Source organism: Equus przewalskii, chromosome 5, assembly GCF_037783145.1.
Source record: "Equus przewalskii isolate Varuska chromosome 5, EquPr2, whole genome shotgun sequence".
NCBI lineage: Eukaryota > Metazoa > Chordata > Mammalia > Perissodactyla > Equidae > Equus > Equus przewalskii.
Genome location: NC_091835.1, coordinates 43522012 through 43572891, shown reverse-complemented (window position 1 = coordinate 43572891; position 50880 = coordinate 43522012). Strand labels below are relative to the sequence as shown.

At 40.3% G+C, this 50880-nt stretch overlaps 2 protein-coding genes across 6 annotated transcripts; both read left to right on the top strand.

Annotated features, from left to right (window-relative positions):
* The first annotated feature begins 4885 nt into the window (after positions 1–4885).
* Positions 4886–26586, top strand: ARHGDIB (Rho GDP dissociation inhibitor beta). 4 transcript variants are annotated; one of them, XM_070619184.1, is made up of 7 exons: positions 5157–5301; positions 9910–9962; positions 14406–14589; positions 15249–15332; positions 20615–20691; positions 24066–24129; positions 25884–26586. In XM_070619184.1, exons 3-7 carry the CDS (start codon positions 14412–14414, stop codon positions 26081–26083), a joined length of 603 nt encoding a protein of 200 aa, XP_070475285.1. In that variant the 5' UTR covers positions 5157–5301; positions 9910–9962; positions 14406–14411; the 3' UTR covers positions 26084–26586. The 4 variants fall into 4 exon arrangements, with proteins under 4 accessions (XP_070475284.1, XP_070475286.1, XP_070475285.1 ...); XM_070619183.1 differs by lacking the exon at positions 9910–9962 and having other exon boundaries at positions 4886–5301; XM_070619185.1 differs by lacking the exon at positions 9910–9962 and having other exon boundaries at positions 5044–5625.
* An 892-nt stretch (positions 26587–27478) lies between these two features.
* On the top strand, positions 27479–48532 carry ERP27 (endoplasmic reticulum protein 27). Of its 2 annotated transcripts, none has more exons than XM_070619180.1 (7): positions 27479–27727; positions 28100–28200; positions 30201–30338; positions 41950–42066; positions 45945–46070; positions 47231–47428; positions 47835–48532. In XM_070619180.1, the coding sequence occupies exons 1-7, from the start codon at positions 27634–27636 to the stop codon at positions 47880–47882; spliced, it is 822 nt and encodes a 273-aa protein (XP_070475281.1). In that variant the 5' UTR covers positions 27479–27633; the 3' UTR covers positions 47883–48532. The 2 variants fall into 2 exon arrangements, with proteins under 2 accessions (XP_070475281.1, XP_070475282.1); XM_070619181.1 differs by having other exon boundaries at positions 27498–27727; positions 47669–48532.
* The last annotated feature ends 2348 nt before the right edge of the window (positions 48533–50880 follow it).

Here is a 50880-nt window from a genome sequence, read left to right as displayed (position 1 = left end):
AGACTAGTGACGACCGACTTTTGTTCAGTTGTCTGTCTATGATCTTAGCAGCCAGCTAATGGGTTCACATGGCTCTAAACAAGGTGACGATGACCAAAGAATTCCTCTAAAAGAAATTGGGTGTGTTGGACACTCTAAGATTTCACAGACACAAGAAATAAAGCCAGCAGGAAACTTGCAGGGAAAAAAAATAGGAAAGAAATTGATAAAAATATGTAATGACATAGATGACTATGTACATATGGACAAAGATGATTCTTTCATATAGTAAACACATTTTCCATACGAAAGAATCTAGAGCCAAAGGTCTCTATGTTGTCTGATTTTATGTATGATATTTTGGAAAAGCCAAAACTACAGACTTGGAGAACAGATCATTGGTTGCCAGGGATTGAGGGGAGGCGCTGACTATAAACAGAAAATGCAAGAGATCTTTGAAGGGTGATGGAACTATCTGATATCTTGATTGTAGTGGTGGATATACAACTCTACGCGTTTGTCAAAACTCAGAGAACTGTGCATTACAGAGAGTGAGTTTTACTGTACACAAATTTTAAGACTGAATATCATAAAATGCTTTTAAAAAATCTATATTCTATAGTTCTACAATCCTTGATTCTTGATGCCTTTGGACAGATAGGAAAGCATTATTAATTATATACAGAAAAGGAGTTAAAGGGCAGATGTTAAGTAGTTAGAAAGTAATTAAAATTTTAGCTGTCGCATAAGCTTCTTACACAAGAGCTAATCTCTAATCTTTCTTTTGTGTTTCTTAAAGTGCCAGTGAGTAGGAAGACACACATCAGATTCACATTTCCTCCACACTAGGAGTCTCGTAGACTGAGCGACAAATACACAGTGGACTCCAGAGAGGAACACGCTAATTGTGAAGGAGGAATGTGCAAAGTTGGTCCTTCTTTCCCTTAATATCCTACTATGTTTATGGATTCTCCAGCACATTGTTGTTAATCTTGAAAAAATAACATTACTTAAAAACACAACATTCTCTTTCAGAAAATAGAGAGCAAGGAACACTTCCTAACTCATTTCATGAGGCCAGTTTTACCCCTATGAAATTGTTTTCAACCAAAACCAAAGACAGTAAAAAATAAAAAATACTGACCAATATCTGTCATGAATTTAGATGTAAAAATTCTTAATAAAATATTAGCAAATCAAATACAGCAATGTATAAAAATAATACATCATGACCAAGTGGTATTTATTCCATATATGCAAGACTTGTTTAATATTCAAAACTGAATCAATGTAATGCACTAAATCAAGAACAATTATGTACCAATTAATGCAGAAAATGCATTTGACAAAATTCAGCACCCATTTACAATAAAAGCTCTCAGCAAACTAGAAACAGAGGGGAGCTCACAAAGAGCACCTCCAAAAAACCTACAGTTAACATTGCACTTAACTGTGAAAGACTGAACGCTTTCTCTCTAAGAGCGGAAACAAGTCAAAGAGACCTGCTCTCATTACTCTTATTCAACATGGTGTTAGAAGTTCTGGCTAATTCAATCAGGCATGAAAAGAATAGAAAGCATACAGATGGAAATGAAGAAATAAAACTGTTTTTATTTACAGATGACATGATTGTTGACACAGAAAATTCTAAGGACATATAAAATCCTTCCTATAACTAATAAGTGAGTTCAACAAAGTTGAAGGATACTAGATCAATTCACAAATATCAATTGCATTTGTAGAAAACAAGTGAAAACTGGAATAAAATAAGTAATGCCTTCATAATTGCTCTAAAGAAAATGAAATATCTAGGAGTAAATCTAATAAAACATGCACAGGATTTGTATGATAAAAACTATAAAATGCTGACTAGAGAAATCAAATATTTGCAAATCACATACCCAACAAGAGATTCATATCTAGAATACATGAAGAACTCTCAAAACTCAATATCCAAAAGGCAAACAATCCAACTAGAAAATGGACAAAAACTCAAATGAACACTTCACTGAAGAGGAGCTACAGACGGCAAATAAACACATAACAAGATGTTCGTTGTACCTGTCCATCAGGGAAATGCAAATTAAAACCACGGTGAGGAAATGACTCAGGTATAGATATCTGGGGGAGGGGCATTCCTGCAGCAAGAAGAACCCCTGAAATGGGAACCTGCTTCTCATGCCAGGATTGGCAAGGAAGCAGGTACCCAAATAGAATAGAGGCTAAGTGTCAGCAGATGAGTTTGGCGTGGTACAAGGGGCCAGCTCATGAGTGTATTAGTTATCTAATAACAACATAAAAATTCCCCCCAGACGTGGCAGTTTATAACAGTAAACATTTGCTATCTCCCACGTTTCTGAGGGTCTGTCCAGGAGCGGCTTTGCTGGGTGGTTCCTGCTCAGTCTTCCATGAAGTTGCAGTCGAGCTGTCAGCTGAGGATTCGCTTCCAACATAGCTCACCCACATGGCTGTTAGCACAATGCCTCGGTTTCTCCCCATGTAGACCTCTCCACAGGGAGCTTGAGTATCCTCATGACATGGCACCTAGCTTCCCAAGAATGAGTGACCTAAGAAAGATCAAGAGAGAAGGCACAGTGTCTTTTATAACATAGCCTCAGAGGTGACATAGCATCATGACCGCTGTTTGTTGTCGGTCACACAAACCAACCCTGATACAATGTAATCAGGGCTGAATACCAGGATCACCGGGAACTGTCTTGGTGGCTGGTTACCACCACGAGCAAACCTGCAGGCCATGGTACTACTTCGATTCTATTGTAAATGGATGAAAGGTCTGCAGAAGTTTGAGAGAGAAGGAATGATGTCATCATGAGTATGCTTTTTGTGTTGACTACTGCGAGGAGAAGGAAGTTTTAGAGAGGCTACTGTGGAAGTGGGAAACACAAAGGAGGCTGTTGTAACAGTCCAGTGGAGGCACAACAATGGTGGGACTGGGATGCTAGCAGAGGAGGAGATGAGATGCAGTCAGCAGGTTACAAATCAAAAGTAGAGCTTTCATAAAACAGGACTTCCCCATGCTTGGCCAACTTCTCTCTTGGTGATATGGTTTAAACCAGTGTTTCTCAAACTTCACAACTTACCTGCAGAATGTTTTAAAACATAGATTCCTGACTCCAACCCTAGAGATTCTAATATAGTAGGTTTGGAGTTGAGCCTAAGAATTTGCATTTCTAACAAATTCCTGAGTGGTGCCAATCTGCTGGCCCACAGACCATGCTTTGGGTAACCTGCATGGTTTAAACTACACAAATTTAAACTACAATCCATAGCCTGATGAAATATAAATCTTTAGTTTGGGGTTGAAATCCAGGCTTATATATCTTACTCTCTGTCAGAAATCACCTCCTAGAAATGATGCACTTTTTTTAAACTAAGCACTCAACATATCCAAACTCAAGTCATTATCTCTCCCAATACATTGCCTCCTTCTTTCGTATTCTCTCTCATTTGGCGGTACCGCCAAGGACCTAGCCATGCTAGCAAGAAACCCAAAAGTCACCTGTGATTCCTCACTCTTCCTCACCCTCATCCTTCACATCCTATCAATCACCAAGTCATGCCAAGTTCATCTAAATATTCCTCGAATCTGACCGCCTCTGTCCATTTCTATTACGGGCACTCTATTTCAGGCCTAAAGAATTTCCAAACTGGCGTTGTTCCCATCAAATCCATCCACACAGCTACCAGAGTAGAACGCAAAACAGATCACGTCCCTCCTTTACTGGCTCTCCATCACTCACAGAATCAAGGCCAATTTCCTTATTTACATAGCACAAGAGGTCTCCTGAGGTCTGGACCCTGTGCCTGCCCCCTCCAGGCACATTTCTCATCCTTATGTAATGAGCCCTTTGCAGTCTAGCAACCTTGAGCTGCTTCTTTATAATTCCCTGCACATACCACACCATTTTAGGATGTCATGCCTTTGCTCATGCTTCCCCTTTACCTCAAATGCCTTCTCCTCCACTTCTAACCCTCCCCATATCAACTAGCCAGTACCAATTATCCTTCCCAACTGAGTGCTGTAGTCACCTCTTCCAAGAAACCTTCCTTGATATCTCTACTTAGTGCTCTCGTAATAGCCCACATATATTTGTTTTCCTAAGCTCACAAAAGTTTTTAAATATGTTTATTTCTGTCTTCCCCCACTATATTGTCAGCGACTTGAGGTCTAGGGCTGTGTCTTGTTTATCTCTGTACCAGTGCACAAGTTCTGGTATGTAACTGGGAATTATTACAGGTTTGTTGAATTAAGAAATGAACTTTATGCCAAGGCTATAAAATTCTGCAGAATGCAGTTCAATGTGTCATATATACAAAAGAAAAGAGGAAAAAGAAAAGTCAGTCTCAGTATAATTAAGCATTTATTACTGGCAGCAGCTATGGAAATGTATAGAGTAACTGTGGCTTGGGTGCTTTAAAATCTGTTGGTTCCCTCAAATGGTTTAAATATGGCCCCCGCAACTTGTTCCCATTTAAATTACTTCATAAACCATTTCCTCAAATACGATACAATGCCAGTTTTAGCACTTGTTACAATCAGAAATTCCGAGTTAGAAGACTGAATTAATGAAGTCTTACTTTATCTTATAATCTGCATGCCGAGGTCTAATCAAAAGCAATGCTTTGGAGTTTTTTTCTAATTTAAATGAAAAATTAACGAAAACTACAACAAATAACATTTTATTGTTTATGCCGCAATACAAAGCTACATCTTGAAATTAGGACCAACAAAACTCTAAAAATTTGTTTGAGGACAATTTTTTAAATTTAAGACCAAATATATATGCAGTTAACATTTACAATTTTTTAGCACCCTGCATTCGCTGCCAGCAAACTTTCAACATATCTGGCTGATGAAGAAGCTGGCAGGGTCCCTGAGGGAACAGAAGTTAGTGATGTAAAGCCTATGTGAATTTACTGCTACTGGGTTTAACTCCCTGCCTCAGCAGGCTTATGCACTGAAATGACTTGATTTTTAGACATATCCGCAAAATTATTCATATCACTCAAGGCTATAGGCACTATACCCTTGCGCGAACACTCACGCGTATCCATGTTCACATGGGCAATCATGCTCCCACATGTGCCATTAATTGACAAGACTGCTGCTCAGAGCTGGCTGATAAAGAGATAGGCAGTGCAGAGGAACAGGATTTGAGACAGCCCCGGGTTTCCTCTTCTAGTAGGTTTAGAACATTTTTTTTTTTCTCACTAACTTCCTTCCTGTTCTAACTGCCTGACTACTCAGAAGTCAGAGTTGAGAGACAGAGGCACCCAAGACAGAGACGTGAACCACTGAATGTAAGTTGAAATACCACTGGGGGAGGCAGGCTGTGGGTGGGCACAGAGAAATGTGGGAAATCTCTAAACTGGGCTACGGCCCTCAAAGTTCATTTTTTTTCCGAGAGTGGTTCTTGTTTAAAACAAACTTTATGATAAGAAAGTACTAAGGAGGCTGCAGAGACAGTCCTGCATAGAAGGGGAAGTCAGAGCTGGGAACGGTGGCAATGAGTCAGGGCAGGGAGGAGAGGGTGTGCGCTGCAGCCTGGGAGATGAAATCTTGAATATCCTGGAGAACCGGCTGAGTACAATCACTGGAGAGTGCCTGGAGGGCTTTCCTACAAGGTAGGAGCAGGCATCTGGCCAACCTCAGAAGCAAAAAGACTGTAGCTCTAAACTGATGCGAACGTGTTGGTGGATGGTGGGTTAGGGCTGGGGTGGAGATGTGCGGTTTCCTGTTTTTAAGTAGACTTAAAGAGACTGGGTGAAAAGAAAAAAAGTGGTTCAAAAAAATGACCCTAATGTTTAGTGTCGAACATTAAACTGTTTGACACTAAAGAATGTTCTGGTGATATAAGAGAAATGCATAATGATAGCCTCCCTCTGAGTACAATAGGGTTTAACCATCAAGGGGGAAGTACAGTAGAAGGCGTTGTTATTTACTCATCAGTCGTACAGGGATAGAATTTTTACCACTAACAAAAACCATGTATTGAATTCCCGGGGTGAGATGGGCAGAGAGATAATTGCTGTTGTTGCCAAAGAATAGCTCTGACACCTGAGAGAACGAAAAGCCAGCAAGGAAGACATCAAATAATTTATTAGGAGATAGGTTCTAGAAAAATCCAAGTGGGCCCAGCTAGGATTCCTGGCAGTGGGCCTTCGAATTGTCAAGGTCATTGGCCGCCATTAGAAGTGCTTTAAGCATGACCTGAAATACCTTCTTCCTTTTAGAGGATGTCCAAGTCAGCATGTTTTATAAGCATTGTAATTAAACTCTAGACCTAGGGTAACTTGTGCCGTGGGTCAGATAAACCCTGAGCTGTTCACCTATTCAAGGTGAGGGAAGGCAGACTACTCTCACGGGGACGTTCCATTGTCACCCCTTCTCATAGAGACCAAGAACCACTGAAATCAGCATTAGCATGTTGGATGATCAAGCCAGGGAAATCAAGAGGTCTGTGTTGGCCACAGCGGGGCTCAGTCACAGGCAGGCATCATTCATCTTTGCCATGGCTTTCTTTTATTAAATTTAAAAGAAAATCTCCCTCCCAAATTCAGATATGACACAAGCATAGTAACAAGATCATCTTAGTCTTTTATGAGAGGTGTGGAATTCTGAGAGAACAGTTCATTCTCCATCCACGCTGCACAGATCCAGCACATGTGGAGTAACCACGTTACAGCTTCACAAAAACTAGCTGACATCTCCCAGGCACTGGAATTTGGTCCTCCCTTGCTTGGAAGAATATAAGTTTGTCCCTAGGGAAGTATACTCCAAGCAACATCAAGGTTCTGTTTTCAGTGGAAATTCAGCAAGGGCAAAGTCATTCTGACGGAAAGGCGAGGGCCTGGGCCAATTTATGGGAGCACAATATGTTACAAACTTCAGCCAGCCCTGGGAAGGAGAAATTAAACAGATAGAAAAAGAAAGCCAACATATGTGGAGAGCCTTCTATGTGTCAGGCCTAGCGTTAGAAACTCAAATTTGAATCCTGAGTGGACACAGGGAGGAAAGCAAGCCTCGGAAATGTTAAATGGCTTGACTAAAGTCATCCTGGTATGGAAAAGAACCCACAGGTACAATGCCTCAGAACAACATTTTAGGAAATGTCCCATGGAAGAAATTTTCTTTAATCTCACATTCTGAGCATCCTTGTCCCTGGGTCGGTGTTATCACTGCCCAGGATCCTCGATTAGAGTCCACACTGGCACAGCCAGAGGTGGGTCTCGTATTGCTCCTGGAACTTCAACAACATTTATCCATTCAATAAACAATTAGTCAGTCATTCTGTGCTGGTGTCCACACACTCTGGCTTCCACAGCCAAAGCTGGTAAAAATTCACATGAATTTTCTTTAAGGGGCTGATAGTCTAAGCACAAGAAGTCATAAAAATTGGCTTTACTTCTAATTTTTCATGCTTAATTTAAATCCTCTGTGAATGTATCGAGTTATTGCTGTCCTGTCTTTTGCTTAATAATGGCTTCTTTAAATGCATGTTTCTTTGAGAATGATTTAAAATAAATATTTGTTAAAGCACCTAGCACTATGACTTCACATGGTGGACGCTCAGAAAAGTTTAATGAATTGAGTTCTCGATCTTTTGCATATGAACCTGGGTTAGAGTATACTATGAATGCACAGATAAGAAATAATATATTGTTTCTCTCACGAAGGGGAATACTAAAGAATTCTGCTTCTAGTAATTTGTATCCTCCTCTGGATTGGTTTTAGTGTTTATCGTATCTAAGAAGACATTTCCTCCCAGGCACTCGGTTGATTCTTCTCACTCAGCTTTGCAGTGTTAGACATTTTTCTTTTTCTTCCCGAGGCCCCTCAGTACATAGTTGTATATTCTAGTTGTAGGTCCTTCTGGCTCTGGTATGTGCGGTGCTGCCTCAGCATGGCCTGATGAGCAGTGCTAGGTCTGTGTCCAGGATCCAAAACCCCAGGCCACTGAATCAGAGCATGAAAAATTAACCACTCGACCATGGACCGACCACAGTGTCAGTTTTCTTAATGGGGCAGAGATGGTAGAAAACAGCCGTGAGGATCCCAGGAAGCACCAGTTCCTCCATGTTGCTAGGGAATACTGAGACACCATGGAGGACTCCAGGACTGAGACAGCTTCTGGTGTCCCGTGGGATAAACCTGGATTCCCTAAATGAACCAAATCATCAGGCAGGCAGCAAAGCAGACTCAAATCCTTGAGTATCTCTGAAATGTCGGCAGTCTTTCAGAGATGACCCAATTCTCCATGACCTGCTGTAGAGCTGCAACTCCAGATTTGGGGAAAGTAGGACATATCCTGGTCAATGGGGTGTGGAGATAACAGAGGTGACAGAGAATGCTGATGCTTTCATAGGTACTTCTCTGATGGAAATCCCCTACTTCTGGTACTTCCACATTTCTCTCTCTCTCTCCCTCGTCTCCTCCTCCTCTATCTCATATCCATGGCCTGTGCATCTAGCTGCACGATCTGGTGACTTTGGGACGTGAGTTAAGTCTCCACAGCATTTTGCTCCACAGCAATTCTCTCCATTCGCTGTGCTTGTGTCTTGTATCTTTTCTCATCATTCACACAGTGACCTCTGGCTTCAATTATGAAAGAGAGCAATAAATAGAATCTAAAATTAAATTGTTCATGAGGAAGTTTTTTAAAGAAATATTAGTGACAATTCCATTTTAAGACTGATTCAGTTCATAAACAATCGTTGCAATTCCCAGAACTCCTTGTCTCTTCCGTACTCCTCCAAGAAACAAAATCTATTTTTAAGGAGGAAGGAATGGACGTTGTCAACACAGAAGAACCGAGAGAAAGCATTTGGTGCCTAAGGAGTCAGCCACTTCGCTTCGCTGAAGCTGTGCAACAACACAGCTTCACGGGGAAGGGAGGAGAGGAAGGGAATGGATAGTTACTGAACATCTACTAATGGTCATTATAGTTCTAGAACTTTCCATATGTCTCTCCAACTCTTCAACCCCGCATAGAAAGATTGATATTCCCACACTACTGATGGAAAATCTTGGGCTCAGCGGTGTTAGAAACTTGCCTAAGTTCTGTAATAAGTCAGTTGCAGAGCCACATTTTGAATCTCTGATCCATCAAACTCCAAGACCACGTTCCAGTGGGAATAAAGATCATCTTTCTCTGAATTAACCAGGTGATCGGTTTCATCTAAACTCAAGAGTTTCACCTTTTCTTGCCTTCAGCTTATTTGGATCTGCATGAATGAATCAGACACGTGTGCTCTATCCTGAGATTGGCGTAAATTCTTAAGCGTAATTCACTTTCAGTGTCTTGGAAATTTCACTGAAATTGCAAGCAAAAACACCGATTCGTGCTATGTCATACTCATGCCATGAGCAACCAACTTAATTTAATTTGGCATTTTAATTGAGCAAAAGAAGATTAAGGCCCCACCTCAGCATATCTAATCCTTGACATTGTTTCGCTGAAGAGCAGACATAGGGGCGTGAGGACTCCACTGTGAAAATTCATCTGTGTAGGCATCTGTGAAGCAGAAAATAGAGATAACTGGAGTAGTAAGCACTTGAAAAAAAGCGATATGTGCTTTAGGGCCCAAGAGAGTCCACATTAATCTCGTTAAGTATATAATTGCTAATTCTCCATCTCACTTTTCCTGTGTAAAGAACCAAAGTCAAAAACAACATACAAACAAACAAGCAAAACAACCCTGCTCATGGAACAGCGGGCAAAGTGCAGAGGAAGGTGAGAAAAGACCAACCAGAATGTTCTGTGCTGACTGGCTGTGTTCTCCCCAACCCACCTCCACTTCCTCTTTTCCTTTCTCATTTCACAGCCTTCTTTACATTAAGGAGCATTAGAGTCATTGAATTAAGAAGGAGCCTCTGAGGTCTTCTAATGAAACAATTTCATTTTGCAGAGGACGAAACTGGAGTGCAGAGACAGTCAGTGACTTGCGCAAAGTGACACAAGGTAGAGTTGCACTGAAACTCTCTTCATGTGACACTTCCTCACTTTGCTCAAGTCGTCCCTGAAGAGTGTTGCAAAGAAGCCTTTACTTCTGCCTGTGCACCCCTGGATATATTCCCCAATAACAAACGAACTCTATAATTTCATTACTACTTAATAAAGACAGCTGAAGCAACAGAGAGCAGTGCCTAGAAGTCAGATAACCTAGGCTCAGACATTAATTCTGCTCCTTACGCAATATGTCTTCTTGGGCAAGTTATTTACTTGAGCTTTAGTTTCCTGATCTGTAGAAGAGAATGCTGATAATGTCTGCCCTTAAGGTTGTAGTGAGGACTAAATGAGATAATCCTCATGAAAGCATGCAGCACTATGTATGGTAACTATTCTAACTATTATCATCAATAGTAAGCCAGTAGTCCTTTAGATGATGAGATTAGAAAGTAGCCTGTAGAATTTTCCTAATATTCCCATTCTCAGTTTCCCATAAAATGGGAAAATTAAAAGAGAAAATTGACATTTGTGGCTAAATATAACTTGGGAAGTCATTGTCAAACTATATAAACTATTTATGGCTGGGGCTTTGGAAGAATCTGAGGTTCCTCATGGATGAAATGTGAAATTAAAAATGCAGCATCTTTTGGGAATTCAGATAAATTTGAAATAATTAAGATGGAGATAGTCTCTTGTATAAACTGTTGAAATAACGTATCTGAATGGCAACTTAACTGACCCATGACTGCAGGTCAGGAGAAACACGCAGATAGAGACAGTCTGCTCTAGACCTCACCTCCTGAGATGAGGAAAGTAAGATCCACAGCGGTGGAAATATTTGCTCAGGGGGTCACCGCCAGTTACTAGCTAAGCCACAACCCAAACCCATGCATGATGAGGCCTAGTTCAGTGAAGAGATCATTATCCAAAATCAGGTAGATTGACACAGAACTCCTCCTGAGTCGCTGCTCCCTGTGCACCTCTGCTCCTCTGCCAGGCTTTGTGGTCACGCTCCCTCAGATACAGATGTTACCTGATATCTCCTCCTGTTTCTACATATCTAGCATTTTGGGTGCATAGTCATGATCCTTAGCTTGAGGCTAAGTTGTGACATCGATCTGGCCAGGCCTTGGAGCCAAGCAAGCTTTCCCCTTAACACTCAACTCTCTGCTTTACGTTTCCAACAGTGACAGTTTCAAGGCCATGTTCCTAAGCTTGGACTCCAGTAAAGTCCATGAAGGACCTCAGGGGTCCATGAACCCCTAGACTGCATGTACAGTTTTGTGGGCTTATTCCTTTTTCCTTTTTATAAAGACCATGACTTTCACTAGATTTTTTTCTGTTTTTGAGGAAGATTAGCCCTGAGCTAAGATCCGCTACCAATCCTCCTCTTTTTGCTGAGGAAGATTGGCCCTGAGCTAACATCTGTGCCCATTTTCCTCTACTTTATATGTGGGACGCCTGCCACAGTGTGGTTTAATAAGCAGCGAACCCCGGGCCGACAAAGAATAACGCACGAACTTAACCGCTGTGACATTGGGCAGGCCCCTCACCAGATATTTTGAGACCTGTAATCTTCAAAAAGGATTAAGAACCATCAATCAAACCAGCTGGGCCTTTTTAGTGTGGTTAGATTGCCCATCTTCCACTGCATTCTCCACTTTGGGGTAACTTAAAACACCACTATGTGCTAAAGCACAGTTCCTTGTAAACAGTAGGTGCTCACCAAATATTTGTGACCTTAACTTTGCTTTAAAAGGGCTTTCCCTGAAAACTGCTTTTCCAGTCCTTTATTTTCCATTTTGTCACATTTTCATCTTTTTCTAAGCAGCTTTCAAGACTGAGCTGATTTTGGGTCGTCTGGCCTCATATCTCTGTTTTTCTTATGCCATCTCGTCAGACCAAATTATTTTCATGTGGTCCTGAATTTCCTATTCTTGACTGCCACAATTTTATATAGTAATCCCACATAGTAAATGCCCTACTGTTTAATGTCTTTAAATAAATTTGTGTCTCATTTTCATGGAGCAATTATCATATCTGTTTGCAATGAATCAATGAAATTTAGAACTGACGTAAGTCTCAGATTTACTAATGAGAAGATCAAAATCCAGATGACAGATAAATTAATTTGCCAGTGATCACACTGTTAGAGGTTAGCAAATCCCGTCCTAGACTGGATCTTTCTCTGCCTCTCTCAATCTCTCATTCTCATTAAAAATTGAGATTTAAGTATAGAATTACAATTCCCTGCAGGTTATTGAAATCAACTTGAGCTAGTTAGTGGTTGGGTGTGATGTTACCATCTGATGATCAAACTTTAAGCAGATGACACGTTAGAACCAAGGGATATATTCCAGAAAGTTCTGTTCATGGGAATTGAGATGTCCTCATCTGTAGTCAGCCTTCCTGATGCTCTGTCCACAGGTTTCTTATGTGACCTTCACCCTGAGTATCTAGTCAGGCTCCTGGGTGTCACCAGAGGAGAACCTGTCTCATCTGATTAGTCTTATCTGGGTCGCTCTTCATCTGCCTCTTAATGATTGTCCTTAAACTACCCACAACCTATAGCTTCCACCCACTGCACCTTTCATTATTTTTCCAACCAGCTCATCCACTTTCCCTGAGTATTGCTTGCAATACGAGTTGAGTTTGTCACGAGTTCATGGTACTGTTCTCTAGAGGCTCAGCTTTGAGTGGTGCTGGTTCTTCAGCTGAAGCAAGAGTTGCCATAGGAACAGGCCTACATGTTTCCTTCCTGCACAGGAAGTGGACCTGGGCATTGCACGGCTGTTTTTAGAGCTAATGAAGGCTCGTAGTGTTTGGCTTGTTAAGTTGCTGGAGGAAGATTAATGAGCCAAGAGGTATTTCTTTTTCTTTTCTCTTGTTTTCTGTATTTTTTTCTGTTAAAATTGCTTTTGGTTGACTTCATTTCCAAATTATTTTTCTTCTTCTTGCCAATGATAGTGACATCGAAAGTTAAAACCACAACTGATTTTGGCCAGAGATAGCTTCACTCTCAGGGGACTTTATAAAGGTTTGCAGAGTGACTGAGGATGAGATGTGAGAGATACTGTCTTATAGTTGTGCCTGTTGGGAGCAATGAAGGCTTTACTCACAGGCCAGGAAGGGGGTTACCCTCAGGGTAGAACTGAAGGAAATCAGGAAATTATCTCCTTGTCCAAATATCTCCCTTGTTTCCAAAAATAGGTCCATTGCTGCCAGCCATGGGGCCTGAAATTCTTCCAATAGAGATTTCTTTCTCTTTATTATGAGACTGCCTCTCATCCAGCTATGTGAACTTGGGCAATTCTCTTAACCTCTGGGTTTCAATTTTCTCAGTGATAAATTAGGGGTCAGAATATATCACATCTAAGGATTATTTCAGCTCTGAAAAGCTCTGACTATACATGCCCAAAGAGGAATAATTTCTAAACCTATTATTCTGTCTTTAACACTTAAGTGTGAATAATTTTATTAGATCTCCCCTCAATGTTTTAATATAAAACAAGTAAATGTAGATGATCGTGGAAGAAGACAGACTCCAGGTACGCCCAGGTGAGGTCTTAGAGCATAAGGTCACTGGAAATCTGGGCCAAGGAGGGAGGTACTAAAAGGGAGGTAGGTCCAGAAAGAGGAGATTGATGGAAGGGTACTACAGACATAGTTACTACTTTGTCTAGAGAAATTTAGAGTCCTTTGCTATTTTGTGTCATTTCAAAAGAACAGAAGATCTTTAGATATAGAACCTAATAAATCAATCAACGAATGTTTAGAAAATGCCTGAACTATTCAAGCGTTATGGGAGATTCAAGAGAAACACAAAACTTAGTAGCTGCTCTCAAGGAATTATTAGTAATATTGGGTAGAAAACATTCAGACATTTCGGGGAGGTATCACAGGGGCCTACAACTTCTCACAAGTTACCACTGAGGTATTGCAGGAGTTCACGGCAAGATTCAATGAATGGGAAAAAGTCAACTTTCTTTGGCAAGTATTCCACCAGTCTCTTGACACCCTCACAACTGAGACGGTATGTGCTGAGAGTGTTGATACTAGCAAGGCAGGCTGGGTTTGAAGGACAGTGATAATTTCTTTAACGATTTGAACTGGGGCTATTTGCTCCTTATTGAAGACTGCTTGTGCTATGTTGCTCCGTTTGTAGTGTATAGTTCACAAATGAGTTACTTCTTTTTTGTCAGTTTTATCCAGTAAATAGATGCTCATCACAGTGTGCAAAAATTCAGGCAGGTCAGAGAAAAGACTGGAATGAATTATATTCTTATTTTATGAAATACATTGAGGTGGAATTAGGGGAAAATCTCCTGAAAAATCACTGATAATTACAGAAGTCCACCAGGGCAAAGATGGTGCTAATAATAACCCCACAAACATCTTTCATGTCCACTGACCTTTGGCTAATGGACTATCATCTTCTCTCTCTCTCTGAAACAGATCAAAATGACTGAGAAGGCCCCAGAGCCACACCTGGAGGAGGATGATGATGAACTGGACGGCAAACTCAATTACAAGCCTCCCCCTCAGAAGTCCTTGAAAGAGCTACAGGAGATGGACAAAGATGATGAAAGTCTAACTAAGTACAAGAAAACGCTCCTGGGGGATGGTCCTGTGGTAGCAGGTGTGTGTGTATAGGGATGGGAGCAGGTGGAGGGTCTCAGAGAAGGCACACATGTCAGCTATTCAGGAGCAGGTGCAAAGGAAAGAACCAAGTGCTTCCAGGGTTAAGCGAGTGAGGCACAGTCTATATATGCTGCCTAAAGCAATGGACTGCATAATTAAGGCTTTTTGGAAAGAAAGTGCAAGTCAACATTGAAACAGGCAAAGATAACACATAGGGAGGATTTAGAAAAAATTCCAGACTACCACTTAAAATTGTCTTCTCTTCATCTCTCACATTTTCTTCTTGTCTTCTCCTTCTCCTTCTGCCTCCTTACCTAACCATTCATCTCTTCTACATACGCAATGGCAGACTAAGACACGGCCCAAAGATATGGATGGGCAGTGCCCAATTAGCAGCATACTTTACCGATTGTCACTTGGGAAATGTTTGCTATTGAGAATTAAGATGGATCTACAAGTGCCTGAATGAGAAACAGCATTGCTGTAATTTATAAGGCCATTAAGGCAAATCATGGTGAATCTGCCACTTCCATTTCTATTCTAGATGCAGATACCACTTTTCTTTTTATGTTCTCTCTCTCCTACTTGAAATGCACACACGTACACTGTACATACATGTCTCTTCCCTGTGCTTACGTTTCCTTTTACATCCTGCAGACCCAACAGCCCCCAACGTTACTGTTACTCGCCTCACCCTGGTTTGTGAGAGTGCTCCTGGACCAATCACCATGGACCTCACTGGTAAGTGGACACATCTGTTCAGAAGAGCCTAATGTTATCACTGGGAAAACTTGATCTTTGTCCTCTTTCCTAGCAAAAGGAAACCCTAGTAAGGTTAATCCCAGAGATAAGTATGCTGGGACCAGTTCACAAATCATTGCTCTCAGAGTACACGGTATTTACCATGTTTAATGAAAAGCCCAACCTCTGTCTCTATTTAACTGAAGAGAGTGCAGGTATAAATACTGGATACATTTACTTGTATCATATTTACTTCAGAGTTTTATCTCTACATGATAGCAGGAGAATTACTATTCATGTAAAAAGATTGCTAAACATCAGAGAAAGTATTGATCTTACATCAGCTACAGAACTTACCGGGAGGCAAGAAGCAATCTAAGACCTCCTGAATAATGCTAGGAATTCCATTAATTGAATACTCATTAATAGCTTAAAGCTCTGATTCTTTTTTTTCCCCTGAGGAAGATTAGCCCTGACTTAACATCCATGCCAGTCTTCCTCTATTTTGTATGTGGGTCGCCGCCACAGCATGGCTGATGAGTGGTGTAGGTCAGCACCCAGAGTCTAATCCTGTGAACCTGGGCCGCTGAAGCAGAGTACTCTGAACTCAGCTATTACATCATGAGTCAGGCCCCTCTGAATCTTTTAAATAAGCAACTTCCCCCAATATAGATGCACAAATTAAGATGTTGTTATTATGTTTCACTTTATTGCAACAAGGGTCAAGTCCTTTCCTGAGACTAGGTCTTGAGGAGATAAGGAGAGGCTGGGAAGGTGGATATTATGGGGAAAATGGACATCTGAGAGAAATGAGGAGAAGACCACAGAGCTACGAGGTTGAAGGCATCAAAGGCAGGTCTTAAGTAAAAGGAAAATTTGTTACCAGATTCAAAAAGTGGACTCATGAGACAGAGCAAAGCATCACTCTAGATCAGTAGGCTTAGTAGCAAGGTAGTTCCCCTCCCACAGGACATATCCACTCTTTACCTTATATGGGCTTTTTTGTCAAAGGGAGGAAACCAGAGGCTGAAAAGACACACTTCCTGTTCAACCGAAATCATTAGAGCAGAGACACCAATTCAGCTACCCCCACATTCTAGCATCTCTCCTGGAGAGAAACTCTCTCTATCTCTCACCAGGACTCAGACCTCTTCCTGTGTGAAATTGTGTAATGTCACCAGGTGCAACTGTCATTTCACAAGAGCAGGTCTGAATTAGCCCTCAGGAAATCTGTTCTGCTCAGAATGGCTTGATGATATTGCAGGGAAAACTTGGTCTCTGTCTATTTTCCCAGCAGCAGAAAACTCAGATTTGGTTTTCTGTTGCAAAGAGGCTAATGAGGTGAATCTCATATATGTAGAGAATGCTGGTACCAGTTCTGTGCATATGATTCAGACACACACACACTCCTCCTGAATGCAAGCTTATATAAGATCACATTGGTAAAACAACAGAGAATGACAGCCTTTCTAACCAGGAGACAGGAATTAGGGGCAGATCTCAGTTTCATGGAGCCTGAAGCTTTTATAAGTTAAGTGACTTGCCTTAAGAAAGATAATATGAAATTTCAAATGCAAAATTAAATACAAAAGTGAAGAGTTATTTAGAATAATAAAAAGAATCCAAAACAAGTAATTTTTTTTCTTTTTCTGAAAATTTAGGTGAGTTTATTCTGAGCCAAAATGTGAGGCCCATAACCCAGGGCCTTCCTTCCCCAAGGAAGGAAGGGCACCAAAGAAGTGGGGTGTACAGAGTGGTTATATACCCACAAAGAGGATGTTTCACATATGATTGAAATATCCCTTTTACAATAGTCATGAGACTGCTCTCTCAACACAGCAATTGATGGACACAGCAGGGTGGCAGGTCTGTTGTCTCCATCTGGGTGGTCACAGGTGAGCACAGCAATCAGTTCCTAAGCTAGGGAGAGATCCTTATCCTTAAGGAAATGCCAATGTAGGGGAAGTTGCACATTTATCTTAAGGACATTTGTTCTTGTCTTTGGGACATAGCCAATGCTTAAATCAGATATACAATGCATGCTCAATAGCCGTGTCAGGCCCTTTTGGAAAAACAAAGTCAGGCCGAATTAGGTTTACCCCAAATGGCTTCCTCATATACTTCAATGTATCCTACTGCTTGCCATTTCTATTTGTCATTTTCATTTTCCCCTTTTGATCTATAATCTTTCAGTAGAAAGCATTGATGATCAAAATATTGTCCCTCAGCACCAGGGTGGTTACTGCTTGCCCTGGGTCCATCATGTCCCTTGGTGCTAGGCTTTTATCTCATTTATTTTCCAAGTTTTCCACATTGGGGGGAAACAGTGGACAGGCATAGAGGTATATATATTAACAGAGGAAGCATTTCATAGGTTATATAATTTTCAATTAATTTTAGATTGTTGCACAAACATTGTATATGTGCTTTTTCATGATACTTCATGTTTACATTGTATATGATAATAGAATAAGTACAGGAACAATGATAATAATTCAACATATTTGAAAACATTCGTTTAAAATGAGTTCTTAGACATAGTCCTTATCAGAAAAGGAAATTTGTCCAGGGTTATAAGACAGATCGACCATCTCAAGACATCAAGCAATCATCACTCTAGTTTGTATGCTATTCTTACAACACTGAGTAAAGAAAACAACAATCAATTTGAATATTATGACTAGTACAAGAATTCCAAGAAGTAATAGAAATAGGAATTGCAATCTAGATTGAAAAAAGGGGACCAGTACTGGAAGGGAGCCAACCAAACAAATCGAACTGGGTGTAGGATCACGTAAGGCATTCGCCTGTTTTTTCATGTGCTTTAGCAGAGATGACACACTGGAAAATTCATCACATAATAAAAGCACAGCATTCAGTTTGAGTGGTTGTATACGTACCACCTTGGGATGCAGTAAGACTATCTAAAGCCATTCTGTCTTGAAGGACAGTCTTTCTCATTAAAGACATTTCAGTATTTAAATAAGGTTATTCCTGCCTGACCATCATTAAGGGCTTGTTGAGTAAATTTAGTCAGTGCTTCCATATGTGGTAATGACATCTTTTAGCCCCAAAGAAAGAGTAAATATAGCTGCTTGGTGGCCATACCAGTGGAACACTGAAGCAGCTCACCTGGCCTTAAAGAGAGGGAGATTAGCAACAGGTGTTAGCTCAGTGTGACTCCTTCCCTGCATCCAAGGGAAACTCAGGGTGCAGTATTTTCACCATCCAGACAGTAGCCAAGGCCAGCGATTTGTTCCGCATAACCATTGAGTTCCATTAGGAGATACCCAATAAATGCCTGGCCTTCAAGAGCAGTCTGTTCCAAATTAATCACTTTCTTTAAGTATGATAGTATTCCAAAACCTTAAATGGGACAATTATAAAATAGGTAAACAGTTTAAGTAAAACAAAGGTTTAAATGAGGAGATATAAAGTTGGGAATACAGGCCTGGTCCAGAGTCTTGGGACAGCTGTCTACAATAGATGCTGTCTTCTTCTCATCCTGGTGTGGTCCTTTTCAACAGGGCTGCATTTATTTGACGTCTCTTTTGATAAATAAATTATCTAGGTTGTAGTCCACGATCCCTAAGTTCTGGGAGTTCTCTGTGAAAGAATCAGCTACCAATCTTTCATTTCTCTTAAGCTTCTCAATAAGACCCTGACAACAATGTAATACATCCCTTAAGCAAAGTTGGTTCATATATTTCTTCATCTCATTGCATAGGCTGTTGTATTATTATTTCAAAAGAAGACAGCTGATGTTTACAAAAACTATAGATCTAAGATTAAGGAGCACTAGCAGAAGAGCTTTTGGCCATGAGAGAGTAAATGCTTCTGAAAGCTTTATAAATTGAGTTTTGAATGCCGTTAGTTCTTTCCACCAATCCTAAGGATCAGGGATGGTAAGCGTAGTGGAAATGCTGCATTATTGGCCAAATATTACAAATAGATTTAATTATTTGTCTGGTGAAATGAGTTCCCTGGTCACTGTGTAACTTGGTAGGAGTGCCTCAATCAGGAATTATTCTTTTCAATAATAACTTACCTAAAGCCATCACTCTTCTACAAGGAAAAGCCCCAACACAATGTGAGAACATTGAGATCATTACAAGATAGATTCATCCTTGAGATGGTGGCTTTTGGACAAAGTCCAATTGTCATACCTCAAAGGGTCCCTTAGGAAAGGAAAGTGGCCTTGTGACAAGGAAGTGGCTTCTCTGGATTATGCTTTGGGCATACAGCACAAGTATAGGCTTTATGAGCCACTGTGGGAGAGCGTTTCCAAAAGTATTGTTTCGCCGTTTTGTGGCCACCTATATATTTTTTTTTCTTCCATAGCGATTTCCTGAGCCTACAGAAGGAAATCTCTTTACTGGGTCAGCAGAGTTAACAGAAAGTAGCAGGCATGCTTGAGGCTGGACAACATCTCCAGCTTGATAACATCCTTGCTTATCGTTTAAGTAAGACCCATCTGTAAACCATATTAAATAATAGAATGCAGTCATGGTCTTCTCCCCAGGGTCACCTGAAGAATGCAGTGATCCAGGGTGGGTGAGGAGCTCAGTGGGCCCCTATTGGCACCGAATTCTGGTTCAGTGTAGATTCCAGGTGGTCTCCAGTGGGTTTCTCTGAAATCCTGCTGTGACTATGCCAAGAAATGTCAATGCAAATAATCCATAAACAACCTATAAATCAAAATTAGGGTGAGTTTATTCTGAGCCAAAATGTAAGGATCATAGCCCGGATCCAAAACAAGTACATTTTTGAAGGCTGGAAAATACCACAAACATTACCAAATCTACAAAAAATAGCTGGTACACTTATATAATATTTTTCTTATATTTACTTATTGGAGCAGTAGGAACATATTCTTTAATCATTTTTTCATTTGACCACATTTTTGTAGCGTCGTTTTCAATACAGAGAATAGAAAGATAGTTCAGACTTTCCTCTAGGATGATTGATTTGTTATTGACAATTACAAAAGACATTTTCAAATATAATTCATTACTGGTAATGTTTTGCATACTCTTAGAGTTGTCATCAACCTTGGAGGAAAAAGCTCTATTATATTTCTTTCATATCTAAGCTGTAAGATTTCAGGGATTTCAAGTGTGTATTTGTGCCGCGGCTCATCTTGACTATTCTTTAAATCAAGGGCTGTAGAGACCACGTGGCTCTGATGCGCCCAGCAAATGATTCTGGAGCTTAAACTTCATTCACCTTTTTGTTTTTCTCCTTCTGAGGTGAATAAACTCTTTCTAAATCCACTTCCACAGGTGATCTTGAAGCCCTCAAAAAAGAAACTTTTGTGCTAAAGGAAGGTGTTGAATATAGAGTCAAAATTCACTTCAAAGTAAGTATCTTGTCCTGTATGTTTTTATAAAGTTTAGATCCTCCCTATCATAAGAGGAAAAAAAAATCAAATTTCTTATGTGATCATGTTGGCATATTTTTCGTTTGTTTCTTTTTTCCCCTGGATCTGAATTGTCCTCTTCCCAGCTCTGAGCTCTACCTGTTGAGACCTACCCTTACTTCCTGCTTTTCCCAGCCAGGACTCTCTCCTTGAACTCTCCATTGATCACTTAAGCCAATGGGATCCCCTCTCTGTGAACTCCTGGTACTCCCATCCATGAGGCAGACACCACTCTGTATTGTATACCATTTGTGTCATTTCTCCCCTACTCAGCCTGAGCACCTTGAGACAGGGAGAGATTGTATATCCCTTCTTTCAAAATGAGTCATGCAAAACTCTGTAAATGGTAGATATTTAGCAAATGTTTATTGAGAAATAGATAAATGAACAAATCAATTAACAGGCAAAGAAAATAGGACAGACATAGCCTTAGCTGTATTTCCTCAATGATTACATAAATACAGGGAGTGGGGTCCTTGGTAAATAACTGAAAATTACAGTTTAGTTGTGGAGGAGGTGAAAAGGTAAGAGCAAAACTAAACAGATAAACTGACATATCCCAATGAGCAGCCAAAATCGAGGAGAAAAGTAACCTTGACTCTGAAAATAAGTAAGCCAGAAATTCACTGTTTGCCCTTAATTGCTTATACCTGTCTTAGTTGCCCCTCATTCACATTCAGTCATATCCTCCAGGGCCTGAGCTTCACCAAGGAAGCCTCTATCCGCCCTCTCTGTTCACTCACCAGGCCCTTCTTTCCTCTGGGTGCAGGGTGTGATTCAGGGTTCATGGACAACCATTCTCCACCACATGCAAATATGCCTCCCAATAATTCCATTCTGAAAATATTTGTTGATGCCCACTCTGTAATAGGCACTGAACTATGGTTCACGTCCTTGTTTCCTATAGAACTGCTCTTTACTAAAGCACCTGAGAGCTTGGGGAGGTGTTGTAGCCAAATATTCCTGGAAGGGCTTACACATCAGCCCAGTTTTTAATTATTAATGCTACTGCCTTGTCAATTTAGTAAGACAGTTTTTATCAAATGAAACATGACAGGTAAAGTTTGATGTGAATAAGATCAGAAGGACTAGAGCATGGGCTTCTGCTATGAATGGGGAGGCCAGGGAGGAATGTGGCACTATGGGGCCTCAGCAGTCATGGTGACACACTAGGGTGATGGAGGAGGCGGGCACAGAAAGGGGTTTTCACATCCCATCCACGTCAGAGATTTGAGCTTGTGTCTAACAGGAGAAAGATCACTCTCTACATGTAACCGACATAAAGTTGAACCACCCTGTGGCCTGTCCCAGCGTAAAGCTGTAGTTAGAAGAAACATCACTTCAAAAGTTAAATTCAAAAATTATCCAAGAAAGTTTCCATTTACAACACCAGCAACACATCCTAACATCCTCTTCATCTTAGTTTCTCTCAGCGTTCTCTTTCTCTCCCAACACTCCACAATACTCAATAAAAACTTGGCTTGAGATGGTTCTTCCAGTTTCTCCCCCTTTTCCTTCTGCCTCCTAAGGAAGTGTAGTCTATCTGATTTCCATAGATCTCCCTGTTATTTATGTCACCAAGCGTCTTCCTTTTGCGGTGGGAGAGATGATGGGGAGGGGCGTGCAAGCAGGGGAAGAGAATACTAGAAACATTCATACTTTTCTTTTACCCATCTCAAACATATTTATGTTGAGTAGACCCGCAGTGCAGCCGTAGAAAAACAGGAGATCTTTGTTTTGAAGTCCTTAGTATCACTCCACCACCATTCCTGTTTTTAGGAATTTTCCCACGACACCACATCTCCTAATAGGCCCAAGGGACCAGCTTAGAGACTTCTAGAAAGATACATTCATTTTCCTTATCCCTATGAACCACACATGGGAGTAATTAGAAAGTGTGGGTTTCATTTTGTCACAATTTTTTCAGTGACTCTGTTTTCATTCTGTCTGCTTTTGATAGGTTTATACCACAGATTTTACTGAGTGACAGCTGAGAACCTAAGCTGGCAGTATTCATTGCTATGTTACCGCATTGCCAACAAAACAAAATGTAGCATTGAGAGGTTGGTTTAATTATTCTGTCCAAAACAAAAAGGGAGCCATAATTATTCTTGTTGAGAAATTATCAGAAGATGCTTTAATTTTTCATATCGGTGAACAATTAACCAAGCCCTCCAGTTAATGACGCAACGTCCACTTTAATTTGTTTGTATAAACATGACCACTGTGTAAAATTAACAGACAACCCAGTTCAGTCCTAGGTGAAATGAATCATGGAAAAACAAAGTGCTTGGGCTGTCTATATTTTCATTCTGTTTTAGTAGATTTCCTTTGAGAGGCTTGGGAAAGTAGCAAGATCTCAGATAACATCTGAAAATGACAGACATCAGAAATACTTGCCAGACACAAATGGATTTCACCCAGTATTTACATAAGGGAAGGATGTTTTCATGTGGCCCATCTCCTCAGCTCCAGACTCAGTCACAGTTACCTTACAGCCACAACCATCTTCTCAACTTGACTTTCCATTAATGCTTTTCTCCTTGTTGCTTGTTTTTCATATGGTAGATGGATCATTTCTGAGGTTAGGATTTTCAGTTATTTACATAATATTTTCCATTGGTACCCTTGTAACATTTCCTAAGACAAGGATAGTCTTCTAGCTGGTAGTATGAGGGAGGGAGAGCTCAACAGCATTCTTTGGACCATTGAGAAAGAAGAAATGTACTGAAAACTATTGAGACAATGTTTTAGTTAAATACTCCCTTCTCCAAACCAAAAATCACAGTATTCAATGATAAAACCAGGTTGACAACGTTGAGTCTTGTGATGTCTTCTTTCCAATCTCTGCCTCACCGCCACACTAGAGCATAATAGTACACATTTTTATGTTTGCTTTTTGTTTTGTTTTTGTTTTTGTTTGGACTTTAGGGGGGTGGTTTTTTGAGGAAGATTAGCCCTGATCTAACATCCACTGCCAATCCTCCTCTTTTTGCTGAGGAAGACTGGCCCTGAGCTAACATCCGTGCCCATCTTCCTCAATTTTATATGTGGGATGCCTACCACAGCATGGTGTGCCAAGCAGTGCCAGGTCTGCACCCGGGATCTGAACCAGTGAACCCCAAGCTGCTGACGTGGAGCACATGAACTTAACCACTGCGCCACCGGACCAGCCCCAGTAACACTTATGCTAAACTAAATCTTCAGTCCTTTTATCCTCAGAGAAGACTCAGCTAGGTAGAGTCAGCATGAAAAATGAGGAAAAGTGATAGACCTTCATTAAACTGACCTGTTTGGATTCTTCCCACCTCCAGGTGAACAGGGATATTGTGTCGGGCCTGAAATATGTGCAGCACACCTACCGGACTGGGGTAAAAGGTAAGGCGACCCAGGCTCTACACTGTCCCAAGCTCTGCTTCTTACTGATAGTTAAACTTCTGGTTATCAGCAACTGTTAGTCATAGACTCATTTAAGAATCTGCTAAAAGCTGTGGACGCTCACCCCGGGAAAAGGGCACATGTATACCTCTGACCTAGATATTAATGGCAAGGTCTACATTCAGGAGACCTAGTTTAGACTGTCAGCCGCTAACCTTCAGCTTCCAGCTTCTAGAATTCAACTTTATTACTCATAAAGGGGAAGAGTCACCAAGATAAGTTTGAATAAAATAAAGTACCTAAAAGCACTCTCAGAAGTAAAGAAAAAAGGTAGTTCAGAGATATAAAACCTGAGTGTCAGAGAAATCCAGGCCAGGAAAGACCCATCCAATGGCACGTGCGTTTGCTAGGATGGGAGTTGGTAGCACCATGGATTCGGGGGGTGGGGGGCTGATGGAGGTGGGGCAGCACTCAATTTCCTAAACAAAGAAACAAGAAAAATACTCTTTCTAGAATTGAGAAAAGCTGTCGAATTGAAACCAATAATATAACATTACTTTAACCTACCATTGTTCTTGACAAGTTGTACCTAAACACCACATGCCTGGGGAAACTGTTCAGTTTTCTTCCGTTAATATGGGCAGGCAGAAATGAAAGGTGGAAGGCTGATGGGAGCATTTTTACAATTCCTTTTTATCTGAGGGGCTCTCTTCCCCCAGAGGTGTGACACAGTAATGCACCAGTCAGTTCCGGCAGATCAATAAGGGATGGGGAGAACCTGTCCGATAAAATTGCATGACATGGAAAACCACTCAGTTACGTAAATTCCACAGAAGATTGTTGACCTGAAAGAGCTTAATTGGTCTTTCCAATACCTAGTCTCATGAAAAATAGTTCTGTTTCCTATTTTCCTTTGGGCATAGAAACTACGTTGCGTCACCATGACGTGTCTGTAGCTGTTCCTTCAAACTTATTCAGAACACTTAACAACTATGTGTTGCCTGCCTGTCTATCCACCTAGATGTATTTATACTTTCTAATTCCCTATGATTTTTAATATATGCCCCAACTATTCACCTTTTAATATCTTTGGTTGTCTATTTTAACCCTTTGTCCCAGTTATTTACTTCTTTTTTTTTCTTACCAAATTATTGATTATCCCCTTTTATCCAATTATTCCAATCATGAATTCTGTTCATTCTGATCATCAGATATTACCTTGTCTCCCCTAATTAGTATGTTCATAGAATGATAGTTTGTAGACAGAAGACCCTTGAAGTTTATTATATATAGAAAGAAACAGAAGCCCCAAAATATCATATGACTTAGGTAGCTACAGAGCTGAGACCAGAACTCAGGTGTCAACTACTTTGGGATTTTTTGTGGTATAATCCCTACATCTCCATAAAAGAGTCTTGATCCCCATCCATTTAGGGCACTGATTCCCCAACTTTCCTGATATTCAGAATCAGTTTGATGCTTTTTAAAAACATTATTTCTTAAAACCCACAGCAGACTACTGAAACATAGTCTCTGACACTGGGTCAAAAGAACCTGTATTTTTAAAAGGTACTCCAATAAAAAAAATTTTAAAGAAAAAAACGATGCCCCAGGTACCTCTGATGTTTGGTCAGACTTGGAAACTGTTGCTCCTGGCTTTGTTCACTGTAAGCTGTGCTCCAAATTCTCCAGGTTGCAGTGTTTGTTTTTCCTCTCTCAGACTCTTACCCGAATGAACTTTTCTTTCTTCCTAGTGGATAAGGCAACATTTATGGTTGGTAGCTACGGGCCTCGGCCAGAGGAGTATGAGTTCCTGACTCCAACTGAGGAGGCTCCCAAGGGAATGCTGGCCCGAGGCACTTACCACAACAAGTCCTTCTTCACCGACGACGACAAGCACGACCACCTCACCTGGGAGTGGAACCTGTCCATTAAGAAGGAGTGGACAGAATGAGTCCACCTGCCCATCCCTTTCCTTACCCATGCCCCGTGGAAGAATCCTCTCAGTGGGTTCACCACCCTGTCCCTCCTCCCTGTTCACAGCTGGGTCCCTTCTCCAATGCTCCTCACATTCTCTTGTTGATGCATCTTATCCCACATTGTCTCTCAAAGTGGTCTCTAGCACAAGATGCTTAAAACCCAGGCTTCATCCTGCCCGCTGCATCTGATCCCCCACCATGGCCAGATCTTTGAAGTTCGCCAACTCAATACACAATCATTTAATATTTTCTCCTCTTATTTCCATTTGAGCAACTAGAGACCAGGAAATGGGCAAACTATCACTAACAGTCCTTTTGCCTTGGGTTCCAGTAGCTCATTCCGATCCCTAGATTCTTCTGTGGTTGCTGCTGGCTCAATGAAGGTCCCTAATCATATTCCCTGCCAGTTGGGGTTCTTCTTTTCTGGGAGACACTGTAAACAGCACAAGAGAGTAAATAAAACAGTTGTACAATCCGACTGAGACCCTCATTTCCCTGCTTTCTTCCTTCGAACAGATATGGTAATTGGATGGTTCACATTCACAAGTTTCCTCAGGGGGGTGGTGGTGGGGCACAGGAGAGGAGGTATCTACATCAGTGGGAACAGTTTGATCCCTTTGTTCCAGTGTGATGGGCAATGAACATTCAGAATATGAACGGTAGAAAAATCTCAACTTATTTTATTTTATAGTATTATCACATAAAAGTTTCTTCTAAGCTTGAGACCTGTATGTCCCACTGCCTGTGGGAATCTCTTGGATTTCGGCAAACATCTGTGGGCCAAAGCAGACATGTTTCTCTCCTGTTGAAGATTTTTCAATGGATTTCCATCACCTACAAAATAAAACTGAAGCTCCTGCACTTAGTGTATAAGCCCCCCTGCAATCTGGCCCCAGCACGCCTTCCTGTCCATATTTACCATTCCCTTCCCTTCGTAATACTCAATTACTAATAAAGCTCTCACATGTGACATTAGCATCTCTGGGCTTTGGCTTTTCACATGAAACTCTCCACCTTTGTTACCTGGTGATATTTTATTTACCCAGGCCCCTACTTAGGCATCCCTTGCAGGAAGAAAGCCTTCACTGAACCTCACCATTGGCCTGAATGCCCGTAGGCTGTACTCTCACAGCACCCTATGAGTTTCTCAATTTTTTTACCACCTTCCTTTTTATATTTCAGTGATCTGTTATTTGTCCATCTCTCACTTTAACAATCTAAGCTGGGAGAGAGGCTGGATCAGATCATAGTTAACTTTTTATTCCTAGTGCTTAGGTCAATACCTAGCATAGAATATATTTTTTGTATTTAAATCAACTGACCTGACTTTCTTCTGGTTGGTTATGTTCTGAGGCCCTGTCACTGAACTTGGTCTTTTATCTCAGAAGTTGAAGGTCCCCCTAGAGCCAGCTGCAAAGTTCCCAGAGCACTAATAACACCACAGCCAATTAACCACAGAGCAGGCTGCCCCGCGTCAGTATCCCAAAACACCACGTCCAGGGCTCCGAGCAGGAGCAGGAGAACAATGGAAGCTGCCCCGTCCAGATGCCTGTTTCTGTTACTGCTCTTCACCTGCGAGCTGTCCCCAGAGGTTGCTGCAGAAGTTCAGGAATCCTCAGGTAAAAGAAAAAAGCACTTGGGTGACCACAGGGTGAAAGCGTTGTTAGGAGAAGGGAAGGGAACACGGGAGTACTCTGGGTACTTTCCTCCAAACCTAGAAAACTTTCCAGGAAATGCCAGATAAAGACCTGTGTTGCCTAGTGGAGAAGAGGGAAGTCTGCCTTTATCCTTCAGAGAGAGGCCACCAGGTGGGGTCATCTTCCACATGTTAGTGAAAAAATAAAGCCTTGGAATGGTAACCGCACCCCTAGATCTCCTTGACCTTGGTATAAAGAGAAAAAGTAGAGATGCCCTCATTATTTAGAGCTGCCGCTTCTCTGCTCGGTACCCAAACACCTTCTGCCTCTCTCTGACTCTCTGTCTCTGTCTAGATGGTGCCGGTGGCTCCCAAGAAGCTGTGTGGCTCACAGACGTCCCAGCTGCCATGGAATTCATCGCTGCTGCTGAGGTGGCTGTCATAGGCTTCTTCCAGGTTTGTCCAGATACTCCACTTTCTATTCCCCCAGAGAACCAGAAATGGTCTACCTCAGGGAGCCAGCACAGTCACCTGCTGGCCAGGTGACATGCATTAGAGGCCAAAGGGCACAGAGTCTGCTTTCAGCTGGTCAGTCGAGATCTCTCAATTTCTAGACATTCCCAGTCTCTCTGAATTATCTTTCTTATACTTGCTTCAAGATTTCAGAGGCTGCCGACTGGGTCTCCTCATCTACGGATGATATAAGCTTAAGTCAATATCTGGATTGCTGAGGCAGGGGCTGGAATAAACCCAAATTCTATCGTCCAGACACACATTAGTCAATAGTTATTTCTGTCTAAAACCTTACCAAATGGGTAGCCCCTCCTTCTTCTTTCTCTTTGTCTGCTCTGATATGTTGAAAAAAGATGGCATTTTGTATATTAAAAGTATTAGCCTCCATCTTCCAGAATGGCTGCCTGGCTAATAAAAGGAGCCGTAAATGAGAGAGCATCCTTCCAGCCTCTTTATCTTTCTCTGGAGACAACATCCGGGGATTCTCACAGCTGATCAAGCCCCGACTCTCTCCTTGCAAACCTTCTTGTCTGTTTCCATTGATTAATTCCATTCACCATCACCCTGTCAATTCTGTACACACAGCCAGAAGTAGCTGCGATGAGATGGAAGAGGGGGAAGGAAGACAAGGGAGCACATTTTTTAGTGATGAGCGATCTCTAAACAAAAACAGCCGCCCTCAGGAAGGCAAGGGGTGGCAGGAAAGTGGAACTAGAATGCAATAACTTAAACAGCCACCAGGTGCCGCCACTAGATCCCTGAGCAAGTCCATTCTAAGGAGCAGAACACAAAAAGAGAAAGCCTAGATTGACAAGTGTTCATAGCCTCAAATGAACTCCACACACCCTTTCAGATGAACTCCTTCCGCTTGACCCCAGATGCAAGTGGCCTTGCAGCTTCTTTTCTCTTTATACATTTCCTCCTTTAGCCCAGAGAGGTGTCAAGGAAGAATACATTCACTCCCAATTATTGCCTGGAGCTGGTGCCGGCTAAGTTCCCGTGATAGCAGGGAAAATGATGCCAGCTTGCTGCAGAAGGACTGGAATCATCAGAAGTGACTTCCCTGTTCCCAACTCCCACCTGGGTTCCAGAGTTACAGTAACACATGAACAGTATCTTCATGGACAATAGCTCACAGTGGAAGGAGCGGGACTATTCTTCCATGTCCTGCACAAACCTTTGTTAATAAAACTTCTAGGCTTCCATTTTAAATTCCTTTTTTTAAAGGTGTGCTTTTTGGTGAAGAAGATTGGCCCTGAGCTAACATCTGTTGCTGATCTTCCTCTTTTTAATTTTTCTCCTCCCCAAATCCCCAGTACATAGTTGTATGTCCTGGTTGTAAGTCCTTCTAGTTCTTCTATGTAGGATGTCACCACATCATGGCTTGATGAGCAGTGCGTATGTCCGCACACGGGATCCAAATCGGGGAACCCTGGGCCACAGAGGTGGAGTGCACAAAATTACCGCTAGGCCAGGGGCCGGCCCCTATTTTAATTTCTTTATTCTTTTAATTTTTTTACTGTTTATTCTTTTCTTGGCCCTTTTGACAGCACCTATTTTTTATTTTTGCATTCTTTCTTTCCTCCCTAAGTTGTTCCCAAAACATTTGCCTCCTGGGCTATATTAATGATGATGCAGCCCAACTCTGCAGGCCTCTATGATTCTGAGGTTCCTCTCAGCTATTAATAAACTTCAAGTTCTATGGTAAGGAGTGCTAGGCTTAGCCACAATTTTCTAGTTACCTATTAACCCACCCAGCCTGGAAAATTCAACAATGCCCTTGCAAATTTAGCCTGTGTTCTCAGCAGTAAATATTTCACTGGATAATAAATCAAGTCTATGATTTCTGATATGAGTGAGCACATTTCTATTCTCTATTCTGTTTCTATGTGTCTCTCATCTAAAATAACTTCTGTGGGTTTTTTTTTTCCTCTTGTTTTTAGGATTTAGAAATACCAGCAGTGTCCATATTCCGTAGTATGGTGCAAGATTTCCAAGACGTGTCATTTGGAATCAGCACTGATTCTGAGGTTCTGGCTCACTACAACGTCACTGGGAACGCCATTTTCCTCTTTCGGCTGGTGAGTTGGGTGGGCAGCTCAAGGCTTCTCCCAGTTGTTCCTTAGGTTGTGGATTCACAAACTTGTGAGACTAGAAAAGAGTCTATGTCGTTAACACTAATGATGATGCCAGAGTCAGGGACAATGATGGCAAGGATGACGGCTCAGCTCAAGCTTCCCAAACAGATACTGTCATGAAATGGGAAGAGGACTGGACTGAGAATCAGGAGACGAGATTTGTAGCACTGCTTTGTCACTTACCAGCCATGTGACTTGGGCAGGTCACTTAACATTTTTCAGCTTCAATTCTTTCACCTATAAAATAAAAAGATTTGACCATTTCATTCTAAGGTCATTTTGAGCTCTAAAATTTTATATTTTTATATCTTTGGGAGTTCACTTACATTTATCAAGCATAGATTAAACAACTACTGTCTGCCTTATGCAAGATATTGATAATAAAAATATAAGTATATTCTCCTCTCTCATAGCTTTTAAAATATAGCAGAGATTGTAAACATAATCTACAAGTATCTATAATACAAAGAGCATCACTATGGATAAAGTATTATAAGGGTTTAAAGGATAAAGGCAGTGTGGGAATTCTGATAAAAAATTGATGAAGGAGACAACTGAACTGGGATTTAAAGGACAGACAAAATTTGGGCTAAGTGGAGGAGAATTCATGGCCAAGGTGGGAAAAAAAAATTAAACTTAGGAAAGAGTGATCAGGCCTATTTGACTGGATCTCAGGGTACATGTTTTGGGGAAATGAATATAAAACAGAAAAGCTTGATTGGAAGCATATTGTGGAGAAATTTGAATACCAGCTTAATGGGTTTGCACTTAATTTAGTTGACACTGGAAAACCTCTAAAGCCTTTACACCCAGGGAGTAACATGAACAGGAATGTGTTTTAGCAAGATTATTTGGCAGCAATGGGTAAGATGTATTGTTAGGCAAAAAGACAAGAGTAAAGAGAACTTTTGTTAGGCTGACAAAACAGATCATGTACTAAGAGTCTGTAGCAGAAAGAGAGCAATAGAAAGTGAAGAAAGGCAGGTCCCGCAAGGATATCAAAACTACGGAAAGGAGGCCAAGTTTAAAGCGAGGGTAACTAGGAATAGTGAGGGCACATACAGAAAGAGGGATTTATGGTGATTTCGTCAGTTGTTGAGCTTTTATTGTTGGTGGAATATCAAGGTAAAGATGACCAAAGTCCACTGGAAATAAGAAAGTAAGCAAGAGATAAAGTTTGAAGATTTCTGGACTGAATGTCCTTCCTCTTCTAGCCTCCAACCTCTCTATCTAGTTCACTTCTCATCAAAACCTCTTTTAAATGTGCTCTATATTCAGTGTCTCCAACTCTCTTTAAGCTCTTAAATGCACTGCTATCTAGTTTATGCTCCATCAGTCCATTAAAACTGCTGCCATCCCGGTCAGCATGGCTTCTGTATTTCCAAATCCAATGAACGCACATTAGGTCTTATTTTACTGGACGTTCCTGCCATATTTGACACTGTTGACCACTCTTTTCTCTTTAATATTCTCTCTTTCCTTGACCTCGAGCAGCCTTCGACTCCTGGCCCTCCTCTTCTTTTCTTAGTCTCCGTGAGACCTTCTCTTCCTCCATCTACACTACTGCCTGACCCAATGCTCTTCTCAATCTGGGTTATAGAATCCATGCTCAATGGAGGCAGAGACTGTTCGTTCACTACTTCCACCACAAAGACTGAAAAAGTGGTGCCTGCCAGGGGCTTGCCCTGTGGCCTAGTGGTGAAATTCAGCACACTCTGCTCTGGCTGCCTGGGTTTGGTTCCCAGGTGCCAACCTGCACCACTCATCAGTGTCCATGCTGTGGCAGCAACCCACTTACAAAATAGAGGAAGGTTGATACAGCTGTTAGCTCAGGGTGAATCATCCTCAGCAAAAGAAAAAAAAGTGCCTGCCATGTAGTGGGTGCTCGTTAAGTGTTTGTTGAATAAATGAATATGTAATTATAATTAATTAATTAATGTGTAATCCTTAGGTAATATAATTCTTTCTCATATTTGACTATTATCTGTTGCTGAGGATTTGGAATGTTTTATCTCTAGCTTCGACCCCTCTCATGATTCAAATGCTTGCTGGATATAACTCTTTGGATACTCTCAAAAGCGCTACAGTCTTAACATGTTCAAAACTGAATTTGTCATCTGCACCTACTGAATCATGTACTATTCATGAATCATGAATAGTGTATCGTTCAATAAAATGATGCACTATTTTATCGAATGACTATGTTCATTCAGTCTGTAATTTTCGCCAATTGTACTCTATCTTATTGAACCTATATTTTCCTCCACTCTTTCTACTTCATTTCTCATTTAGACTCAGCATCTTTGGCATAAACAATTTCAAAAGCTTCTTAATTGATCTCCCTTTACTACTTCATATCCAATTTCTAGATTGGTATCAAAATGATGGATTTAAAATGGAAATTTGACCATGGCACTCCTTTCTCAAAAATTATTCAATAGTCCCCATTTCTTACAAGATCAAAAGGATGATATTTAAACATATAGTGTTTTATGACCTGGCAACTACCTGCTTTTCTATTCCGTTTTCCAGCACACTCTCATCCTGGGCTTTAAACACTCAATACCCAACTATACACGGTGTGATGGTACAATTCCATGATTTCACATAGGCTATTCCTCTGCCTAGAAAGCCACCACCCCTACTGCCCCCTATCGCTTAGCCTCACCCAGCTAAGTCCTCCTCATACTCCAGTGAATCAGTTCAGGCATCTTATCCTTCACAAAGCTTCCCTGGAATCTCCAAATTGGCCCAATTTTCCCTCTAGACTTCCTTATCTCTAGTTTCATTTACCACTTTATAGTGCATGGCATGTATTTATGCAGCTGTCTCACCTCTTACCCAGTTAGACCACGAGCTATTCAAAGGCAGGAACCAATGACTTATTTATCTTTGTATTCCAAAGGTCGACAATATACCTCAGGTACCTAGAAGACACTCAGAAAGTGTTTGAGGAACTGACTCACCTCCAAGAGTCTGTCTGAGGGTGCATGAGTCCCTTCAGCAATCTTTCCCCCACCTGGACAGCAGTTGCAGGTTTGCATTTTTACCGTTGTGAAACAGGAATAAATCAAGCCCTTCTGTGAAAAGCTTTGGTAAGAAAGCTATGGAAGGTTAAGCTAATGTCTTTTATGTTACAGTCCAACCATTGGCAGTAACCCTTCAATACAAACATTCAAATCAGCTCCAGCTCCACAAGAACCTCTGCCCGAGTCTGTTGTTTATAGATCTCACGAAGGTGTGATTTAAAAGTCTTGGTACGACCAAGATACACATGTGGGGAAGAAAAACAAGTGCTGGCGCTTCCAATGTCTCTGCCTGCTTTACAGCCTCTAATGGGCTCATTAGCTTTGCTTACAACTGATTCTTTATAAAGCCCCGTTGATGACTTCCCAGAGCTGTTCGCTGTCCTTTAGCATCTGTTTTCTGTTTACCACTAAAAGACAGACCCACTCTGAGTGAACTCTTGGGACCTCTGGGGAGAAGATTATTGACGAGCCTTACCGAAAACAAACACACTGGTTCCTGCCCCACTCCTGGTCTGGGGGAGGCTCACCTTTTCGATAAATATTTTTTTCTCAGATTACACTTTGAAAAGTTGAGCTCATATTTGAATAGGATTATTATTCAGGAGTTTGGAGTAACTTTTTTTTTAAAGAGAGCATCAACCAAGATTATTCTTTTTTACATTGGGAAACTTGAGCCTTCTGCAAATTTTTTGTACCTACTTTCATCTTAGATCTAGTTTCTTCTGTTTGTTTGCTTGTTTTAGTGCCTAATTTATGATAAGCACTCTGCTAGGTATTTTCCTATGTTCTACCATTTAATTCTCACGAGAATCTGATGAAATCATTATTATCATCCCTGCCTTATCAATAAGAAAACTAAAGTTCTATGAGATCAATTTGGTTTCCCAAAGTCTCACAACTATAAAGTAACAGATACTTGCTTCACACCAGCATTGCTGACCCTGAAGCATCTGTTTCTTACTGTACTATAGTGACTCCCTAAGATGCTTAACCCGGAAGAAAACCTTTGTTTTACTGCTAGATTTTATCTACTCTAATGCCGTTCTTCTAAAGCCTTTTTTCTTTTTCCAATCACTATCTCCTAAACCATTTCTCTGTGCCCCTGGCACTATTTAATCAAACTCCAAGATTATTTCCCAAGGTTTAATCTAAGCACTGCATAATTTGGCAAAGACATTTCAGAATTTAGATGTATAGAAATTTCAATTGTAAGAACATATTTAGAGATAAGCTGAAATAATGATAAGTGAAGAAATAATAAGACTATAGTGAGCTGACATTACCAAATGCTTGAAACGTTGGAGCAGTAAGAGGCCAGCAAATACTATATTCACGGAACACATCATTCTCCAAAAATAGTGCAAGCCGACTATATAAACGTTATCAGGAAGAATTTAAGTAAAATGGAATAATAATAAGTTGTGTATGACGACCTGTCAGTTTGAGGATACAGGTTGTCTTTTGTGAGACAGAGGAAGACCCTCCACACTCCCCAACAGGGCTCTTATTGTTGCCCTCATAGAGATACAACCCTGGGTCCAATAAGCCATGAACCTACCCTAAAATGGAATTTCAGATATTATGTGAATGCTTACCCTGCTTTGGGTATTCTCAATCACTTCTATTTTAAGAAACATGAGGATCCTAACTTTGACCCAATGGGATAGTAATGGAAACACAGTAGAGGCATTCTTGCATCCATTTGACAGATCTTTGTGGCATTCCTATTATAAGAAATGCACATTGCCAAACAAAGAGAATCGGAAGGAACTTGTGCATAAAAATAAACTGATAAGAAATGCAAGAAGTAAGATGTGTCAAATTATTAAATATTTTTTCTAAAGTACATATTTGTCAAAGATATGGTAAGCTATGCAGCTTATGAAAACAAACCTGGGGCATGAGGGCATTTGTTTAACAGATGATTTCTCTGTGCTACCCAAGGTATTTAATATTATAAATGCGGTGTCCACTAAGACAATTTTAACACATTTTATGAAAAGTTGGGCGGGTAATTAGAGAAGTTCCATGAAATACTGCTGAAATGCTAATGAACAGAAAAGGAGTGATTGAATCTCTTGGGATAATGTGCTATAGTGTCTTAAAACATAAAAGAAGCCACTTCTAGTCCTCTTGGGGAAACTCAAAATTACGTTTTAAAGTGGCCTCCCTTCTGGTTTACCGCTTCTGTTTTTCTTCTGGTCCTTCTTTTCTTGGGGAAAGAAATAACATGTAAAATTCTTTCCCCAAACTGAAAAAATACATAAAAATTTTTTTTCCCAACTCTTGGTTCCAGGGTCAGATTTTCTTTCCAGTGAGTTATGCAAATAATTCCTTTTACAGAAAGGAGATATCCTCTTCAAATGTTGTTTCCAGGAATCCTACACATGACTGTTCCAGAGTTTATTAGTTTAAGAAATAGTGAAATAATCAGGCATGTTTTGTTAAAAGAAGCTCCACAAACTGGAGAGACTTTAGGAGGGTGGTTTTATGAAAGCTCTTTGCTTCTTAAAGAATGTTATCACCACTTAACATCCTGTGCCTCCAACAGACTGCATTCCTTAAGTCCAGAAACACCTGGAGTCAGTGGTGTTTCCTGTTCCCCCTGTTCTGGGAAATGTGAGGGACTGCCTGGAACAGAGAGCAGAGTGGGAGGGGGCCCCTGGCCAGAGCACAGCTATGTCTGCGGAGGAGCAGTGCCAGGCTTGGGAGTTCCTAGAAAAATAATCAGGAAGTATTTAGATGTATTAAATATTAAAAGGGCCCTGATTGTGATTATAATAGTGATGATTTTGATGGTTGCAATTAACAAAGCCTTAAGTACGAAGGAAACATGCCAGCTGGCCAAGGCAGGACTTCAGCAGCAGTAAAGATCCTGTGCGCTCATTGTCTGTCTCTCCTCACTCTTCCTGGCTTGGAGAGGAGGATGGTAGAAGTGGGGGCAAGGACTCCACCCAAGATGATATTTTCTCTTGCTTTTATATTTCTGCCCCAAGCTCTCTACTCAGAACGTTTTGAATTTTAAAACAATTGAGTATAGGAAGGGAGTTCACATTTTAAAATATCCTGTGGTTTTTATGAATTTTTTTCAAAATTCTTTTTTGGAAATACAAACATTTTCTGCACATCTGGATTTATTTCATAAATTTGAGTTGTGAAAAACAGTTCATAAAATAAAGTGATTAAATTGCTATCTGAGTGCATGTCAACATTTCCGTGCCTCAGTGCCTAACATATAGAAGGCAATCAACAAATAATTCATAAACAAATGGATTATAAAAGAATAACCACATATATTCAGAATTAATATAATTAACCATAAAGAGCGCAATGGGCTTTTTAGAGGTTCATATTGCTTTTAATTAACCCAATGGGGGACCATCTTGAACAACAGAAGTGAAAAATAGAAAATGGGAGTCATCATGGAGATGACAATAATGAACAATTTTGGATTCTTACTGTTTAGCAACTTTAATTTACCTCTGCCTGAATTCCCTCCTGCAGAAACTAAAATGAGACCTACCTCTGACTTTGCTGGGCAGACTGAGAGAAAGTATCTTGGAGGTAAAAGGATGGCACTAATCCAAGGCAAGATCTGATTGGGGAGGATCTATACGAGATAGCAGTTGTGAGGGGAAAGGGTTAAGGAGATGTCCAAGGGTGGGTGGCCCAAAGATCTCAAAAATGATTCAAATTGTTTTAGGAAACAGAGAAAGTTGTTCAGGACCTAGCCCTGATAATTTTATCTGCAGGCATAATTGCTATGGGTGATGGGAGCTTTATCTTGTGTCTTTATGGGCACAGGTAGATTGGAGGAGGGGAGTGGGAAGTCCTGGGAACGATGATTGGCAGTATGAAATTCTATCTTTTAATATATCTAAATATGGTGGAAAAGTTGTTCTAAAATGCAAATCTGGGATAACGGACTGCGTAACTAGACAATACCTTCCATCACAGATGATTTTTTAAAGGCTGGGCAAAAAAAAAAAAAAGATAAGAATAAGGCATGGGAGAACTAGCAAGAGAGGGGAATATGTCTAGACTAAGATTTAAAAGAAGATGGAAACCGAAAAACATGAACCCTGTATTGGGCCTGCTTTTCCTCTGGGAGGCCTAGCCAGTTCTAGAAGAAGCAGTCAAGAGGCTGAGAGGTTTATTAGCATTTTTGAGACCCTCAAAGAGCCAGAAAAGTAAACGCTGGAGTCCAGGGCCCACAAGAGGAGGTAGGAGGCAGATCTGCTAAACACTCTTTGCCCCACTTAGGACCCTAAAGATAAGAGTGAACCCTAACTAGGTCAGTAGATCAGTCCTCCCAAGGGCTGCAGCACAGATTCAAATCACCTCAGTCCTTGAAATTGGATTAGGATGCTCCCATATGAATATCTAAATACACATACTCACATACACACATGCATATATACACACACACACCCGCATCCATATGTAATTATGTATCTATGTAGCATATATAATCTATCCTCCACCATGCCATAGCATAACAGCTAAAACCCAAAGTAAAAGGGAAATATCTTAAATCAGAGAAAAAAGATTACCCTCAAAGTAATCTCAAAGGGGTAATATTAAAGATTCACAGTTGACTTCTAAATAGAAAGAGTGAAAGGCCGAATGTAAAGAATTATATCTTTCAAAAACTGGAAGAAAATAACTGTCAACTTAGAATGCTGCCCCCAGCAAAACTAGCCTTCAAAAATAAAGGTGAAACAAAGATATTTTAAACAGCCAAACTGAGAGTCTATGTCACCCAACAGATCTAATTCATACTAAAGGAAATACTAAAAGGTGTTCTCTAGGCAGAGGGAAAAACAGCCCAGATAGAAGCTCAAAAATGCAGGAAGAAATGAAGAGAACCTTAAATGTAAACATGTGCATAAATGTAAATGTGTGTTGACTATATAACAATAATAATAATGTCTTATGAGATTTAGAATTAAGACACAGGACAATAATCGCCTGTAAGTCTTGAGTGTGGAGCCAGGGGATGCAATTGGAAGGAAGTAACCTGTATTAGTATATTCTAGTATCTGCAATGTCCAAGAAGGATAAAACTGCCAATTAATATCAGATTCTGATAAGTAAAGAATGCATGCTGTGTCATGCCTGCTGGTAATCCCTAAGAGAATAATTACAGCCTATGTAAGTTCTAAACCAATAAAGGGAAAGAAGGAATAAAATAAAGTGCTCTTTCAATTCAAAGTAGGCCAGAAGTGAATGAAAATGGGATTTGGAACAGGCAGAACCAAAGGAAAATACGTATTTAATTACATACACTAGCAAATACATTATATAAAAGTAATCCAATTGAAAGACAATCTGACTGGATGAAAAAATACAACTACACGCTTTTTACAAGGAATACATCATTTTAAAACATAGGGACTCATGTAAAACATAAAGATAGGTTACAAGTAAAAGGATAGAGATATACTAAGCAAACACTGCCAAAAAAAAAACTAATAGAAGCATATTAACAGTAAACAAAGTAGAATTTTAGGCAGTAAGCATCCAGAGAGGTTAAGAATGATATTTTATAAAGATAAAAATTTCAATTTGTCCAGAAGATTTAATGGTTTTAAATTTGCATTTACCTAAAACATGGCCAGAGAATATATACGCAGAAACTGACAGAATTGTAAGAGAAACTGGTTAAATCCACAATCATGATGCGAGATTTTAATATTTCTCTCTCGCTAGAATAAACTGGTTTTTAAAAATCATTAAGAATATAGACAATTTGAACTATAAAATTAATGAAGTGACCTGATTGGCATGTACAGAATCCTGTATTCAAATATTGTAGAATATACATAATTTTAAGGACACATGTAATATACATTAGCCCCCTCTAATCAGTAGTTTTGCTTTCTGTAGTTTCAGTTACCCTTGGTCAACCACAGTCCGAAAATATTAAATGGAAAATACTGGAAATAAATAATTCATAAGTTTTAAATTGCTTGCCATTCTGAGTAACATGATGAAATCTCCTGTCATCCAGCTCCCTCCTGCCAGGGCCATAAATCATCCCTTTGTCCAGCGTATCCACACTGTGCACGCTCCCTGCCAGTTAGTCACTTAGTAGCTGGCTGGGTTATCAGATCAACTGTTGTGATATTGCAGTGCTTGAGTTCAAGTAACCCTTATTTTACTTAATAATGGCCCCAAAGTAGAGATGCTGGCAATTCCAACGTGCCAAAGAGAAGCTGTAAAGTACTTCCTTTAAGTGAAAAAGTGAAAGTTCTCAACTTAATAAGGAAAGAAAAAAAATCTTTATGCTGAGGTTGCTAAGACCTACAGTAACTTTTGTTACAGTATAATGTTATAATTGTTCTATTTTATTACTATTTATTGTTGTTAATCTCTCACTGTGCCTAGTTTATAAGTTAAACTTTATCATATGTATGTATGTATGGTAAAAAACATAGGCTATATAGGGTTTTGTACTATCCACCATGGGTCTGGGAATATATCAGCCATGGATAAAGGGGACTACTGTATATGGAAGTTGACATGTGATGTAAATAAAATGTAGAAATTAAGCAAGAAATCAGTAATAAGAATATAACCAGAAAATCTTACATTTTACAATTAAGAAATACACTTCTAAATAACTAATAGGTTAGAGAAGAAATAACAGAAATTAGAAGACGTTTTAAACTGAATGATAATAAAATCTACATATAAAATTTGGGGATGCATTTATAGCCTACACATTTCTAAGAGGGAAATGTGTAGATTTTAATGTACATTTTAGAAAAGAGTAATGCTAAAGATCAAGGATCTAAGCATCCATGTAAGAAGTAAGAAAAACAAGTTTTAGGTGGGTTTTAGGTATATTCGTGAAAGTCAAAATGATGTTTCTAGGGGATAACGTAAAAGAATATCTTCATGACCTTGATATAGTCAAAGATTTTTTTTAAAACAAAACAAAAACACACACTAACTATAAAGAAAGATTGAAAACCTCAACTACATTGAAATTACCTTCTGTTCATGAGCAGTGACCATTAAAAGGGAAGGCCCCAGTGAGAGAGAAGATATGCAATATAGAGCTAACAAAGGGCCTGTACCAGAATATACAAAAACATCTGCAAATCAGCAAGAAAAAGACAGACGACTCAACAGAATAAGCGACTTGAACAGAAGCTTCCTGTAAGAGGATATACAAGTGGTTAATCAAGGAAATGCAATTAAAACCCCAATGAGATACTACCACATGTTCACAAAAACGAGTAAATTCAGAAAGGCTGATAATACCAACTGCTGACAAAAATGTGGAGCAATAGAACTTTTTGAAACAATTCAGGTGCAAGTGTAAGCAATTATCCATTTTGGAAAATAGCTTGGTATTTTCTGCTAGTGGAAAATACACATACTCTATAATCAAAAATCCCAATCCTAGATATATGCTCAACAGATAAGAGGCACATTTATACCAAGAGACGTGAACAAGAGTGTTCATTGCAGCATTATTTTAATAACTGGAAACTGGAAACAACCTAAATATTCATCAACAGGAAAATGAATAAATAAATTTTGCACATTTCTACAATGGAATATTATACAGCAAGGAAAATGAGCAAACTCCAGCTACATGCAATAACATACGTGACACAAACAAAATGTTAAGCGAAAGAAATGAGGTACACATACAAAAAACATAGTTCTTTTCCATTTACATAATGTTTTTTAAAAAGATTAAATTATAGCATTAAGAGATGCATCTTTAAGTGGTAAAGCTATAAAGGAAAGGATGAAAATGGTTATCATAAAAGTCAGGATAATAGTTACTTTTGGAACAAATGGATGGATTATTGATTAGAAGGGAGCACAGAGGGCTTCAAGTTTTCTGGCAAAATTCTCTTTCTTTACTCAAGTGGTAGCTCCTCAGTTGTTTGCTGTGTAATAATATACTGTTTTACATTTTCCGTTTTGTGCTTTTCTCTATATGTACATTTTATTTCACATTAAAAGGCTTCACAAATAAAACATAAAACTGACCATGGAAATGGCTTCCCTTGCCTTCAGATTAGAGTTTAGTCTTCTTACCCTGGCTACCCCACTGACCTGTCTCTTTCCTCGCTGCACTTGACATCTACTGCTATAGTCTCAGTGAACTAACTGCAGCTTCCAGAACATGGCATCTCACATCTTTTGGCCTTTTGGGAATACCGTTCCTTACTTAAAATTCCCTCCCCATCCTCATTCATCTCACCAAATCTTAGCCATTTTTCCGGAGCTACCTCTTCCTGGAAGCTTTTCTGCTCGTCCTTATGGGACATACAGGACTGTGACTCCCCTGTGATGACATTCGCCACACATGGGACATTTCTGTCCACTTCTCTGTATCCCTCAGGACAGTGTGTTCCTCAAAGGCAGGGAATATTTCCTACGTAGTTTTCCATCTTTGGAGCTTTAGATAGTGCCTGACGTGGTAAATGGTCCAGAAACATTTATCAATGAATGAATTAAGACAGAACAGTAATAATTTTATCCTTTTTGTTACCCAGGTGGATAACAAGCAACTGGATTTAAAGAACGAAGACATCGAAAACATTGATGCCACCAAATTAAGCCTTTTCATTGAGACCAACAATCTCCACTTGGTGACAGAGTACAACGATGTGGTAAAAAATAGTCCCTGTCTCCAGCTCCTTCAGTCCCCACGCCAGGGAGGGTACTTTTCATAGCAGAGATCCTTCTGTCCAGGAGTTCGAGTCCTTTGACCAATAATAACAGTAACCACCTTTAACTGAACACCGAGTTGTTTATGTTGCCATCCTTCCTACAACCCTTTAACATTGATAGACTTGGCCCTACCCAACAAAGAAACAGAATCAGAAAAGTTAAATGACGTATCACACGACTAGTAAGAAAGAGCCAGAATGCATAGTTAAGGTGACTGACTCAAAAACTTCTGAGTGTTACAGCCTGAGAGTGTTCCGTGAAGGCAACTCTGATCCAAGCAACTCTCTAGACCATGCTTCTCAAATAAGATTGCAATCCACGCCAAAGGTCCATTTTTTACATAAAGCGTTGGTGACCAATACTTTTGTAAAATAGAATAAAAGTCAATTAACAGACAAATGAAATTTTGAAAAATAAAACCCACTGTTCACATATTTGGATTTCTATGTAACGTAAAATTTCTATATGTTTTAAATACTTATTCCCATTTTCTGCATCTACCCCCTTACGGACTAGTATCTAATGGATCCTGGTCTGGCACCACCTGCACGTGCCTAGACTCTCATGCTGCCTCAGCTCCCTTTTAGGCTTGTCTTCCTTTGATGTTGCATGCTGCATGCAACCTGGAGGAAGGTGTTGGTCCACCTGTCCTGATAATCTTCTGGCCTTCTAACATCCTACAACTTATAGAGTTACCATAGTTCCTGCCTTTTATTTTCCATGACATAGATCAGAGTGACGGAGTATTAATTTCCAGTGATCTACATCAGCTCAGAAATGCTGTGCATTCTCTAATGACAGGACTTTACATGCATGTCATGATTTTTAGAACTTACAAAGCTCTTTCACGTCATTTTCTCATTTAATCCTCCCACTAACTTTTTTGAGGTAGAAGAGAGAAAATTATTATGCCCGTTTTACAGAAGAGAAAATTCAAGGTCCAAGTGACTTATTCAAGATCACACAATGAGTATGTAGAAAAGCATCATTTCAGGCAGAAAATTTACCTGATGATGCGTTAGCTCATGTTGTCTACTTCCATTTTACAGGAAAGGAAATGGAAGGTCAGAAAAGTGAAATAACTTCCTCAAGGCCATATGACTAGTAATTTGAGCTTCAGAGACATCTGTATCCACTGGTCCCTGCTTTTTTCATGAATGCTCTGTCTGACAGTCCTGTGGTTTTTCCATTGCCCCACACAGCCTTCAGTAGAAAACACGCCTTTTCCTGTTGACTAAATTCCTGTCCACCTCTCACATCATGTTTGTCTCTGTGGAGCAGTGACTCCATTTCCACTTTTGCTAAGATTCCAAACACATGCACGCCGGGGGTGTTGGCAGCAAGAACCAAAAAGGCATTTTTCTCTATAGGGCTGCCAGGTGTGCATGTGGGACCAGAAAAGATGATCTTATGGTCCTTGGGTTTGTGGCTTCAGCATCCTGGAATTCTTCAGGCTAATGCAGGAGTAAGGAGTAAAGACTGGCCTTCCTGAGTTCTTATGCCTGGTCCATGTCTCATCTTACAGAACAATGACATATATTTTTAAGTCTCACATTAGTAGTGAAGGCAAATCACTTCAAGAAGAGATTAGGTAAGAATTTCTTTCGGGAAGCAAGTTCAACTTTTATTTTGACTTTTTCATTTGCCAAAAGTAGTATTTTTCTCATTTGAAGACCTGCCCACACCTCTATAGTTATTTCTCATCTGTTGCTGGTGCAGAGGTTTGTACTGGTAGCAATTAGGCAGAAACTCACAGATGTGTACTTGACCTGCTGTGCACTTTTAATGCCCATGCAATATGTGGCTTCAAGGTGAAAATTCAGGCTGTGTCTGTTAGGATTAAACTAATCACCTCTGCTATGCTCAATCCTTTCTGCTAAGACAACGGTACCTTTTGACTCCTTAGCTTTTATTTCTCAATTCTTCTCAAGAGTTATCCTTCATCTCTGCTCTAGGAGGGTAGATGCATGCTCTAAATTTAAGTCACAAGATCTAGTAAAACAAGAGACAATTATTTACCATCCAATCTTCCAAATTTAAAATCTAAGAGCTGGTTTTCAACTCCAGGGAGACAGTTTTGGGAAAGAACTCACTGGGCTCTCCTTGCCTCCAGCCAATAGAGCTGGAGAATCTCTACAGAGCAGTGTGTAGCTTCCAGAAGGATCCTACCTAGTTGCCCCTCTTCCCACCATCCTAGGACTCTGCCCTCTGGTTCGTTAATCCACCGTACTCTGTCTTCCTGGGCACATACTAGTTTTACAGCAATGCTGTCTGTATTCAGAAGGGAGAGGTAAAAAGGAATGGAATTTGTTTAAAATAGAGACACTGGCAGCACTATTTAGGAAAGTGAAATGAAGGGAGCCAGTGCCATAGTTTCACCCTCTTTCTCCTCTCCTCACTCGGGCTTATGACTGTCCCACTTCCCTCCGTCATTGACAACTTCATAGGGAATCACCATCTCTGATCAGCAAAAAAGGGCCAATGCTTCTGGTCTCCAGAAGAGCTTACCTTATTCCTGACGGGGGGCAGACTGGTTCAACTATGCTTGGGGTTGGATTGGTTTAGACGGGATTTTGCAATCAGCTGTGTACGAGGCGGTACACCCCGCTGGTTAAGAGCACAGACTCTAGATCCAAAGTGCTTGGTGTAATTCCAAGTCCACCACTTTGTGACTTTGGGGAGTTGCTTAATTATCTGTGCCTTAATTTCCTCATTTAAAAAGCTGGGACTTTGGGGCCACCCAGTGGCATAGTGGTTAAGTTCACATGCTTCACTTTGGTGACCTGGGGTTCCCTGGTTTTGATCCACGGTACAGACCCACACACTGCGTATGAAGCCATGCTGTGGCATGTGTCCCACATATAAAATATAGGAGAACAGGCACAGATGTTAGCTCAGGGCCAGTCTTTCTCAGCAAAAGTAGAAGGATTGGCAGTGGATGTTGTCTCAGGGCTAATCTTCCTCCAAAAAAAAAAAAAAGCTGAGATTTTGAGGATTAAATTAATTCTTACATATAAAGACCTCAAAATAATGCCTGGTACACAGCAAGCACTTAATAGGTATGCACTACTAATATGCGGCCAAAGGCCACATTTCAAGAGTATACAACTGCACTTGCAACACAAAGAGGGATTGAAATAAGTAACTAATGTGTTACATGTTATATTAGTTGTCTATTGATGCCTAACAGATTACATAAAAGCTTAGCAATTTAAAACCATAAACATTGATTATTTCATCCAGTTTCTGTGGGTCAACAATTTGGGAGTGGGTAGGTTATGTGCTTCTGATCTTGGGTCTCTTGTGAGCTTGCAGTCATTGGTCAGGGCTGCAGTCATCTGAAAGTTTGACTGGGGCTGGAGGATCTCCTTCCAAGATGGCTCATTCACATGGCTGGCAAGTTGATGCTTGCTTTTAGTAGGAGGCTTAGTTCCTTGCCATGTGAATTTCTCCCTAGGGCTGCTTGAGTGCCCAACATTGAAGCTGGCTTTTCCCAGAGTGAGTGATGTAAGAGAGAGCGAGGCAGAAGCCATGGTGTCTTTTATGTTTTGATCTTGGAAGTCATGCTCTGTCATTTCTGCAGTATCCCATTGGCCACTCAGCTCAGCCCTATTCACTGTGGAGAGGAAATCTACACAATTGCATGAAAACCAGAGCATGAGATTTATTGAGAGCCATCTTGTAGGCTAGTTATCGTTTGTGTTAAGAACGGACAACTCTCATTACTGTTTCAGTCCACGTATTCACTGGGTTGCCACTAATGGGGTTTTTCCTCCCTCTCTCTTTCATTCTACCATAATACATTTCTACTTGCCAGACTGCGGTTGGCCTGTTTAATAGCATGATTGAGATTCATCTTCTACTGATGATGAACAAGGCCTCCCTAGAGTATGAAGAAAGCTTGCACAGATACCAGGAGGCAGCTAAGCTCTTCCAGGGGAAGGTAAGTCTGTAAGGGGAGACATCCTATTGAATACTCAGCCCCAGGACACTAGGAAAAGGAAGATGGAGCCAGGAATAAGGAAAAGTAAGAAAAACAACAAGTATGGCTAAGAGGTAACAAAGTGATAACTGGGGCATAATAAATCACATTACTCTGATTTAATATTAAAGATGTTGTATTTTGTATTATTAAAAGCCCATATTTTGTATTAATAAAGTATTATTATTATAGTGAAATCTTCCCTTAGTGGTAAGTCTATTTCTTTTTTTGTGCATTAACAGGTGGAGAGAAAATAGAGACCCAAAGATACTGAAAAATAAAAATCACCTATTAGTCACCATTTGTTTATTCCTTGTCATCATCTATTAAGGTTTTAGACCTCAGGGCTTATTTCTGACATAAAACACCAATCACGTACCTGGTGCCTATTGGATGTCCAATAAATATTTCTTTCCCTTCCCTACTTTGTGAAGTTCTGCGCAATATCACTGAAATAGTAACACTTCAACCACTTCAAGGCTGCTGCATTGAACTAGAGATCTCCTCAATGATGAGAGCTGTCTGGTAATAAATAAATTGACTTTCTAGTGGTTGTTTCCCTAACACTCAAAGTTTTCAGTGATCCTGAATGTAGATGATCCTCTAACAAGAATATCATAAAGAAGATTTCTACTTTGGGTAAAAAATTTGATTTAAAAATATAAAATAGTTATCATTCAACAAGCCCTCGCTATGTGCTGAAAACTGTACTAGATGTATTGCATGCATCCTCTCATTTAATCTCCCCCAACAGGAGCCTATTTTTCTGATAACACTGAGTCTCAGAGGGGCTGAGTAATGTGCCCAAAGTCACACAGCTGGAAAGTACTAGAGACAAAATTCAAGACTAATTCTCCACTTCAACCATTAAGCTATACTTTCTCCCTTAGCTAGTCGCTTAAGTCTTTTCCAATTCTAATTTCTTAAAATTAAACAAACCTGATCAAAGGGATAAAATACCAAAGCAATGCTAAATAAGGAGAAGTTCATTCTAAACTGAGATTTAAATTGTGCAGCACAGACCACAAATTCAATCAGTATAAACTGCAATAATTACAAGCTATGTCTTTCTGCCCAGGACCTCAGATAGATCTTTCTGTTTCAAATTTCTCCAAATACAGATACTTTTTATTCTGGTGGACAGTGGTGTGAAGAAAAATGAGAGGGTGATAGCATTTTTCAAACTTAACGTGTCTCAGCTGCCCGCGCTGGCAATTTACCACACTGTGGATGATGAGTGGGACACGCTGCCCATTACGGAAGTTGCAGTAGAGCGTGTGCAAAACTTTTGTGATGGATTCCTAAAAGGGAAACGGTTGGTAAGTGTGAGACTACAGGTAAAGCCAATTGAGCTTTCTTCCTCTTTATGTCCCTTTTATTTCCTGTTGAGTAAGAATTCTACTGGATTTGATTAAGAGCAAAAATATATGAGGATATGGTGGTCAGAGTCAGGATGCTGGTTAGATTACAGTTATGGGAAAAGAACTACAAAAGCACTTTTGGAAAGGTCTTGCGTATTCAAAGGAGTTGAATTTTGCTTCTCAACATTCTGTTTACAGTATCAATGGGAAACAAATCAACTTGCCTATAAAGAGTTCATGAAATAAAAATTGAAGATGGATTTACGACTTCCGGGAGTGGTTAAATAGCTCAGTTTGCTAATCTCAGAGCTCAAAAACAAGAGTGGATTCCAAGTCTAAATTTCAGTGTCATGGTGTTTTTCAGAAACAAAATCCTGAATCAGAAGAAAAAACTCCAAAGGTGGAACTCTGATTTCTCCCTGACACTTCCGCGTATTACCAAGTATCAACTTTACGCTGAATAAAAAGGGGCAACTCAAACCTCAGAGACACTAAACAACAGGATCCTCAGGCCCGCAGACACACACGCACTCAGCTGCATTTTGCTCCTTAAAATCCCATTTGATCTCTTCTCTTTTCTTTTAAACTTCCCATACTCACGCACTATCCATCCAGTTTTCTCTTATGCATTCATACTGCACAGGCCCACGCACTATAGCACCACTATAAAATCACTGGATGGAGGATTTAAGAGAAATACTGCGAACCACTATGAAGGAGAGACTTTCCTAGAGGGAGATTGTTCTGATTCATCATTTAATATTGAATTTCTACACTGCACATCTTACAGCATGGCTTCTGCTCTTTTAGGATTCCCTGAGGGTGGAAACTCTACTTTCCTCGTAAGCACATGTTCCTCTCTCACTCAGGACCAAGAACAAAAGGATGATTTTAAACACCTTTCTGGAATTTTCTTTTTGCCAGAAGTTAAATGATAATTCCAAGTTTCCGAACTCAGCAGAAACAGGCCATTTAAAATCTCTGTGTTTATTTAGCATTTCTAACTCCCCCTGTAAATCAACAACCACATAATAAATAAAAAGCAACAATGTTATAGGAAAAGACTGGCATCTCTTTGCAGGCCCAACCTTTTCCAAACACCCAGTTGCCCGACTAAGCAGCATGCACCTCACCTTTCGATGCCCACTGTTTAGTGTCAGGCCGTGAGCCATTAATGTGTTATTGTTCACTCTGTGGGTGGGATGGGAGGTGGGTAGAGACCTTGTTGCATGAGGACTGGTGTAAATGTGGCAAAGGGGCCAGGAACCAAATTAAGCAAAAGGTTGGGGAACGGATAGGAGAAGGGGGGACTTGGCGAGGGGGCAGGTTGGGGCTGACTAGCCATGGATTATATTGCAGGTGAGGTGGGCAGCCCATGTGGGAAGGAGGGAGAGTTTGGCTGAGTGTCTCTGGCCCACAGGCTGTTACTGTCAACACACAGATGCTACATTGTTCCCAGGAGGCCCCTGGCTCAGAAGGAAAGGGCCTAAGTGCTGAAGAGCTGAAAAACCACAGTGTATACCTAAGGGCTGGTCCAAGAGAGGAACAGAGAATGAAAGGCTTAGTTATTCCTTTCTGTGGGGAAAACTCCACAGCCCCCGAGCTGGGAGTCAGCAGCTGGCAAGGACACTGTGAAAGCAGCTGTGTACGGCACGCCTCTCAGCAACATGAGACTGAGGGATTCTGAGAAGGCCATCCAGCCCATCCACAGGGCTGCAGAAAACCACCCACTCTCTTGCTTGAGGCTGAAAAATATTCCTAGGATAGGCATATCCCAGAAGTCTCCCTTTGATCCTATAAACCAGAACTCTTGACATTCACAGTCAGGAAATTCTTCTGATATCCAACTGAGGTCATCTAGCCACATAAGCTCGTTTCTTCTTACCTACACACCATGGAAATTCTCAACAGCTGCCAATCAGCATCTCCAAATGCCGCCTTCAGCTCTTGCTGGTTGCTCTTAAGCCCCCTTATCCAGTCTTCTTTTCTCCATACTTACAATCCAGCTCTTTACCCAATTTTTTTTTGTTTTCAAGTCATTTGATTCACTTTATTGTTTTTCTCTCTTCCCTCTTTCTCAAGTTTCCTTCTTTCTTGCTTAAAATAGTGGGATCCCAAACTATTGTAGGAATTTGGTAAATGCTAAAGGATGATTTCCCATGAGCTATGTTGTATTCAATGTTGGGTTAAGTTTTCAATTATTTTACTTGAAGTGTTCCCCCCAACGACTAGGGTCAACACTGACCACATAGGTCTTAACATCTTTGTGGTGTATTTTGCTGCTGGATGACATTCAATAGCAATTTTGTTATCTGTTGTCTTTTGTTTGCTTATTTTGATCTTTATGGTATTGAAGTTAAGTATTTCTTTTCAATTAATGGTTCTTCAAAATTCCAAGACATTTTTGCATGTCTTCTTCACAGTCAATGCTGTTCTTTGTAGCTCTGGGGTTCATGACCAAAGAATGGAACTTCTTCAGAAAGAAGAGATTTCTGAAAGTTCTCATTCATTCACTAAAGACCAGCTTTGTATTGTGAACTTCTGTAATTTCTAGATCTTCACTGGCTTTGGGAAATATCTTCCTAAAATAATACATTCATTTCACCAAGGCTATTTTATTGTTGAAATATCTAGATGTATCTTCACTACTTTTCATCATGGACTCATTCATTGGCCCTAGCTGGCAAGACGGCCATACTTTTTCTTTAAAGTATGAAAGAAGTAGTGATGTTATGCAAGAGAACTCTGTAAGAGATAATGGAAGATTTGGAAGATTATGATAGAAGGAAGGAGCAGGAGCAGAGCATGAGTCAGAGGAATGCCAGGAGAGTGTGTGTTTGAGTCTTACCTCTTCTCTGTATGTGGCTGTGACCTTGGGAAGAACCACTTTCTATCTTTGAACTTCAGTTCACTGGGTATAATACAGTAATTTATAGGATTTTTGGAGAAATCAGAGTAATAATACATATTAAGTAAAGTCTATCTTTACTCTTATTTGTTTTGTTTGTTTAATACTACAGTGCCTTCTCTGAGTAGTAGTCATTTCTCCAACTGTCAGAACTTATGGAAAAGGAGAGGCTTCCTCTAGGGTCTTAGAAGAATTAATATGGGAGGCCTCACACTTGAGATTAGAGCAGTATTTGAGATAACTGTTAAAATGTAGGTTTTATTATTATTTGAATATGGTTAGGCCAACAGATCAGGAGACAATTGCCATTGAAAAGATAGTTTGTTACTCACAGTTCCCAAGAGGAAGGAACACAGCGTGCCATGCAGGGCCATGTGGGGAAGCACTAGTGTTCACAGGAGCAGGGGGAACAAGGGGAAAATGTGGGCAAGAGCCTTTATTGTGTTTTCTATGGGAAGGAACAAGCATGGCAGTGTAGACAGGCTTAGGATTGGCTGTCTGA

What these genes read in the sequence shown, in the direction of transcription:
- ARHGDIB (XM_070619182.1), top strand. An exon ending in GAGTCAAAATTCACTTCAAA is followed by an intron (nt 20,692 to 24,065) that starts GTAAGTATCTTG and finishes TCCCACCTCCAG; the next exon opens with GTGAACAGGGATATTGTGTC. An exon ending in CTACCGGACTGGGGTAAAAG is followed by an intron (nt 24,130 to 25,883) that starts GTAAGGCGACCC and finishes CTTTCTTCCTAG; the next exon opens with TGGATAAGGCAACATTTATG.
- ERP27 (XM_070619180.1), top strand. Translation starts at nt 27,634, where the DNA reads ATGGAAGCTGCCCCGTCCAGATGCCTGTTTCTGTTACTGCTCTTCACC. An exon ending in AGAAGTTCAGGAATCCTCAG is followed by an intron (nt 27,728 to 28,099) that starts GTAAAAGAAAAA and finishes GTCTCTGTCTAG; the next exon opens with ATGGTGCCGGTGGCTCCCAA. An exon ending in CCATTTTCCTCTTTCGGCTG is followed by an intron (nt 30,339 to 41,949) that starts GTGAGTTGGGTG and finishes TTTGTTACCCAG; the next exon opens with GTGGATAACAAGCAACTGGA.